Source organism: Littorina saxatilis, linkage group LG3 (assembly GCF_037325665.1).
Source record: "Littorina saxatilis isolate snail1 linkage group LG3, US_GU_Lsax_2.0, whole genome shotgun sequence".
In the NCBI taxonomy this organism is placed as follows: Eukaryota; Metazoa; Mollusca; class Gastropoda; order Littorinimorpha; family Littorinidae; genus Littorina; species Littorina saxatilis.
In genome coordinates this window covers 7,699,111-7,771,199 of record NC_090247.1, presented here as the reverse complement: position 1 = coordinate 7,771,199, position 72,089 = coordinate 7,699,111, and the positions used below count along the sequence as shown (strand labels likewise).

General features: G+C 41.6%; 1 protein-coding gene and 2 long non-coding RNA genes across 4 annotated transcripts; 1 reads left to right on the top strand and 2 right to left on the bottom strand.

The window, feature by feature from the left end:
• Window positions 1-21,395: 21,395 nt before the first annotated feature.
• LOC138961498 (pyridine nucleotide-disulfide oxidoreductase domain-containing protein 1-like) lies at window positions 21,396-59,691 on the bottom strand. Of its 2 annotated transcripts, XM_070333151.1 has the most exons (14): window positions 59,475-59,689; window positions 56,535-56,615; window positions 55,037-55,156; window positions 54,023-54,094; window positions 51,580-51,636; window positions 44,073-44,146; window positions 41,037-41,203; window positions 38,963-39,069; window positions 36,912-37,035; window positions 32,386-32,495; window positions 26,673-26,795; window positions 23,627-23,764; window positions 22,450-22,522; window positions 21,396-21,716 (listed from the first exon to the last, which is right to left on the bottom strand). In XM_070333151.1, exons 1-14 carry the CDS (start codon window positions 59,577-59,579, stop codon window positions 21,541-21,543), a joined length of 1,527 nt encoding a protein of 508 aa, XP_070189252.1. In that variant the 5' UTR covers window positions 59,580-59,689; the 3' UTR covers window positions 21,396-21,540. The 2 variants fall into 2 exon arrangements, with proteins under 2 accessions (XP_070189252.1, XP_070189253.1); XM_070333152.1 differs by lacking the exons at window positions 21,396-21,716; window positions 22,450-22,522 and adding an exon at window positions 22,704-22,979 and having other exon boundaries at window positions 59,475-59,691.
• A 4,318-nt stretch (window positions 59,692-64,009) lies between these two features.
• On the top strand, window positions 64,010-69,185 carry LOC138961499 (uncharacterized). The gene is made up of 2 exons (XR_011454204.1): window positions 64,010-64,606; window positions 68,537-69,185. It is a non-coding gene; the product is annotated as an uncharacterized lncRNA (long non-coding RNA).
• Window positions 69,186-70,048: 863 nt separating this feature from the next.
• LOC138960840 (uncharacterized) lies at window positions 70,049-71,672 on the bottom strand. The gene is made up of 2 exons (XR_011454079.1): window positions 71,109-71,672; window positions 70,049-70,517 (listed from the first exon to the last, which is right to left on the bottom strand). It is a non-coding gene; the product is annotated as an uncharacterized lncRNA (long non-coding RNA).
• Window positions 71,673-72,089: the final 417 nt, after the last annotated feature.

Sequence of the window (72,089 nt, the reverse complement as noted above, 5' to 3'; positions counted from 1 at the left end):
GTGATGTCTGTCATGTACTGTTGGAAAGTACGAAGCATAGCTTCGGAAGTTCCATCAGAAACCGGCAAGGGTAGAGGATCAGTGTTAACCTCAGGGCGACCCTGATCCTCCTCCCCATCGTCCTCTGACTCACTCTCCTCTTCACTTCCCGACAACTCCTCAACAGCAGGAGTGTAGGAAGCTTGAGGGGGAGGAGCCGAAAGTGATGAAGTAGGCTGTGACGAAACGCCCACTGAAGCAAGAGGCCGCGAAGACCCCTGCCCCAAAGACGAAACGTCTCCAGCAGCCGAAGGGAGAGAACAACAAAAACCCTGCGACTGTTGGGTCAGTCCAGCCAACGAACCCCCGCCATTTATAGACTGAACAGGGACCCATCGGGTCTGATCAGAAAAGAAATGGTCCGGTCCGGTCGGGGGTGCCGATCCGGTCCGGTCGGGTGGTCCGGTGTTCCGGTGATCCGGTCCGGTCCGGTGGTCCGGTCCGGTCCCGTACCATCCGGAGGTCCCGTTCGGCACAGAACCATCCGTACCCACAAAAGTGTTCGGGTGGTTCGGTCCGGACGTGGAAACACCGTACCACCCGGACCCGTAGGTCCGGTGGTCCGGTGTGTTCCGGTTCGGTGCCAGACCACCCGGACCAACAGAGGTGGTCGGGTGGTCCGGTCCCGACCGGACCACTGGTCCCGTACCGTACCATCCGGACCCGTAGGTCCGGTGGTCCGGTGTGTTCCGGTTCGGTGCCAGACCACCCGGACCAACAGAGGTGGTCGGGTGGTCCGGTCCCGACCGGACCACTGGTCCCTTACCGTACCATCCGGACCCGTAGGTCCGGGGGTCCGGCAAGGGCCAGAGGTACTGTCCCGCACCGGACCCTAAGGTCCGGTACGGTCCCGTACCATGGGTCCCGTCCGGACCAAACCCGGAGGTCAAGTCCAGTCGGGACCCGTGGGTCCGGTTCGATCCCGACCCGTAAGCCTGGACCGTTCCGGACCCTTGGTCCGGACCATCCGTCACCCGAACACCTAAGGAATGGCGTGGGGTCAAGACGGTCCGGTCGGAGGTGTCGGTCTGAGCAACAGAAACAATGTTCCCGTCGCCCTGACCATTCGACAGAAGTACCACGTTCTGTCGAACACCTCCACGTCCAGTAACTAGTCGGCCGGAGCGTTTCATAGAGGGACAGCCACCAGTCACACGGACGTCAGAGGGAACCGTAGTAGCAGTGGTCGTAGGCACGAAGCCTGAAACCCCTGCCCCCACAGGACCGCCCTGAACGGGGTCAATTCGCATCCCAACCCCAGCGGGGAGGGAATTCATAGACCCCGTCATCTCCTCCGATCTCCCCCCCCATGAGTCCGAGACTACTGTCGAAACAGCAGTAGACGACCCAGCGAGGGAGTTCAGAGGAGGACCCGAGGAAACCGAGGAGGGCACAGGAGAGGCACCGGAAAAGAAAGAAGTCGAAACCTGAGTCTCTCCCGTAGCCCCTAGATCAGATTCACCAACCCCCAAAGAGGGTTGGGAATCGACCCGCCCCCGGATTCGAGCCAGGGAGGAGAAGGAAACCTTCCCCCCAGGCTTGAAACCGGGAGAAGCTGAAGCCTGAGACTGAGGGCCGGACAACGGCGTCGAAGGGGGGGAAGCGTGTTCCACGGAAGGAGAAGGAGAAAGAAGCTTTTTCTTTCCCCTCGACCTTCCCCGAACCTTCGACGGCGCAGCCCCGCCCGAAGTCCCAGGTTCAAGCCCAGCCTGTTTGAGCAAGCTCGCATTGAGCTTGCTCAAACAGGCTTTCTCCGCCCTCCCTCGCCGCAAACGCAAAGCGTTTGGGGAGGGAGAGTCGGAGCGCCGAAAGGTCCCCCTGTCCGTGCGCAAAACATGACGCTGTGCGCCCGGAGAAGGGTTGGCCCCGGCAGACTCTGGTTCCGTAGAACCAGAGCCCAAAACAAGACGAGACATCCTACCTCGCCCTGTACGTACCCTTAAAAATTCGAGAATTAACAAAATTCAAAGAAAATTAGGTCAATACTCAAGTGAATGAGGCGAAACGAGAAGCAGACGACCGGTCACCACGAAGTAGGACGGTAGGCACGCCGAGTCCGCCACACAACAACGGAGGCACAAGTTGGAAGAAAAACAACGTAGCCTCAAGCCAGAAGTGGAATAACACACAAAAATCCAACAGGTGGTAATCCACACAGAAAAGAAGACTCTAGAATCCAAAATAATCCGGGAGCGCAGCAGAAACACAGCCTACTGTCACGCGCGAAAAAAGAAAGAGGACGCGCCACCTACATCCTGTAAGGGGGAAGCACTCAGACAGTGCTTGGGATCCACGGTGGCGCATGGTTATGGGAGATAATTGTACCCACGCAGCGTTTTGTCCAATTTTTTCGGCCTATAATAGATAATGTGCAAGAATAGTACTGTCGAGGTAAGTGTTATATTGACAGCATAACACTTGCCTACATCGAAGTCTATTAGTCTCGATGACAGAGATAATTCTTTCTGTCTTGGGTTGTCTACGTCAAGACATTGTGTTTGATTACACATGGTATTTAAATTTGTGTTCAATGCTGCACACAGCTTTTATAAGCCCCAGAACGAGATCACAGGAAATGTTGATGACATTTTGATGGGAGATGCGAAACCACATAAAGTTGCGTTTTGCAAGCAACACTAAAGGTATGGTGTAGTTATCTATAGGATGTTTGTGTACATTTTTTTTACCACTTTATTTATATTTGCATCTGCGACAAAATGAAAAATCATTACTTTAATGCCAATGGTGTTAGCTGCAGTGCATCTTTAACTTCTCCAAACAAAAAATGTGTTGGGAGAGAGAGAGAGAGAGAGAGAGAGAGAGAGAGAGAGAGAGAGAGAGAGAGAGAGAGAGAGAGAGAGAGAGAGAGAGAGAGAGAGAGAGAGAGTGAACCAAATAGAGTGAACCAGAGAGAGAGAATTGAATTGAATTGAATTGAACTGAATTGAACAAGGATTAAGATTTAAGGCTATGCCTTTAGAGAGAGATCGAGAGAGAGAGAAAGAGACAATGACAATGACAATGACAATTCTTTATTTTACGAGGGTAACAGAATAAGCATTGGTATACTTTTTTGCATCTGGCCCTCGCCCTAAAGAGGGACTAAATGAGAGAGAGAGAGAGAGAGAGAGAGAGAGAGAGAGAGAGAGAGAGAGAGAGAGAGAGAGAGAGAGAGAGAGAGAGAGAGAGAGAGAGAGAGAGAGAGAGAGAGAGAGAGAGAGAGAGAGAGAGAGAGAAAGCAAAAGAGAGATGGAGAAATAGGTAAATTTTTAGTATCCAGGAATCAGGAGCATAAGCTAGTGTGTAAAACTAAAAGTGAAATCTTACTTCTGTATGCCATACAGTGCCAATCTTAAAACAATACAGTAGCTAAGTACAGTCGAACTCGCTTAAGACGAATCACTGGGGATCGGAAAAAAAGTTCGTCTTAACCAAAATTCGTATTAAGAAAATTGATTGATTTTTTTTTAAATTTTTTTGTTTTGTTTTTTTGTTAAGTCTTGTACATTTTATGGTGTTTCAATTTGTTTCTTTCGCAACTTTCATGCTGCTTCACGTTTGGACAATAAAGTGACATATTCAGTTACATGTTCATGTGTGTCTCATGTTGAGTGATGATTGTTGAGTTTGAGTGAGAGTGAGCACACAGATGTTTCATCCAGTTGTTACGTTTTTGGTCACACACACACACACTGACACTGTCCACATTCGCGGTGTTCCTATCATTTGTCCGGAATTACTTACCTTGGCGACGGGTAGCAAACCTTGGCCAATTTAGTTTTTTTTGGTTGCAACATGATGTTCAAATCCAAATCGAAAGCACTGACTGACTGATAAACTATCGCGAACCGGCGAACGCAAACGTTGAGAGTGTGGTTTCCCTTGTCCAAGGGAAACCACTCTGGCATCTATATTTTTTGGCAATGGCTTCCGTTCAAAACATGGATGTTTCGTTTTTGGTATTCGCGAAGGAAATAAACGTCAGTCAGTCATTCATGTTCAGTATCTGAGCTATCAATCACTTTGATTCTAAATTTGAAATTGTTTTGTGAGTACAGTGTAATCAGTTTAACTTTATTCAGTGATCGGTTGAGCGATGGTTCAAGCAGTCGACACAAGGGAAGACTTTGACACATGTATTCAAACTTCTCAAATTCCCATGATATGTCGATCTCGGGACGAGTTTAAAGATTTCGTCATAAGCGTGAGTAAATTACAGACATTATGCATGCTTGGGAATCCAAAAAGTGCTCGTTATAAGCATAAATTCGTTACAAAGAATTCGTTTCAAGCATTTTTTTTAAGCTTGAAGAAAGAGGTATTCAGTTGGGAACTTAAAACTAATACGTTATAAGTCAAAATTCGTAACTAGCGTGTTCGTTTTAGGTGGGTTCGACTGTAGTGCTGAGTAGCCCCTACAGTCTATTGGGTTGCCTAACTCAATACAATTTCATCTTTATTCTACATACAAGATGAGACTTGTGTCTATAATGCTGAGCAACACACACAAACGAGAAGTGTAATCTGATCACGTTCTTGTAATATCAAACACCACTGTAACAATATCTGGTGTACTTTTGCTTGCATTTCATAAGGTATCACAGAAATGTTCAACCCTGCAGGAAATAAAACTTGATACACACACACAAACGTGTTCAAGGGCCAACATTAGTAAATGCATGTCTGGTCTAAGTGCTTCACACACACACACACACACACACACACACACACACACACATACGGACGAGGAGCACCTTAGGTACCGGTCATACGCAGACGGATCTGTGTGACTTCTGTACGTACGAAATCCACATTAGGTACCGTTTGGCTATACACAGTGTGTAACCCGTACGGACGAAGGCGTTAAGTACCTGTTTCCTATACACACTGATGGTTGTGTAAAGTGTCAGTAAAGTGTGAATAGGTGAGGATGGAACTTTAACCGTCGATCACTTTACATGTATAACCTCAATTAATATGTTGCATGTTTTGCTTTTGATTTGTATGTTCCTTACTTTGTCATTTTGTTGTTTATGTTTATTTGCTTGTTTGCTTACTTGTCGATTGTTCGTTCGTTTACTTTGTTTATTTATCATGTTGCTTTACTTGTTTATCATTTATTAGACATTTGTATTAGAAGTAAGGACCGGTTGTAAGAAAAGGCGTCACCTTAAACCTCTATCCTTGAAAAATAAAGTTCCATCATCATCATTATCATCTCTCTCTCTCTCTCTCTCTCTCTCTCTCTCTCTCTCTCTCTCTCTCTCTCTCTCTCTCTCTCTCTCTCTCTCTCTTTACATTTAGTCAAGTTTTGTCTGTGCCGGTGTGCGTGCGCGTGTGTAGAGCGATTCAGAGTAAACTACTGGACCGATCTTTATGAAATTTGACATGAGAGTTCATGGGTATGATATCCCCGGATTTTTTTTTTTCGATAAATGTCTTTTATGACGTCATATCCGGCTTTTTGTAAAAGTTGAAGCGGCACTGTCACACCCTCATTTTTGAATCAAATTGATTGAAATTTTGGCCAAGCAATCTTCGACAAAGGTCGGACTTCGGTTTTGTATTTAAGCTTGGTGGCTTAAAGATGTATTAATGACTTTGGTCATTACAAATCTGAAAATTGTAAATAATTGTTTTTTTATAAAACGATCCAAATTTACGTTCATTTTATTCTTCATTATTTTCTGATTCCAAAAACATATAAATATGTTATATTCGGATTAAAAACAAGCTCTCAAAATTAAAAATATAAAAAATTCTGATCAAAATCAAATTTCCGAAATCGATTAAAAAACAATTTCATCTTATTCCTTGTCGGTTCCTGATTCCAAAAACATATAGATATGATATGTTTGGATTAAAAACACGCTCAGAAAGTTAAAACGAAGAGAGGTACAGAAAATTAAAAGCGTGCTATGCAGCACAGCGAAACCATCACCGCGCTAAACAGTCTCGTCAGTTTCACTGGGTTTTGCGCGAGCGGCGGACTACGGTCACTGTGAAAAAATGCAGTGCGTTCAGTTTCATTCTGTGAGTTCCACAGCTTGACTAAAATGTAGTAATTTCGCCTTACGCGACTTGTTTTTTTGGGTTTTTTTTAAATTGGAGAAAACCGGTTTCTTTTTTTGTTGGTTTTTTTTGTGTGGTTTGCATGGTTGTTTATACAAAAAGCAATTGAGGAGCCATAGATGGTTACTTTTTTTTCTCCTTTTTATATTTAGTCAAGTTTTGACTAAATATTTTAACATCGAGGGGGAATCGAAACGAGGGTATGGTGTATGTGTGTCTGTCTGTCTGTCTGTGCGTGTGTGTGTGTGTGTGTGTAGAGCGATTCAGACTAAACTACTGGACCGATCTTTATGAAATTTGACATGAGAGTTCCTGGGTATGAAATCCCCGAACGTTTTTTTCATTTTTTTGATAAATGTCTTTGATGACGTCATATCCGGCTTTTCGTGAAAGTTGAGGCGGCACTGTCACGCCCTCATTTTTCAACCAAATTGGTTGAAATTTTGGTCAAGTAATCTTCGACGAAGCCCGGGGTTCGGTATTGCATTTCAGCTTGGTGGCTTAAAAATTAATTAATGACTTTGGTCATTAAAAATCTGAAAATTGTAAAAAAAAATAAAAATTTATAAAACGATCCAAATTTACGTTTATCTTATTTTCCATCATTTGCTGATTCCAAAATCATATAAATATGTTATATTCGGATTAAAAACAAGCTCTGAAAATTAAATATATAAAAATTATTATCAATTTTTTTTTTTCGAAATCGTTTTAAAAACACTTTCATCTTATTCCTTGTCGGTTCCTCATTCCAAAAACATATAGATATGATATGTTTGGATTAAAAACACGCTCAGAAAGTTAAAACGAAGAGAGGTACAGAAAAGCGTGCTATCCTTCTGCGCAACGAATATCCCGCTCTTCTTGTCAATTCCACGGGCACTGCCTTTGCCACGGGCGGTGGAGTGACGATGCTACGAGTATACGGTCTTGCTGCGTTGCGTTGCGTTCAGTTTCATTCTGTGAGTTCGACAGCTACTTGACTAAATATTGTATTTTCGCCTTACGCGACTTGTTTTTCTTTTTTTGTTTTTCTTATTCTCGTCCATCCGCTCCCTCCCACCCCCCTCATAATATTCACAAACGTCATATATCACTTCACCTCATCTCGACTTATACATTACTCACAATCTTCTAATGTACATTTTATTTTCCAATAATGATACTATTCAAATCGTATCTATCACCATACTAATATTTACTAATACACATTTGTGCAATCAAAATAATGTGATTAAGTACCTTATTATTTTGGCATATATTACTAGGTTGATAACCAAACAAGACATCGTGTTCTGAGAGGTGCACATTTGATCCTGTATTTCTAAAAATATAATGGACAACATTTTCCCAAAAGCTCGTCAACTTCTCACATTGACAAAAAAAGTGTTCAACATAATCAATGTGTTTACAAAATGTACATAATTTTGTTTCTCTAATTTTCATTTTATTTAATAATATATTCGTGGGATAAATATTATGTAATATTTTTCATTGTAACAATCGCAATCTTTCTTCTTTTGTACATTTGCTTGCTAACAGCCAATGACTGTGATCTAGTTTAACCTGATATTTATGTAACCAAAATGTAGCAGCGCAAGGCTCGCTCGCTTTAGACTGGACTATCAGCATGCGAATCTTTCTCGCGGAGGGGTTAATGATCACAGGGTTCCGTGTGTCAAGGTCATTATTGTGTTCGCCTGCTCGCGGGCTGGCTGTGTTTTTGCGAAGTGCAAGCGCTCGCACAGCAGTCTTCACTGCGCGGTACTCAAAAAATCTAGAGGGACTGTATCCTTTCTTTGTGCACAGCTGGTTAAAAGGAATCATATCTCCGTTAACCCAAATATCTTTCACCATATCTAAATGCGCTTCTATCCATTTTTTTAAATATAAGCTTTTATTTTTATAAACCACTTTTATATTGTTCCACAAACATTGATCGCCAAAGCGATCTTCTCTCTCATAAATCAATGCTTTATTATGGATTCATTTTAAGAGAACTTCTGTCTAAAAGTTTGATCGAATGCATTCAATACCTTGGTTTTAGTAGTGTTGTGGCTTTAAAACAAAGTAAATTTCTTCCCAATACCTGATAAAGACTTAACGGAATCGTTGTCCACGGTTCATGTTTTTGTTGTTGAAGTTTTGCTGCCCATGTCTGTAAAAAAGAAGTCTGCATATCGTGGACGTTTATCATGTTAATACCACCTTCTTCCACCACATTACACAATACATTTCGTTTAACTTTTTCAAAGGCTTTTGTATTTGAATACTTCCTTTTCCAGAGAAACCTGAACAAAATAGTATTCAACTTATCGAGAACTTTAACAGGGACAAGAAGCGCCTGCATAACGTAAACAAATTGTGAAACTAAGAAGGACTTAATAATACATAATTTGCCGCTTATACTTAAATTTCTTCTTGACCATCTGCAAATGATTTGTTCAACTTTTTCAAGTCTTTTTGGACCAATTTTCCATAATTTCAGAGGCCGGGATGTCATTTTTAAAACTGACTAATTCCCATGATTTTAACCTGGGTATTCCATTTAATATCGCAATATTTCTCTTGACAGTTTTTACGCGATCCCTACCACATTGCTTCCGTTTCACTTTTATTTAATTTTAAGCGAGATATATTGGAAAAATCATCAATAATTTTCAAAACCGTTTCCATGTCGTTTTTATCTTGAAGTAAAACAGTTATGTCATCGGCGTACATAGCCAGTTTCAAGATACGCGATGTTTGTTCTGCAAAACCTACATCTGGTAAGGCAAATCCTTTAATATTGGGGTGACTTCGGATTTGTATTGCTAATAATTATACACTTATTTCTTCCGAAATCCAACCCATATAATTTATGCAGCTCGTGGTGTTTGTCATTAAACCAATATGTAAAGCTATTTGAGACCGTGGAAGAGCCAGGTTGGTTATTGCCCTTTTAACTTCTCTTAAAACTTTAATCCATTTAAATTTTTTTTCGCCAAAACCAAATTTTTTAAAGGACCAGACCACATAGTCTTTTGAGATGGAATCGTAGGCTCGGGCGTAGTCAAGGGCAAGTAATATACCTGCTTGATTTCTTTCATTAGCGTAATTAATGACATCATCAATTAATCTAATCAAGTTACTTGCCTTTCTTCCCTTAATACATCCTGTCTGATCTTCTGACACGAGGTCAGAAATAACACCAGATACGCGCTGCGATAAACATGTTGCCAGCATGTTATAATCTGTATTGGTTACAGATATAGGGTTTCCAATTCTTAAGGCTATCTCTCGGCAAATCTTTATCCTTATGGATCAACGTGATAACTGCTCTTTTCTGAGTATCTGACAATTCACCGACTCTAAATGCACTTTGAAGGGAATTAACCACCATCATTTTTACTTTAGGCCAACATTTTTTCATGAAACTTGTAGTCAATCCGTCTAAACCTGGTGACGAACCATTTTTTAATAAAGACAGCGCCCTGCCGATTTCTAACACGGTAAAATCAGTTTCCAAACCATATTTTCGTTCGTCATTTAACTGAGGAATATTTAAATTAAGAACTTTACTTTCAGCATCCTCCTCAACAAAATTCCCATTTTTATCAAACACGTTATTGTAAAATCTCACTTGCTCCTGTAAAATTCCTTTTTGCGTCGTTATTGAGAGCCATTTTCATCTATTAATCTGTCCATAAATTTTCAATCAGCTTTCACTTTTTCCATATTTAAAAAATATAATATCACTTCACATGCACAATTCTATATAACATATTACAACCAAACACAATAGCAAATAAGCAAAAAAACTCAGAACATGGTTTGAAAGGGTAGCTTTATTGGTCTTTTTTTCGAACGAATGTAAGGATCACTATATCCCGCCAAACCGCAACACGGTGGCCTAGTGGTAAGGCGTCCGCCCAGTGAGCGAGAGGTCGTGGGTTCGAACCCCGGCCGGGTCATACCTAAGACTTTAAAATTGGCAATCTAGTGGCTGCTCCGCCTGGCGTCTGGCATTATGGGGTTAGTGCTAGGACTGGTTGGTCCGGTGTCAGAATAATGTGACTGGGTGAGACATGAAGCCTGTGCTGCGACTTCTGTCTTGTGTGTGGCGCACGTTAAATGTCAAAGCAGCACCGCCCTGATATGGCCCTTCGTGGTCGGCTGGGCGTTAAGCAAACAAACAAACAAACAAACAAAATATATCTCGCCAACTAGAGTTATTACGGCTTGTTGATTTTGCCAATACAAAAGTCATTTTTTTCTCACTTCATTGGTGCAAACAGTGTAATATTGTGTTGTAAATTCTATTGTTATGCGATTGTTGTTATATTTGTAAGCATAAGAGAGAGAGAGAGAGAGAGAGAGAGAGAGAGAGAGAGAGAGAGAGAGAGAGAGAGAGAGAGAGAGAGAGAGAGAGATTTTTCACTCCATCAAAGTATCTCCTTTTGAATGCTAAATATAAGTCAGGGAATACGTCTAAAAATGGCCTCCAAATTCCAGGAAATATGTATATTACCTGGATATTTTAGGGAATATATATATATTCATTGAGTGAAACAGGGAATACGTATAAATCAAATCTCTTATATTATTAAAAGCTGCATCAAAAGGTGTGCAACATTGATATCGGGACTACACAACATAGAATGTTTATATAATGGGTGGTGGTGGATAATGCTGTCTGGATTAAAATATAAAAAGAGGTAAACAGGTGGCGAACTGTTAAGTTTCACTGACGGTCTAGTCTTCAGTGACAATGCAAATAACAAATCAGAGGTGATTCTTGCTAAACATCAAGCTTTTATTTATTCGTATGAATTTAGCAATGAAAAACGGATTGACAATTAAGGGTAAAGAGAGAGGGGGGGGGGGGGGAGAAAGAAGGAGGGGGAGAGAGAGGGAGGGGGGAGAGAGGGAGGGGGGGGGAGAGAGGAACGGGGGAAGAGAGGCAGGGCGAGAGAGAGGGATGCGTGGGGCTGGCGGTGGGGGTTGGGGGGGGGGGGGGGGCGTGGAGAGGAGCAGCTAGTCGTAGAGCGGTTCGACTCGCGCAGTGGCTATACATTACACGGTTCGCGTGCCATCAATTAGCACGTCGTCAAGCAGGTAACCCGCTGAGAAACCTACTGGAGAGCTAGAGAGACAGCTGGACGCATTCCTTGTTTATGGTCAGCAGATTAATGTACTGCCACACTGAGATTGAAGTCGCAGAGGGTTACATCGGACTGGGTGGCCGAGTGGTAACGCACTTGCGCTCGGAAGCGAGAGGTTGCGAGTTCGACCCTGGGTCAGGGCGTTAGCAATTTTCTCCACCCTTTCCTAACCTAGGTGGTGGGTTCAAGTGCTAGTCTTTCGGATGAGACGAAAAACCGAGGTCCCTTCGTGTACACTACATTGGGGTGTGCACGTTAAAGATCCCACGATTGACAAAAGGGTCTTTCCTGGCAAAATTGTATAGGCATAGATAAAAATGTCCACCAAAATACCCGTGTGACTTGGAATAATAGGCCGTGAAAAGTAGGATATGCGCCGAAATGGCTGCGATCTGCTGGCCGATGTGAATGCGTGATGTATTGTGTAATAAAAATTCCATCTCTCACGGCATAAATAAATCCCTGCGCCTTGAATATGTGCGCGATATAAATTGCATAAAATAAAAATAAAATAAATAAATCCCTGCGCTTAGAACTGTACCCACGGAATACGCGCGATATAAGCCTCATATTGATTGATTGATTGACATCCTCATATAGTCACAGTATACTGACACCAGTCCTAGCATGATAGAGCGGCTGTCACTATAGGTGTCTCTCTTTGTGTGTCTGTATCATATTACTTGTGATTAAAACAAAAAATGCCTGATAGGAAACAAATAGAAAAAAATGTTATGACAGAGATTCCCCTAATATTTCCGAATGTCATTTCTACAATGACGCTTTGAATAACGTCTTGATAAAAGTTGGTTGACGTGAAATGTGGCTTGAAAAAAAAGAGCATTAAAACCTTTAACGTAATGCAACAAGCAGAGAATGCAGAGAATATGGAATATTAGCTGTCATAGGGGTACGATACCAGTTAATCACGTTTAACCGAATGTTTGGAGATTCGAGAGTGGAGGGTGTCATTATTGAAGAGAGAGAGAGATAGAGAGAGAGGAGAGTTGGGAAAAGAGAGAGTGTGTGTAAGAAGGTGAGAGACAGAGGGCGATGGGGAGAGGTTGAGTGATCATATGAGGGGTGTTGTCAATATTAGAAAGATAGAGGGGGAGAGAAGGAGAGAGAGATGGGAGGGTGAAGAAAGAGAGAGAGTGTGTAAGATGCCTCCATAAGAGATGTAGCCTAGAATAAAAGCAATGTCCCTCGATGCATGTATTATTTCTCTTAACGAGTATAAAATAAGTTATGTAAGTCATTTTTCGTAGGCCTAATATGAAAACAATAATGTTGAAGTCTGAATCCAGTATATCATTATTTTGAACTGTTTCGGTCTATACATGTAGTCTGGTTAAAGCAGAACGCTTCCGTGTAGCATAAATATATATCTTTCATGTTCTCTTGGGACGGGCAGGGAATGTGTTACAAAATAACGCTTGCTTATTAGCAAGCCCAGTCAGTTCTGTACGCGAGTAGTGAAACATGATAGCGGTCAGTGGATCAGTTACCAACATTCCTACTGACATCTGGTAGTGATTTAGTCTTGATGGTGATCGGTGCTTTCCTTCGTTAGCCACTGGACTTGTCAGTTACATTTTGACGATTATCTGAGCGACCCCTTTTACAGAAAATTCAAATAGCAACCGAACCCATTCATGGAAGATCATATAGGATGTACATTAGGTCCATAATCACGAAGACGGTCACCTAGAAACTCGCTCAAATATGTGATTTTTCTTGATACATTGTTAACTAATCTAAAAGATTGGAGTTTTCCTAACAATACACACACACACACCGTATTCGTTTTGATAAAAAAAATAATGATATGGCATGTATCAATAGCCGGCATGTGATAAAGGGGTAACAAAATAATAATTAACAAGTGACCATAAGGATCCTAATACTTTCCGTTTATCATCTCGTGCTGTGGTTGTTGTTTTATTATTTAAAGTCTTCTTCATCGAAATGATAAGACATCTCGGGCTGATTGGTCCTGATATGGCTCAAAAGAGTCGGCTGGACCGAAAGCAAATATCAAGTAAAGTATCTGGGGCTGATAGAACATATAGACCCTAACGGGTGTAAAGTGAGCATATATTAAAACCCTTCCTGGCCGGATAATATGGTACCTAGGGTCACCAAAGTTCAGAGCTTCTCGGCATCGACTCCGATGAGCATGCTTCCGAATAGTGGTGTCACCAGTTTTATCAGTTTTGGAGAAAAGTGGGTGCAAACGAAAACATTTAAACCATGCCTGACGGGATAATGTTGGCACTAGGATCATCAAACTACAGAGCAAATCAATATCAATCACCACAAACTGGGGCCTTAATTTCGGAGAAAATAACTGTGTCCTTACTGGAGACAATTGAGTTTGTTTGTTTGTTTGCTTAACGCCCAGCCGACCACGAAGGGCCATATCAGGGCGGTGCTGCTTTGACATAGAACGTGCGCCACACACAAGACAGAAGTCGCAGCACAGGCTTCATGTCTCACCCAGTCACATTATTTTGACACCGGACCAACCAATCCTAGCACTAACCCCATAATGCCAGACGCCAGGCGGAGCAGCCACTAGATTGCCAATTTTAAAGTCTTAGGTATGACCCGGCCGGGGTTTGAACCCACGACCTCCCGATCACGGGGCGGACGCCTTACCACTAGGCCAACCGTGCTGGTTAGACAATTGAGTACATGTATACGAAATAGCATTTCCTGACGGGATAATTTTGAGTGACACCAGGGTCATCGATCCGCAGGACATAATTATGAGCGTTTATTCCCATGGACCTCGAGCTCATAGCCAAAATGAGTTTCAATAGCTTTACCTATTTGGGAGAAATGAGTACATATATATGTTAGTCATATTGAGAACAGACACAAGTCAAACGGGATAATTGCACTATGATCAACAAACTACTTTGTTTGAATGCAAATGTGTTGTTTGTCCCCCAGAGTAGAGGGTGGACGTTTGCGTTTGTTCCGGTCAGTCTATATGTCACACAAGTCACTAAAATATCACTCACGCGAACTGTCAAGACGCAAAATAGATAAGTTGGTAAATTGCTCTCCTAACGTGACAAAACGAAAGTGTCTGAGGCAGGAGATCGAATCCCATTGGCGTCGTTAATTTAAAAAAAAAGCTCACTGGGTGACGCAGGGGTTTGTCGGACCTGTTCTTCTTAGGGGTTGGGGAGGGGGGAGGTGTTGCGTTGTTGTTGTTGTTTTTTGGGGGAGAAGAACATTGCAGTTATGATAAAAAAAAAATTCTGTCAATATTTGTCCCGCGCTAATCTGTGTGAAATCGCTTACCGTTGCCAATCATAATTCATATATTAATACAGGTACTGGTAGCCTCAGTCACACGAAATTGCTAATTTCTGTGGTACTGGGCAACTTTCACGTTATTCCTTTTGCATGGGCATAGTGGAGGCCACCTCAATCAGGACTGGCTGGGACTAATGTGTTTATTTTTTTTAATTAAGTGGGTTTATTTGAACATTAAATATTTTTACCTACCGCCGGATGCCCTTAGGCACCCCTGAAGCTCGACATGCAGCCGTCCGGGATAAAACTGCCCGAGAATCCAATAAACACTTTAGACAACACAGTATCATGTCAAATCAAGTTCACTCTCAAACCTATCAAGTTATTATAGTTGTTACTTATTTGAATGGCAAACGGAACATCCATTGCCTATGGTTTTTGTAATGTCATAGCTGTATTTCTCCCTGAAACTTTTGCAAATTATTAGTAGGCCAGTTGGTTAGGACACTCTTGCTTCATCACGTTCTAATCACGCACGTTCGAATCCACGCGGTGTCACTTTTTTTTCTCCCTTTCCCCTACGCTACATTACTTTTCAGGGAATGTGTGCTGTTCATTGTTATTTTATTTTATTGATACGTTTTTTTATAATTTAATTCGTCATCCAGCGGGGACGTTTGCGATTGTCCCATTCCGTAAGTATGTATGTATGTCACAATATAGGAACTGCGATAAATCCTGAACGGCTAAGTATTTTTCAACCAAACTTTGTAGGTAGATGTAGACACACGATAGCCTATTGCGTGCAACATTTATATTGGATAGGTCAAAGGTCAAGGTCATTACGGGGCCCGATGGTCAACATACATAATCAGCCATGTCTCCCAAAGTTCTGGGAATATTTCAATGAAACTTTTTTTCATTACATACTCTGAGGACGGGTCTACAAAATAGCAGTTAAAAATTACATAATCACAGCAAAAATGTTTTTCTCAGAAAATCGAGTTGAATTTTTTCTTCTTTTTTTCCCCCTTAAGTTGAAGGAACTAATGTGCTGCGTCTTCATGTTTAATTTCATTTAAAAAAAATGGTTGGCTGGTTCCAACGTTATAAGGGTTTTAACCATCATATTTGTGGTAATCATATGACTGATAGTTATAAGGCTTCGCTGATCAGGGGAGCTAATCTACTCCAATCACCATCGCTTTGAAGCTATGAATACAATAATAAATCAGTCATGATTCAGACAAGATAAGTCGACCATTGCAACAATAATAGCAATTGATAATGGTATGGATTCGCATAGACACTTTAATATCCACACCATCAGTGATTAATGAAAATCATAAAACATTTGTTACATCCCGTGAGGAGCACGAGTATTGCTAGTGATAATAATAATAAACATTTAGAATCCGAATACTTCCTAATGCAAGGAGCCCTAGTCGTTTACATAAACCGAAGATGGGGAGGTAGAACTTTTCTCTCCCTTCTTCAATGCTAGCGTTCTTGGCCAGGGCACGGTAACTTGATACCAACACGAAAAGGAACGCTGAAACCATGGTCCTGTGGCGCCGCTAACCCGTAACCGGTGGTCAGCATCTGAGTTACAGTGCTAGCTCGGCGAAGCCACGGCGAAAGGGCTACGGCTGTAACCCGATAACGGCACCGGCTGATAACAAGTTCACGCTGATATCAATGGCCTTGCTGCATCGCCAACTACCCTTCTGAGGCTCGGGCACCCCGCTGCACCAGCCTCTCCTTTCACCTCTACTTCTGGTGGCCCAATCGGAGGTTCCTCTGCTAGCCACCGATGCTCTGGTTGCTTCAACTTTACGTGATATTTGACATCCTTGACCTCTGATAACATCTAGCCTTGTGTAGAGCACTTGATCACAAAATCAGGACTATTATAATTAAGACAAGTACTATACACTTATAACTTTTTTCATATTTTTTTCTTGCTGTTTATTTTTAGTATTATCATAAAACCATTAATATTACAATTAAGTTCTCATGACCCACAATCTTGACAATAACTGAAATAATGACATCAGTGACTATGCCTTGAAGCTCTTGGACAACATTCAAGTGTGTGATATTTATACTGATATTACTGACTTGAAAACTAACTGTGAAGTAAAATGCTTATACTGTCTTAATATATTGTTTAAAACGTTCGCCAGAGACGTTTCTGTTTAATTTTGGTAGCAATTATTTGAGCCTCGTGCTTTTGTGTTTCTTCATCTTGCCCTTTCTATTGTAATTCGGACTGTTGGATAAATATGTATTTAAACCAAAAGAAGGCGTACTTCTCTTTTTAACTGTCAATAGTTCGATGAAACAACGCATCAGTTCAGGCGCAGTCAAGTCCAGACAAGCCCCTGTCAGTCACTCCAGTACACGCGTTCGGAATGCACGACAAGCTTGATACGGTTAGTTAAACACTTCCCCTCCGCCTTTGGTAACTTGACACTGATAGCGCGGCGGGGAGGTAGCTCAGTTGGTAGCGCGCTGGCTTTGTAGCCAGTCGGTCGCTATCAGCGTGGGTTCGATCCCCACGTTCGGCGAGAGATTTATTTCTCGGAGTCAACGTTGTGCAGACTCTCTTCGGTGTCTGAACACCCCCGTGTGAACACATGCGCACGAAAAAGATCCCACGTTCACAGCGAAAGTCTCAGGGCTTGGAAAACACGAAGACACGCATGCATCATCTCTCGTCTCCGATTATAATGATCGTATTTCGATACTTTGACGAGACAAACCCAATGCTGGTGTGTCGAAGAAGACAGCCACAGCGGGCTTGTTCGAATCAAAGTATCACACCATAACTTCAACGTATTACCAATACCTGTCCCAATATAGACCAGTTGGTCTAAGAGGACGTTAAACCCTAAAAGTCAGTCACACTGATAGCCGAAGGCGCAGCTCCTTTGCCCAGTCCATAAAACAAGAGGCACATACAATACACGCACAGGGGTAGAGGAGACGAAATAGGTGAATAAGAATAATCAGATATGTAATAGTTTTACTGCATTATAACAAACATTTAGGTGTTAATGTTGCTATTTTAAATTAAAGCCATGCTTTTTTTTGTTTAAACTGTGGCGTCATTTTCTGGTTTTGTTTTTGTATCCGGGGTTGTAAGAATTTACATGACAAATACAGGCATGTGATCATGCAGCCGAGTTGCAATGAGAAAGGCAACACAGATTCAGGCAGTTCGAGTTCATCATTAAAATTGTCTACTGTTGGTCTTTGGCATGGTGCGTGTCAAGACCTCACAGTCATGCTGGGAAGAAACCCTAGGTAGTGGAAGGTTACCGCTGTTCTCCCCTCACACTCTCTGTATCTCTCACGGTCCCTCTTTCTCCTCCTCCCCCCCCCCTCTCTCTTGTATCTTATAATAAATTTAGAGTACAAATATATATATATATCTCTTTCCTCCTATCTCGATTTCTCTCCCTTTCCCTCCTCTCTCTGTTTCCCTCTTTCCTCTATCAATAAATTTAGAATACAAATTTTTTTTCTCTCTCTCTCCCTCTCTCTCCCTCTCTCTCCCTCTCTCTCTCTCTCTCTCTCTCTCTCTCTCTCTCTCTCTCTCTCTCTCTCTCTCCCTCTCTCTCCATTTTAGAATGCAGTGAACGTTTCGACATTTATAATTGTTACAAAACATGTTTGGAAAAAGAGAAATACATTGAATTAATCGAAGATATTAAGTACAGAGTTGCTCTTACTCGTTTCCGCGCAGGAGTATCCGAAATCAACGCTCACAAGTTTCGGAACACACCAAACCAAACGACAAGAAACTGTCCTCTCAGTACAGCTGATAAAGAAGATGAACACCATGTTGTATTTTTATGTCCTTTTTATCAAGACCTTCGAGCAAAGTATTTAACAATCTCGATCTCTAAGACGCTGCAACAACAACTTGTGTATTTCTGTGGCAGTAATGAGGATAATTTGATGAACAGCTTCAGCAGATTTGTGTTCTTCATGTTACAGAAGAGACGAACCCTTAGAAATCAGGTTCAGTGACATGTCATCAGGGTCTTAATGTATTTGTTGAATTTTATGCGTGACTATAATTTATAACTGTGCAGATACTAATGCTGTTATTTTAACCACTATTGTAAGGGGCTGTGGCCTTAGACAATTAAAGATTTGTTCTTGTTCTTGTTCTTGTTCTTGTTCTTGTTCTCTCTCTCTCTATCTCTCTCTCTCTCTCTCTATCTCTCTCTCTCTCTCCCATAATTTATTATTGATAGTGATACTAATAGTATTCCTTCTCCCCTCACGCTCTCTGTATCTCTCATGGTCCCTCTTTCTCTCCCCCCCCCCTCCTACCTCTCTCTCTTATCTTATAATACATTTCTCTCCTCTATCAATAAATTTAGAATACGATATTATCTCTCTGTGCCTCTCTCTCTTACTGTCGTTGCGCGCGCACGCTTATTATGAGATAAGGGCGGTAGAGGTAGGGGGGGGGGGGGGGGAGAGGGAACGTGAGCTAGAGACGGAAAAAGTGAGGAGAGAATACTATAAATATATATTATGTAATAGAGAGAGAGAGCGAGAGAGATATAAAAGAAAGAGAGAGAGATGAGAGAGAGAGCGAAAGAGAGAGAGAGAGAGAGAGAGAGAGAGAGAGAGAGAGAGAGAGAGAGAGAGAGAGAGAGAGAGAATTGAATTGAACTTTATTTAACAAGGATTAAGATTTAAGGCTACGCCTTTTCTTACAATCTGTCCTTGGGACGCATAGACACACAATAATATAATTTAAAAAAAAAATAAAAATAAAAAAATATAAAGTTAAAAAGTCAAGGAGGTTGGAAAACTGCAGCACCTGATAATAAAGATGACGATGATGATGATGATGACGATGATGATGACGATGATGATAATGATGAAGATGAGGCATGAAGAGCATACATATGTGGTTATTCATAAAATCAAATGCATACTATGCAGGTAATAATAAATACAAGCTGGTAGCAATCGAACATGTAGCAATTATGAGAGAGAGAGAGAGAGAGAGAGAGAGAGAGAGAGAGAGAGAGAGAGAGAGAGAGAGAGAGAGAGTATGTAAAGCGCTTAGAGAACGTCAAGCGCTATATAAATCTCCCATATAAATAAATAAAGGAGTGAGAGAATACTATAAATATATTATGGAAAAGACAGAGAGAGAGAGAGAGAGAGAGAGAGAGAGGGGGGGGGGAGAGAAAGAGAGAGAGAGAGAGAGAGAGAGAGAGAGAGAGAGACTGACACTGACACAGTTTAATTGAATATGGGCCTACAGCCCCTTTCAATGGGGGGGGGGGGGTACACATAAATCACAGGAAAAAAAATAGAAAACATGATATTTAAACGTATGCAAAATACACAGTGGTTTGTTCCAAGCATTGCTGCTTTCCTCTATCAATAATCTTGCACATCAATGCTGCCTAATATACACATACAACCGAGAGAGAGAGAGAGAGAGAGAGAGAGAGAGAGAGAGAGAGAGAGAGAGAGAGAGAGAGAGAGAGAGAGAGAGAGAGAGAGAGAGAGAGAGAGAGAGAGAGAGAGAGAGAGAGAGAGATGCCTAATAAAGTTTGTTTTCAGGCCTATTCACTTCACTATTGGTCATTCTTTGTAAAAGATTGTTTCTACTCAGTTATTTACTGTCAATGATGCTTGAGACACAAGAGAACGATTGCTGTTATTTTTAAATCTGCAGTGATAACTTTTAGGTTGTGTGTAAAAAGTTGGTTCTGTACGTATATTTCATACGTTAAGTACCTTTGAAATTCAAACCGCTACTACTTGACAAAATGATGAGCCTTATTTACAAAAATAAAGGATCGTAGTTCAAACTGTCTGTCTATGAATGTCTGAATTGAATGTGCTGTCCCGATATACAGGTCGAAATAATATGGCCACCAACATCTCTATTTCTGTGTAATAAAACCTTGGAACCGCAGGCGACGTTAAGTACCGCTATGTCCGTACGGAAAGCACTAAGTACCGCTATGTCCGTACAGAAAGCACTAAGTACCGTTGGTCAAAACACCCGACTACTCCCAATTAGGGCTATGTTTCTACTCAGTTATTTGCTGTCAATGATGATTGAGATACAAGAGAACGATTGCTGTTATTTTTAAATCTGCAGTGATAACTTTTAGGTTGTGTGTAAAAAGTTGGTTCTGTACGTATATTTCATACGTTAAGTACCTTTGAAATTCAAACCGCTACTACTTGACAAAATGATGAGCCTTATTTACGAAAATAAAGGATCGTAGTTCAAACTAACATGCCTACATATAAACATCATAAACAACACACAAAAGTATTATGTACATGGGTTTTAACATCGCAGGTACTTAGCGCGGTACCTAGTGCAGCCAAGGTCTATGCACGGTACCTAAGGCCCTCTCATACGGACATGCCGGTACTTAGCGTCAGCCTCGCACACACACACACACACACCATGAGTTTAAACAAATTTGTACATTGATAAAAATTACACACAATGGAGAAATGGAGCAGTGACAACAACTTTGGACTATAACTTGAGTTGCGAAAATGGACATTGTCATTTTACACAAAGAGAAAAACACAAACAAGCAAACAAACATAATACAGGGTGGGTGAGTGAGTAGACAAAGTGGGTGGATGGACAGATATGCCCACTCACCCACCCATTTCATCCACACACCCACTTTATCCCTCCATCCACCCACCCATTTTACTGACCTATCCACTTTGTCCTAATCACCCACCCACTTTATCAATCCACCCATCCATTGACCAAAATACTTCATCCCTCCATCCATCTTCCCACCCATCCCATTCACCCACCCCATCCACCCACCCTATTCATCCATCCACACATCCACCCACCCTATTCATTCATCCACACATCCACCCTTTTCACTGACCCAACCACTTTGTCCCTCCATCCATCTATTCACCCACTCCATCCACACCCCCACTTCCTTCATCCATTCATGTAATCCATCCATCCATCCATCCACTAGTCAAAGAAGTCCTCGATGTCAATGCCAGGCTCCAGCAGGTTGTCTTTGAAAGCTGTCAGGTCCGTTTGGTTCAAGGCAAGATTCTCAAATGTTTCTTCCAAGTCTGTCTCTCCAATCAAGATGGCGCCAACAAGTCGACCCTCGTGCAAGACAACCTTCACATACTCCTCTCCTGCCACAGACAATTTTCAACACCAGAGAAATCATAATATGAAAAAAATATGTAGGGACAAAAATGCCCGGAAAGTTTAACAAGTGTGAAATAGAATTACATGTATTTGGAACTGATGTGCAGATAGCTTTGGAAAGAACTACACATATTAATTTGAACAAGGGATTGTCATCCTTCAAGAAATTTCGTCCAGCAGGTGTATGTGTAAACTAGGAGAAAATCCATTCTTTTGCCTCTGGATTTAATTCTAATTGTAAATCCAGAAAAAGTACTTCTTCTTTTTTCTTTGATCATGGGCTGAAACTCCTACGGTTTTTACGTGTATGACCGTTTTTACCCTGCTGTTTAGGCAGCCAAACGGCGCTTTCGGAGGATGCATGCTTAATTTGTGTGTTTCTATAACCCACCAAACTCTGACATGGTTAGCAGGATCTTTTCTGTGCACACTTGGTCTTACGCTTGCATGTACACAAGAAGGGGGATAATTCTGCACATAAGTTGACCTGGGAGATTGGACAAATCTGCACCCTTAACCCACCAGGCGTGGCCGGGATTCGATTCCGCTTGTGAGGCGGGCATCTTATCCACTAGGTCGTTGCGCCCTTCAGAAAAAGTACAAATCTACTACTACTCAAATCCACACCACAAGCAGATACCGGAGGGAAAAGGTAAGTTTGCCTGGTGGAGCTCTACACACATTAAAATATAAATCTTCAACAGCTGCTTTATTTACCTTCCGTAACTCTTAGCAAGAGCTCATAGTCATTGCCAAGACCCTGAGCGTTGAACAGTCCCAGCAAAACCACCTGCAAAACAGAAAAACTTCAATACCACTGCTTTATTTACCTTCCGTAACTCTTAGGCCAAAAAATTTTTTTTGTCTGTTTAGGGTAACATGACCAAAAAAAGTAGGGTCGGTAGGTAGGTAGGGTTTTTGTTTTTGTTTTTGTGTGTGTGTGTGTGTGTAAATGCTATGTTGGCTGAACATTCACTTCTTATATTTGATGAATACATGTTTCAAAACTAACGTATAAATAAAACAGAGAGAAAGGGAGAGAAAGAAACGCCAAATGTCTCTTTTTAGCATTTTTACCTCTTTTTTTTTTCTTTTTTTTTTTAAATCAAAAAAAAGTTTTTGGGTCGGCGCCAAATCGATAGGGTCGGTCGGGTTACCCTAAACAGACAATTTTTTTTTTTTTGCCTTAGCAAGAGCTCATAGTCATTGCCAAGACCCTGAGCGTTGAACAGTCCCAGCAAAACCACCTGCAAAACAGAAAAACTTCAATACCATTGGCCTTTAATAGGGACCACCAAAACCATCAATTACGAAGACTACAGAAATAAATTACATTGATACCTAATTATGTGAACTTGTGGGAGTCGATCCCTGCCTTATCATCACTTGCCAATTGAATAAATATGTTTTAATGTTATGTGATCATATGATGTTTCAGGACATTGAATACACATGTTGTAATGTCATATGATTATCATATGATCTCTCACAACTCATTAAAAATTCTGATAAAATATAATACAATGACACTTCCTTCAGAATACTTTGGTAAAAGCAGGCAAGGTGTGACATGACCGTTAAAGGTTGTACATATTCTCTCCTATCACACACAATAATTCTACCCTTCTATCTTTACAGCCATGACACCATAAAGCACACATTTTTTGCCAACCTGGAAATATCACATGCTCTAATTTTACCTTTTTATCTTCACAACCCGGACATGATAAAGTTAAAATACTCTGCCAACCTTAATTGTACCCAAAGAACTTATGACTAAAAAATGTTTAGTGTCAAATATGGTTGTATTCTCTCACATTCAACACACTACTTTTACTCTTTATATCTCTGCAGCCCTGATAATGATATGATGAAGCAAAAGTACACCACCTACCTTGTACCCGAAGAACTTCGTAACATGAGCAAATAACTCAAAGCAGATGTCCAAGGAGATGCTCTCCCCTCTCGTTGCAGCCACCATGCTCCTTGCTGCGTACGACCCCATCTGACGTGCCTGTGTCCACAATCGCATCTGCAAATACAAAAATACAAAAATAAATTACCCCCCAAAATTGTTCCGATTTTTTCAAAGTTGTACAACAGTTAGCGCACTCACATGAAGAGTGAATAACACTTTACACAACACATTATATGAGTGCACCTGCTGTTTTGCCAAATAACTGCGAGGCCATGCATGCAAACAGTAACTTAAATAATATATGTGATTTTCTTGTACACTTGTGAATTTCTTTGGGGGGTGAGGGGGGGCACAGAATTTGGGATTTCACTGTATCACACCAAGCCTGGATGATAATAATAATTGTCAGTAAGTACTGGTGTCACATGACTGATGTGAACCAGTTGATTGGCTAATGGCGATGCGCTTAAATCTGTTAGCGCACTCTTGGAGTGCGCTAACTTTTCCACAGAGCGTATTCTTACGCCCTTTGCCAAAGCGAGACTGTACTCTCATCCTCAGAATTAATTAATGACATGTAGCTTATATTCTCCACAATACCAAATGACCATAAATTCCCTGCTTCTCAATTAAAGCAGAAGTGGGTTTTTTTCTGACAGATTGCATGTGCCTGTGCCAGTGCCAGTGATCTAAAACTAGAAGCCGCTGTGTTTCATCTCATTTTCGCCGACTTGCATAGATTCTTCTCATAATATGCCGTGTTAGTGGCATGTAGCTTATCATCCACATTTCCAAATGATGAGTTAGTATACAATTCCCAGCGGCTAACAGAAAACACAAGTGTTATTCCGATAACGTACACAGCATTTGGAAGACTGATTCGATCGACTCTAGCAGACTACACTGAAATACGACTGCATCAGTTCAGTAAATGAATGGTTTCCGAATTATTATTTCAAGGCAAGAACAATCGTAATCGAAAACGTGTAGGGTTCAGAACGTTCTTACCATATAATTATAAGACTTATTACCAGGCTGCCTTATTCGTGCAGACTCAGTGACAGTGCAGACTGCAGTGGTTCGATTGTTCTAGCCTAGCAGTAGCAGACGACATAAACCCCGCTCAGCAAATTAACATGTTGGGCAAATGTGAACGAAAAAACGATGGGGATATAATACGTGTAGGGTTCAGAGCATTCTTACCGTTCATATTTAGTATCAGACTCCCCGATGAGTGAAGATACAACACGAGATATATGCCACATTTATTTTGAAAATGTGCGAACAGTCGTGTCCTTCGTGTCGTGGGGTAGTCAATTCAAGGGGAGTCACTCCGCACAGTCAATCCATCGACGCTCGACTGAAGGTTTCGAATCGCAAATAATGAAGAGCAGAGTCCTTTCTCAGAGTTCAAATGAGGTCTCTCTGAAAGATCATCACTGTTCAGCTTTAACACTACACTGGAATTTACCAACAGAAATTAAAATGCGTGTGACGAAAGCACGACACACTTGAGACACCGGCCCACACAAAAGTAGATCTTACTGTACACGACCTGACCACACAGTTATACCTATTCAAATGCGCGTAGCAAAGTGTGCGTTTGGAATCTTCTTTTTTCTATGGCGGTACTGACAATATCGTTATTGAAACAATCCCAGTGCACTAAGGGATTTATAGAGCAAATCTCGAAAATAATTATTGAACTCAGCGCTATGCGCTTCGTTCAATAATGAATTTTCTCGATTTGCTCTATAAATCCCTTAGTGCACTGGGATGTCTCAATAACTTAAATAATAATAATGGACATTTATTAATCGCCGTTTCTCACAAGAGCTCACGGCGATTTACATATTAATTTCTGCCGTGTGAGATGGAATTTTTTACACAATATATCACGCATTCACATCGGCCAGCAAACCTCAAGCCTATTAGGGCGAGCATTCACCTTTCACGGCCTTTATTCCAAGTCACACGGGTATTTGGTGGACATTTTTAGCTATGCCTTTTCAATTTTGCCAGGAAAGACCCTTTTGTCAATCGTGGGATCTTTAACGTGCACACCCCAATGTAGTGTACACGAAGGGACCTCGGTTTTTCGTCTCATCCGAAAGACTAGCACTTGAACCCACCACCTAGGTTAGGAAAGGGGGGAGAAAATTGCGGCCTGACCCAGGCCTGAACACGCAACCTCTCGATTCCGAGCGCAAGTGCGTTACCACTCGGCCACCCAGTGCTATCCTTAGCATGATGTGCTAAACAGATTCTTCTTCTTTGTTCATGGGATGAAACTACCATGTACACATGTGTATGACCATTTTTACCCCGCCATTTAGGCAGCCATACAGCACTTTCGGGGGATGCACGCTTAGTATTGTTGTGTTTCTATATTACCAACCAAACTCTGACAATGATTACAGCATGTTTTCTGTGCACACTTGGTCTCAGCTTGCGTGTACACACAAAGGGGGATAAGACCCATACGTTGACCTGGGAGACTGGACAAATCTCCACCCTCAACCCACCAGGAGCGGCTGGGATTCGAACCCTCTTCTTCTTCTTCTGCGTTTGTGGGCTGAAACTCCCACGTACACTCATGTTTTTTGCACGAGTGGAATTTTACGTGTATGACCGTTTTTTACCCCGCCATTTAGGCAGCCATACGCAGTTTTCGGAGGAAGCATGCTGGGTATTTTCGTGTTTCTATAACCCACCGAACTCTGACATGGATTACAGGATTTTTTTCGTGCGTACTTGGTCTTGTGCTTGCGTGTACACACGGGGGGTGTTCGGACACCGAGGAGAGTCTGCACACAAAGTTGACTCTGAGAAATAAATCTCTCGCCGAACGTGGGGACGAACTCACGCTGACAGCGGCCAACTGGATACAAATCCAGCGCGCTACTGACTGAGCTACATACCCGCCCATTCGAACCCTCAACATGGGAGGCCGGCGTCTTATCCACTAGGCCAATGCGCCCGTTGTGCCAAACAGATAAAAACACAAGGCAAAAGTATTTACCTGCAGCCACAGTTTGGAGCGTTCCCAAGCTGCTGTGCACACATCCCCTGTAGCATACACGTCGGGCAGGGACGTCTCAAGCTTGTGGTTCACCTTGATACCACCGTCTTCTGCTACCTCAAACTGAAACATGTTAAACAGGCTGGTGCAAACTGTCACAGGTATATTATGCTTTGACACACTGTTTTCAAGTTGGAATATGGCTGAACTGATATAAGGTAGTATAGTGGAACCCCCTATCTAGGACTTCCTCCTTTTTACATTTAGTCAAGTTTTGACTAAATGTTTTAACATAGAGGGGGGAATCGAGACGAGGGTCGTGGTGTACGTGTGTGTGTGTGTGTGTGCAGGGGCGGACCTAGTTGTGGATAAGGGGGGGGTTCCAAATTGGAGCAGGGGTCCAGGGGCCGCTCAGGCCCCGGTGGGGTCCATGAGCAAAGCCCTGGTGGGGGGTTTTAGGTCAATCGGAGGCCTCTCGTGGAAGATAACAAGGTAAAAAAAAAAACGGGTGGGGGGGGGGGGGTTCCGGGCACCCAGGAACCCCCCCCTAGGTCCGCCCCTGGTGTGTGTGTGTTTTGTGAGCGTGTGAGTGTGTGTGCGTAGAGCGATTCAGACCAAACTAATGGACCGATCTTTATGAAATTTGACATGAGAGTTCCTGGGAATGATATCCCCGTATGTTGTTTTCTTTTTTTTGATAAATACCTTTGATGACGTCATATCCGGCTTTTGTAAAAGTTGAGGCGGCACTGTCACACCCTCATTTTTCAATAAAATTGATTGAAATTTTGGCCAAGCAATCTTCGACGAAGGCCGGACTTTGGTATTGCATTTCAGCTTGGAGGCTTAAAAATTAATTAATGATTTTGGTCATTAAAAATCGGAAAATTGTAATTAAAATTATATTTTTATGAAACGATCCAAAATTACGTTTATTGTATTCTTTATTATTTTCTGATTCCAAAAACATATAAATATGTTATATTTGAATTAAAAACAACCTCTGAAAATTAAAAATATAAAAATTATGATTAAAATTAAATTTCCGAAATCGATTTTTTCTGGATTGTTAATTTCACTGCTTTTGCCACGAGCGGTGGACAGTCGATGCTACGCGTGTACGGTCTTGCGGAAAAAATGCAATGCGTTCAGTTTCATTCTGTGAGTTCGACTGAGCTTGACTAAATGTTGTATTTTCGCCTTACGCGACTTGTTTTTTTTAAAGATTTTCTGTTCATATTCTCTGTAAATTTACGTCCATGTAAAAACTCCCCCTTTTTAAGACCTGATTTTCTCAGATTTTTTCAGGTCTTTAAAGTGGGATTCAACTGTACCCAGGAATAGGAACAGCCATTGTAAAAGTGTCTAAAAATTGACTACATCCAGGGAAATAGCTGGCTCACCCCTTCCCCCCTCCTCTCCATCCCCCTCCCAACAAGAGTGTGATTTATAAAATTAATTCACAAAAAAAAAAATCCCATGCTGCAAAGAAATTGAGAAAGCAGCCAGTTTTTAGTGTGAGGATACACTTATCCATTGCAAAAGTCTAGACAGAACAACGTCAACACGACAAGAAATAAATTTGTAACAACACACGTACAATATCAAAAAAAGGTTTCCCATATGATGTGATACTGATCTCATGTACATCACCTGAAAGTTAACAAGTCGCGTAAGGCGAAAATACAACATTTAGTCAAGCTCAGTCGAACTCACAGAATGAAACTGAACGCACTGCATTTTTTCTGCAAGACCATATACAGTCGTAGCATCATCTGTCCACCGCTTGTTCTGAGCGTGTTTTTAATCCAAACATATCATATCTATATGTTTTTAGAATCAGGAACCGACAAGGAATAGGATGAAATTGTTTTTAAATCGATTTCGGAAATTTCATTTTAATCATAATTTTTATAGTTTTAATTTTCAAAGCTTGTTTTTAATCCGATATAACATATTTATATGTTTTTTGAATCAGCAAATAATGACAAATAAGATGAAATTGTTTTTGGATCGTTTTATAAACAAATAATTTTAATTACAATTTTAAGATTTTTAGTGACCAAAATTATCAATTAATTTTTAAGCCTCAAAGCTGAAATGCAATACCAAAGTCCAGCCTTCGTCGAAGATTGCTTGGCCAAAATTTCAATCAATTTTATTAAAAAAATGAGGGTTTGACAGTGCCGCCTCAACTTTTACAAAATGCCGGATATGACGTCATCAAAGACATTTATCGAAAAAATGAAGAAAACGTCTGGGGATATCATGCCCAGGAACTCTCATGTAAAATTTCATAAAGATCGGTCTAGTAGTTTACTCTGAATCGCTCTACACAAACACACAGACACACACACACATACACCACGACCCTCGTTTCGATTCCCCCACTATGTTAAAACATTTAGTCAAGTAGGCTTGCACACTAGCTCCTATCACATTTCAAGACAAGGCAAACACCAGAATTTAGAAACACAATGACTGCAGACACCTGATTGATTGTTATATTTTAAGGTCATCCAAGGGTAATACTTATTTTAGAATCAGGATAGACTTCAGACTAATCATTAGTTCCAGAGAGCTTTTGAACTATTACATTTCCTTACCTTTCGATTGTGGAAGAAAAGGGGGGTAATCTGATAGCCAACAGAGTTTGAGCCATAAGGGTTTCAAGCAAAATAATGGGGAATAGAAATTGGGGAGGGGGGTGGGGGTGGGGGTGATGTGGGGTAGAAGAGGGGAGGGGGGTACAGGTGGGAGTGCGTGGTGATGATAAGGGGGTGGTGGTGGTGTTCGGAGGTCTTTGATTCTGTGTCTACATGGTTAAGCAGGAAAAGTGGTGACAAAACAGGTAGTATGAATTCTTGTGTGGCAATGCTCATTAGTCTCCACTTCTAATATCAAGTGAAAGTTAACACTTATTTCTGTTTACACAAAAAAGAAATGTAAAAGGTAAAGGCAAAGTAAAGGTATACCCATAACCATATTTGATTGATTTGCGACATGTTAACCTTTGCCATGCTTCCTGGGTTCACCTGTACCCAGAGACACACTAAAATCATTGTAACTCTGGAACCATTAAAGGTATCGTTTTGAAATTTTAAGTATCTCTCACACACCTAATTTGCTCTCTGTCTGCAAATTTTTAGTGTGTACATGACAAAACATTAAAATTAATTGATTATGTTAATTAACTCCCGCAGTGGGGCACTGCGGTTATGAAATTAAAGGCCCCTCCTGTTTTTGGAACCGCAGGAGCTTTCTAGTTTGCTGTTAGGTAGATTTTTGGTTCCTCTTTCCTGTCATGCTCTCTTTTTCTTCATGAATTCTTTTCTTTTTTCTGCCTTCTTGCTCATTCACCTGTATTTTTTCCAAAAATCTCTTCTCTTGCCGCTTGTCTCGCGATTCATGTATAGTTTAATCTGTTGGTGTTCTGATGTAAGTCCAGCAGTAGATAGGTTAAGCCTATTTTAACATACTGGAAACTGGTAATCTTCCAGTAGGTATTAATTTAGTTTTACTAAAGCCTGCTGGGACACAAGTAATGGGTTAGTGCATTTGTAAACAGGAATCGCTTGACAAGTGGCCCCCTTCATCCCCCCCTTCCTCGTCCTGATATGGCTCTGCGTAGTCGGCTGGACGTTAAGCAACAAATAAACAAACAAACAAACAAACAAACAAACATGTTAATTAACATAAACACTACCGATTGCGCGGGTTCACGCAAACCCATACTTTTAAAGAGTAGTAGTGATTGTAACTATCCCTCTGCCGACGGCGCGGGTTCTGCTACACCCATAATTACCAAAGCGGCGGAACAGTGTCTGTCTGCCTGTTTGTCTCCAAGAGACTGTCTGTCTCTCTGTCTGTCTGTCCGTATCTATCTGTCTGTATGTCTGTTGTCAGTTGCTCTGTCTGTCTGTCTGTCTGTCTATCTGTCTATCCGTCTATCTGACTGTCTATCTGACTGTCTGTCTCTCTCTCTGTCTCTCTCTGTCTCTCTCTCTCTGTCTCTCTCTCTCTCTCTTTCTTAGTCTCTCTGTCTCTCTCTCTTAGTCTCTCTCTCTCTGTCTCTCTTTCTTAGTCTCTCTCTCTCTTTCTTAGTCTCTCTCTCTCTTTCTTAGTCTCTCTCTCTCTTTCTTAGTCTCTCTCTCTCTCTTTCTTAGTCTCTCTCTCTCTCTCTTTCTTAGTCTCTCTCTCTCTTTCTTAGTCTCTCTCTCTTTCTTAGTCTCTCTCTCTCTCTCTCTTTCTTAGTCTCTCTCTCTATCTCTTTCTTAGTCTCTCTCTCTCTCTTTCTTAGTCTCTCTCTCTCTCTTTCTTAGTCTCTCTCTCTCTTTCTTAGTCTCTCTCTCTCTTTCTTAGTCTCTCTCTCTTTCTTAGTCTCTCTCTCTCTCTTTCTTAGTCTCTCTCTCTCTTTCTTAGTCTCTCTCTCTCTCTCTTTCTTAGTCTCTCTCTCTTCTCTTTCTTAGTCTCTCTCTCTCTTTCTTAGTCTCTCTCTCTCTCTCTTTCTTAGTCTCTCTCTCTCTTTCTTAGTCTCTCTCTCTCTCTTTCTTAGTCTCTCTCTCTCTCTTTCTTAGTCTCTCTCTCTTTCTTAGTCTCTATCTCTCTCTCTTTCTTAGTCTCTCTCTGTCTCTCTCTTTCTTAGTCTCTCTCTCTCTCTTTCTTAGTCTCTCAGTCTCTCTCAGTCTCTCTCAGTCTCTCCCTCCCCCTCTCCCTCCCCCTCTCCCTCCCCTGCAAGAAGTCGGTGAAGGGAGAAACTCGATGCACCCACTGAAGTAGCGCTGTGGGTTTCCCTGAACCCACCCCGTCGTTAGAGAAATAAACGGTAAAAACCCTCTTTCAAATGTATGGGTTCAGACAAACCCGCATCGTTGGGCGTGTGTAGTCAAAAGCGGCATCCGGCAAAGGTTAAGAGATCTCAAGAATAAGAATTGTACCATTAAAGGTCCTTGTCTACATTTTTATACCGAAATCGCCATTTGACCATTAAAATGCAGAGTCTATTATCTACAATTATCAACAATACACCCCCTTTCGATCAGGAAAGACGAAGCCAGTGTAGCCGTTTGAAAATTCATTGTAGTATTCCAGCGTAGTACTCATAGTAGGATATCCTTATTTGGAAAATGCCAAGCGCAAAACTCCTCTCAAAACCCGTGCATTTCATGCGTTTAAAAAAAAGCGTGGACAGCGCTCCAGTGTCAAACTGTTGCTGCACTTGTTTGGGCGTGGCTATAAGCATAGTGACATGAATTTGATTGGTCAGTATTTTTAGGCAAAGCACATGTTCTCAGCAAACAGAAAACAAAATATTGGAAGCGTGAGTCACGCTACCCAAAAATAAAATCTTTTTTTACATATATTTTTTTTTCTAGAACTTTTTTCCCCATGGTTCATTCATCATCTGACATAACTTTTTAGCGAAATCTAACCATAAGATTATTGAAAAAAAGCAAAAATGTAGACGACCACCTTTAAGGTTAAATCCTTAATTATTGAATGAAAAAGTAAAACTGGCCGGCACATCTGTAAAATTCAACTGTAAAAATTTTTTTTTAAAAAAAAGCACACAAATGTACATGAGGGCTCTTGCTGTGAAATGCAAAAAAAAAAAAGTGGTGAAAATCCACTCTGAAAAAAACAAACCCAACCCCACAAATTTACATCAGGGCTGTGAAAAGCCGAAAAAGACTGTGCCAGTGTCTCTACTCACAGTGTTTCCTGGCAGGAAGGGGTCAGTGAAGGGGATGACACCTGTAGCACTGACCACCAGGTCGCAGCCATACACACATCCGTTACTCAACTCTACGTACACGGGCCATTCTGAAAAAAACAAGAAGAGCAAACGCTCGATCGAGTCACTTTCGCAGTTCTGAATATTATATGAGGCATCAGATGGACAGGAAGAAATTGCTATTCACAACACAATACAGATGTAAATAATTTGATGTAAAGAATAATCCTATAAAGTTTGAATCAAATCCGATGAATAGTTTCAGAGATATGATATTTCAATTTTTTTCCTTCAAGACATACCTGTGACCTTGAAAAAGGTCAAAGGTCACCAAAGCAGACGTCAAAGTGTAGAGGTCACTGGGAGTCACGTTCACATAAAATTTGAGCCCGGTCACTTTTATAGTTTCCGAGAAAAGCCCAACGTTAAGTTGTGTGTTGCCGAACAGAAAAGGCTAGTTATCTCCCTTGTTTTTCTGATAACGTTCGTAAAAGGCTACAGATGTAAATACTTTGATGTAAAGAATAATCCTACAAAGTTTCAATCACATCCGATGAACTTTGTCAAAGATATAAAATGTCTAATTTTTCCTTTGACGCTGACCTGTGACCTTGAAAAAGGTCAAAGGTCAACGAAACCATCGTTAAAGTGTAGAGGTCATTGGAGGTCACGACTAAACAAAATATGAGCCCGATCGCTTTGATAGTTTCCGAGAAAAGTCCAACGTTAAGGTGGTGTCTACGGACGGCCGGCCGGCCGGACAGACTAACACTGACCGATTACATAGAGTCACTTTTTCTCAAGTGACTCAAAAACCACACGTCCGTTTCTCAACTCTATGTACATTGGCCATCCTGGAAAAAAAAAACACACGTCCGTTTCTCAACTCTATGTACATTGGCCATCCTGGAAAAAAAACCACACGTTCGTTTCTCAACTCTATGTACATTGGCCATCCTGGAAAAAACCCCACACGTTCGTTACTCAACTCTATGTACATTGGCCATCCTGGAAAAAAACCCACACGTCCGTTTCTCAACTCTATGTACATTGGCCATCCTGGAAAAAAAACCACACGTCCGTTTCTCACAACTCTATGTCAATTGGCCATCCTGAAAAAAAAACCCACACGTCCGTTTCTCAACTCTATGTACATTGGCCATCCTGGAAAAAAAACCACACGTCCGTTTCTCAACTCTATGTACATTGGCCATCCTGGAAAAAAAACACACGTCCGTTACTCAACTCTATGTACATTGGCCATCCTGGAAAAAAACCATACGTCCGTTACTCAACTCTATGTACATTGGCCATCCTGGGAAAAAAAACACACGTCCGTTACTGACAACTCTATATACATTTGCCATCCTGGAAAAAAAACCACACGTCCGTTACTGACAACTCTATGTACATTGGCCATCGTGGAAAAAAAACACATGCCGTTAAAAATCAACTCTATGTACACTGGCCATCCTGGAAGAAAAACCACATGCCGTTACTCAACTCTATGTACACTGGCCACCCTGGAAGAAAAACCACATGCCGTTACTCAGCTCTATGTACACTGGCCATCCTGGAAGAAAAACCACATGCCGTTACTCAACTCTATGTACACTGGCCATCCTGGAAGAAAAACCACATGCCGTTACTCAACTCTATGTACACTGGCCACCCTGGAAGAAAAACCACATGCTGTTACTCAACTCTATGTACACTGGCCATCCTGGAAGAAACCCACATGCAGTTACTCAACTCTATGTACACTGGCCATTCTGGAAAAAAAACCACACGTCCGTTACTCAACTCTATGTACACTGGCCATCCTGGAAGAACAAAAAGAGACGTCCGTTACTCAACTCTATGTATACTGGCCATCCTGGAAAAAACCCACATGCCGTTACTCAACTCTATGTACACTGGCCATCCTGGAAAAAACCCACATGCCGTTACTCAACTCTATGTACACTGGCCATCCTGGAAGAAAAAACCCACATGCCGTTACTCAACTCTATGTACACTGGCCATCCTGGAAGAAAAAACCCACATGCCGTTACTCAACTCTATGTACACTGGCCATCCTGGGGAAAAACTCACACGTCCGTTACTCAACTCTATGTACACTGGCCATCCTGGGGAAAAAACCACACGTCCGTTACTCAACTCTATGTACACTGGCCATCCTGGGAGAACAAAAAGAGACCACAATTAAGCCATGATGTACAGAGGAACCCCTCTCTAGCGACCTTGAACATGTTGACAAAAATCGGTCCTTATGGAGGGGAGTCCTTACAGAGGGAGGGGGCGGGGTCAGGGGGCCACAAAGAAAGTCACCTCAGATTTTCTTAGAAAACAGAGAAGTTTGAGTTGCTGACGACCGTTTCCTCAAGCAAACTGCTTCGATTTCATGTTTGACATTGTCGATGGTGTCCACCAGTTCTGGTGCATGTTTCAATGCAAAAAGAGTTAGTTTCTGAGCAAGCATTCTTTACAGCAGTCCCTGCAATGATGAAGGCCCTCCGAGAAAGAGAGTGAAAAATCGGCCACCGTTCTCAGCATCGCGTATCTGTGTGTAACCTCTTTCATTGACAAGATACTCTTGTTTCCCCGCAGCCTTGACCAGTGAGTCGGTTACCTAATCTGTTGTGTTGCTTTGTCAAAAGTTAGACACAGTCAACTAGTTTTGCTCTGAGTGAACAGTGCAGCTGGACTCAGTTAGCCGGTGACACCTCTCTGGCCACAGCACCAAACAGTACATGGCTGGGGGGAGGGAGAGAGAGAGAGAGGGGGGTAGCTGGCTAAACTCGGTGGGGTGTCCGGTGTCACTGCATGTCAGCAGGAAGAGCATTGGAGAGAAATAGAGAGGTGTACTCTTCCAAACAATTTCCAAGGATCAGTTGTCAGGGCTTAGGGTAGTCAGTGATTGATTGATTGATTGATTAAACTTTATTACCGAAGGATGGAGATTTTAGGCGTTGCCTAGTCTTACAATCTGTCCTTGCTAACTAACATGAATACAAAACAGAACATGAAAACATTATAAGAGCAAAGTGAGGGAGAGTGAGAGCGGTGTTGTGTACAGTGTATTTCCAACTGAAGAGTGAAAAGTCACTGCCACAAGATCGGCATGCAGTCAATAAAGCCAGACAAGAAGAATGATTATGACAATTTTTGCGGCTCTATCTGCTGGTTTTTTATTCAAACTGGTTTTCAACGCTTATTCTCACAAAGCATCTGCACACCTGCCTCTGCCTCTGTGCTGTGTTTGTGTGGCTGCTTTCGTATGTCAGTGCATGGTGAGTGCGTTCACTGCCTTGTCACCACTTTCCCACCTTTTCAGAATGTTTTCTTTGTCTTGGATAATTCTTTGAATTTGCGATTTTTCAACATCAAGACTTTTTGCAATCGCGATGGCACTTTCTCCCTTTTTGTGTCTGTTCACAACATTCACTCGATTTTCGAGAGTTAAATATTTTCTTTTCTTTGTAGACGCCATGTCGATCTCCACTGCTCTTCTGTCCAAAGACTGTCTATTCTGACTGAATTGAACGGTGTATGTTGGTCACGTGAGTTTGTTTTCTCGATGATTGGTTTGTGATGTTTATTCAGCCCACACAACCATCACACCTCTCAGCGGTTAATTAGTGCCTTTGCTTACGCGAGAGGCGGTTATAACTGGTTATAACTGGTTTGTCAGTGATGCGTTACGCTGACTGAGAGTCTTGGAGGCGGTTATAACTGGTTATAACCGGTTTGTCAGTGATGCGTTACGCTGACTGAGAGTCTTGGCTTTGTCTGACAAAGTCGTTACACAAGCTGTTAGGTCGGTCCTTAGACGTTAGAGCGGGGTGGTCGCTACACTGGTGACAACTATATAAGGAAACACATCGGTTAAAAAAAAAAGGGTCGTTGTGGCGGGGTAGTCGTTAGAAAGGGGGGTCGTTGTGAGGGGTTCCACTGTATTACGCATATTTGGTGACCATCATTTTAGTATGAAGCAGTCAACATGTAGTTCACAGTTCTTGAATTTCCCAGCAAGAGCCCTCATGTAAATGTGTGTACATTTTTTTTTTCAGTGGACTTTTACAGATGTCCTTGCCAAATTTACTTTTATTTTTAAGTTAATGTTTGATATCACAAGGCTCTCAATACTCAAACAAGTGTTGCTGAACTCTATAGTTATCCCGGAACAAAATAATTGTGAACTACATTTTGACTGTTCCATACCAAAATGACGGTTGCTAAATTCCATGCATACTAGAGCTGAGAGCTGCATACCCATTGCTCAAGTCAATGTTAAACATACATTGCTCATGCAACTAAGGATAAGGATAAGGTACCATGCATATAAATAGTCCTGTTAGGTTACCTTCATGGAGATTCGGGCTGCTTTCTTACTGCATGTGTGTGTTATAATGTTTCCAAGCCCTGAGACTTTCACTGTGAGCATGAGGATCATAAATGGGGGGGGGGGGGGTGTGTGTCTTTAAAGGGAGGTTACACTGTACCTTGCTCTGAATCACCGGCAAAATGTGTTGGCGTGTGCGTCTTCAGGTGTGTTGCAGACATCTGGTCTCGGTCCATCACTCTCACCACTTCTACCTGGTAATCCACATGCACCTGTGGACACACCTGAAAAAAAAGTCCCATGAAGCAATAATAAGAATCTTAAACAAACGAGGCATAGCGCTGTTTAGAGATCTAATAAACAAAGGGAAGTAAGCGCTCTAAATACCTATGACATGTGTAATAGAGTGTGGCAGATTTGATTAAAACCGGGGGCTGCCAGGGGATTGTGCAGGATGTTTCTTATTTACTCGTGATGTTGTTTGACCTCGCGTTGTGTTTTGTTTTGAGTGTAAGAATATTTCCCGTTTCCCTCTCTTATCCCCGATGCAGTAGACTCTAGTTTTCAGCTATCAAACGGCCAACGGCCTCTCTCTTGCAACGAATGTAGCCCACACCGTGGTTGTACAGTTTAAAACATCATTTTTATTCTACAAGTGCATGAAATCAAAACATCGTCACTTTCATGCAGACTCGTCACTTCACAACTATTTCTGTCGTGTCTCAGTACTGTCGCTGACTGTCGTTTAAACAAGGGGGGGTGATTATCAGGTTCCCGATTGACAAGGAACTTATTCAGACTTAAAGTCTTTATAACAGAACTCCCGATTAACAAGGAGCTATTTAGTGCATGAGATACTATCACTATCAGATTCCCGATTGGCAAGGAATTTATACAAACGTTATAACAAAACTCCCGATTGACAAGGAGCTATTTAGTGCATGAGATGCTATCAGATTCCCGATTGGCAAGGAATTTATACAAGCGTTATAACAGAACTCCCGATTGACAAGGAGCTATTTAGTGTAGACTGCAAGGTTCCTAGTTCACAAGGAATGATTAACAACAGATCTAAGCAATAAATCCTTACGGTTAGAAATGAAGGCCGGCTTCCGATTAACGAAGAAGTCGGCTAAGGTTTACTTTTCCCGGTTAACAAAGAATTTGGTTATAATTAAGACTTCCGATTAACAAAAAGTCTGGTTACAATTACTGACTCCCGATTAACAAAGAGTCCCGCACCCGCGAAATCCAAAACATTATATAGACCTCAAATCTTTGGACTATTTCGCATAATCATGCGCTACAGTGAACTCTGACCCTGAATCACTTACTTCCGGCAAATAATCCGGTTCTTCCTCAATTTATACTACTCTATTTTCCGCTAACCGTCGTTAAACAACCATGTCCGTAAGCGACTATTATCCTAAAAAAACTTATCATTTTATCAAACACCTCCCGCACATCGATACTAACAGATTAGCAGCTGGTCGTCTGCAACGAAGTCACGTCTGCTTGAAGCGTCAGTGCTAAGCTGTTCTAAAAGCTAGCATCGTGCGTCGTAAATTACGTCACATAAAAGATGGCGTCAAGTGCATGCGTACCAATGAAGTCACTCAAACACGCGCACGCACACTGAATATTATTACGTGGGCTGCAAGGCTATTCCCTCACAAGAGTAAGTGAGAGTTGTTCGGAACCATTCTCCTGGCACCTGAGAGAATAACAACCATTGAAATGAACAAGCTTCTTTCATCCTAAAAAAAAGAAAGACGAAAGTCATGTGTCTGCTAGTGGCCCAGTCAGGACCCAGCGCACACACACACACACACACACACACACACACACACACACACACACACACACACACACACACACACACACACACACACACACAACAAAACAAACTACAGACACTTACACTTGAGGCACCTTTCATGTGTCGGCTAGTGGCCCAGTCAGGACCCAGCGCACTGTCAAACACACACACACACACACACACACACACACACACACACACACACACACACACACACACACACACACACACACACCAAAACAAACTACAGACACTTACACTTGAGGCACCTTTCATGTGTCGGCTAGTGGCCTAGTCAGGACCCAGCGCACTGCCAAACACACACACACACACACACACACACACACACACACACACACACACACACACCAAAACAAACTACAGACACTTACACTTGAGGCACCTTTCATGTGTCGGCTAGTGGCCCAGTCAGGACCCAGCGCACTGCCGAAGGATCCGTCCCCTTCACCTTCTGTTGGGCTCAACGCAGACCCACCCTCTGTAAAACACAGCTTTTATACTTCATTATTGTAATTAAGAAGAAGTGCAATTTCTTTGGCACAGTCATCCATCAGCCAAGGCACTGTATATGCCAAGCAAAGGCCGAATCTGCAATTTTTCTCTCTCTGTCTCTCACACACAAACACGTGCGCACGAACAAACACGCACACACACACCCACATAAACACATGCAAAGACACACACACACATATCAGCACACACACACACACACACACACACACACCCACATAAACACAAAGCAAAGACACACTCAAAGACATACACACACACACACACACACACACACACACACACACGCACACACACACACACATAAAGGAATTATCTTTAGGGCCTACTATACCACATTCAATACATTTACAGTGTGTTCCCCCATTTAACCTAGCTCTTTTGAGTTAACTCCCCCTTTTTAAAGCCTTGCTCTTTATTCAGATTTTCTATCTATAACTTCTGTAAACTGCATGACCATTTAATTTAACATGAAAGCCTCCTGCATCCCCAGTTCAAGACCCCCCTTTCTCAGCTTGTTCATGTTCATAATGAATGTCTGTTAATCTATCTCTATGTTCCACACCAGGACAAATACCCAGACCTGTTTACCCTAAACCCGCGGCAAGAGTACTTTCCCAAAAAGTTGAGTGTATTTTTCAAAAAGTTGGTGTACTTTGCAAGCAAAGCCATATGGGCTAGGGAAAATGTACGCGTGGGTGCAAACGTGTTTGTGTAAGAATAGCATGTCTTGTGAACACCTTCAGAATTTAACTCCTTCAACAGGGATAAAACAATTTTATTTACCTGTCAGTTTATAGCATTATAAACAGTGTCTTCCAAACAGATTGATAATGAAATGATGAAGTTCGTGAAATAACATCTGCGGTTGACAGTGGCAAGTTCATTTTTACAATCATCTCAGAAAACATTGCTTCAGCACGGACTACATGTATACAGCCTTTTCTTCTGGCAGAATTTGCTTTGCGGGAATGAACTTCATAATTCCTTGGCAGCTTTCATCGGAGTTCTTTGCAGCAACCTTGTCCAGGTGAGTTTTGGAACTGCAGTGTCGTTCGATGTAATATTTTCCAGCATGGGCAACGGAGAAATCTGATTTACAATACTTGCAGTGTGCATGACTTTTTCCGATAGTAGACTCCACAATTCCTGGCTCTTTCTTATATTTCTCCAAGAAAATCTGCTTCTTCTGCTGTTTAGATTTGGTAGTCAACCGAAACTGGCACATTTTTCTGCTTCATTTTGCCACGATTGTCCAGACGATCGCACGTGCCAACAACTGAACAAGGTTTCCACAGCTGAAGACTCGCTGTCATGGTTATCTCCCTTCGACCGAAACCGGTATCGGTTGTACCATCCCGTAATCAGCACACCAACACCAAAAAACGTATTCTAGACTTTTTCTTTGGCGTATTTTGTGCGTGTGTCGCGTATTTGCGTACCGATAATAATTTGGCGTACAAAATATGCCCAAATCGTACTGGTAAACAGGTCTGAATACCAATGGCTTGTATGCTATATGGCGGATTATTAATTCTTGTTCTTGTTCTTTTCAGATTCTCCCTGTTCTAACCCATGCACGGTTTACAGGCCTTGCGCGGAGAGGATTGCCACTGCAATAAGTCCAAACCTCACCATTTTCTGTTCACAATGTCTGTACATCCACTTACTTTTTTAAGACACCCCTCCCTCCTCCCCTCCTCTTAAGACACCCCCTCCCTCCTCCCCTCCTCTTAAGACACCCCTCCCTCCTCCCCTCCTCTTAAGACACCCCCTCCCTCCTCCCCTCCTCTTAAGACACCCCCTCCCTCCTCCCCTCCTCTTAAGACACCCCCTCCCTCCTCCCCTCCTCTTAAGACCTAAATATTCTCAGTTTTGGGGGAGTTTTGAAAAGGGGGATGTGGGGGACCAGTCTGTACCAAGTCCGAATCTGACCATTTTCCACAGTGTATTTGAGCCGCTTGACCAAGGCGCTTGCCTCCTCTTTCTTCTTCTGGTTGAGGTGGGGCAAGAAAAACTGGGCGGCTCCCTCGTCCACAAAGGCGCTGGAGATTGACCGGTCTTTGATGGCCCAGACCACCTCACAGCCCTCCACCTCATACCTGCCTGACACATCAGCAAAAGTTAAATGGATAATGTATACATGTACGAAAGAAAAAAGGCTCTTCGATCGCTTCCAAATATGATGATAAAATCGTTTATTTAACGTCACTCTGTAAAAACATTGGCGACAAAGTTAAGATTCTCAGTTACACCCTGGTCAAAAAGTACCACATGTCTGTACTATATAGTATACAATAATGTACTTAATATACTACAGTACTTTTACTACATTACTCTGTAAAGTACTTTTACTATACATGTAGTACACTACAGGGCAAATAATGCTACCTGACAGGAGCACATCCTTTATTTTGCAAAAGCAAGCGTTTCAAAAGCTAAAATAAACGCCGTAAAATATAGTCCAAGAAAGAGCACTCTTTGTGAGGGCTGTTTATGTTACTCCCACAGAGTTACTTCTCTTGTTTGTGTAGGTGATGCAGTTACTGGAATGCTGCGTCATAGATGGCATAGGCGTCTTTACTGGACTGCTGCGTCATAGATGGCATAGGCGTCTTGCCCAAACGACCAGATAAATAGTATCCCTTTAAAGCCCCTTTTGATCACGCTCAGACCAAGCTTTTCTGACCATTTCAGCCTTTGAAGCCCCTTTTGATCACGCTCAGAGCAAGCTTTTCTGACCATTTCAGCCTTTGAAGCCCCTTTTGATCACGCTCAGAGCAAGCTTTTCTGACCATTTCAGCCTTTGAAGCCCCTTTTGATCACGCTCAGAGCAAGCTTTTCCGACCATTTCAGCCTTTGAAGCCCCTTTTGATCACGCTCAGAGCAAGCTTTTCCGACCATTTCAGCCTTTGAAGCCCCTTTTGATCACGCTCAGAGCAAGCTTTTCTGACCATTTCAGCCTTTGAAGCCCCTTTTCATCACGCTCAGAGCAAGCTTTTCTGACCATTTCAGCCTTTGAAGCCCCTTTTGATCACGCTCAGAGCAAGCTTTTCTGACCATTTCAGCCTTTGAAGCCCCTTTTGATCACGCTCAGAGCAAGCTTTTCTGACCATTTCAGCCTTTGAAGCCTATTTTGATCACGCTCAGAGCAAGCTTTTCTGACCATTTCAGCCTTTGAAGCCCCTTTTGATCACGCTCAGAGCAAGCTTTTCTGACCATTTCAGCCTTTGAAGCCCCTTTTGATCACGCTCAGAGCAAGCTTTTCTGACCATTTCAGCCTTTGAAGCCCCTTTTGATCACGCTCAGAGCAAGCTTTTCTGACCATTTCAGCCTTTGAAGCCCCTTTTCATCACGCTCAGAGCAAGCTTTTCTGACCATTTCAGCCTTTGAAGCCCCTTTTGATCACGCTCAGAGCAAGCTTTTCTGACCATTTCAGCCTTTGAAGCCCCTTTTGATCACGCTCAGAGCAAGCTTTTCTGACCATTTCAGCCTTTGAAGCCCCTTTTGATCACGCTCAGAGCAAGCTTTTCTGACCATTTCAGCCTTTGAAGCCCCTTTTGATCACGCTCAGAGCAAGCTTTTCCGACCATTTCAGCCTTTGAAGCCCCTTTTGATCACGCTCAGAGCAAGCTTTTCCGACCATTTCAGCCTTTGAAGCCCCTTTTGATCACGCTCAGAGCAAGCTTTTCCGACCATTTCAGCCTTTGAAGCCCCTTTTGATCACGCTCAGAGCAAGCTTTTCTGACCATTTCAGCCTTTGAAGCCCCTTTTGATCACGCTCAGAGCAAGCTTTTCTGACCATTTCAGCCTTTGAAGCCCCTTTTCATCACGCTCAGAGCAAGCTTTTCTGACCATTTCAGCCTTTGAAGCCCCTTTTGATCACGCTCAGAGCAAGCTTTTCTGACCATTTCAGCCTTTGAAGCCCCTTTTGATCACGCTCAGAGCAAGCTTTTCTGACCATTTCAGCCTTTGAAGCCCCTTTTGATCACGCTCAGAGCAAGCTTTTCTGACCATTTCAGCCTTTGAAGCCCCTTTTGATCACGCTCAGAGCAAGCTTTTCTGACCATTTCAGCCTTTGAAGCCCCTTTTGATCACGCTCAGAGCAAGCTTTTCTGACCATTTCAGCCTTTGAAGCCCCTTTTCATCACGCTCAGAGCAAGCTTTTCTGACCATTTCAGCCTTTGAAGCCCCTTTTGATCACGCTCAGAGCAAGCTTTTCTGACCATTTCAGCCTTTGAACCTGAATTCAAACTAATACAAATCCCAAAACAGAGAGACGGCCAAAATTCAGAATCAACAAACAAGAATGGTAAGTTATTCAACTTATTGGAATGTTAAATTATTGACATTAAAACTCGTTACATTAACATTTTTTTTTGCCAATAATTGAACGTTCCAATAACATACCATTTTAGTTTTTAGATTCTGATTAATTCAAACAGTTTACAGCTGACAACAGCAATGTATAGCAAAAGTTACAACGCGATCCTTTCCTGGTCACAGCAAGATTATGGTACCTGCTAACTAAAGTTTATTGACGCAATGATCATGCAACATTCTTTCCAACTTGAGTATTCTGTTCAAATATTCCGAGAAAATTTTAAACACCAATTAAATCAACCTTTTTTCTCTCATCTTTTTCTATCAGTGAAAAAAAAGACAGTAATCTTGCAAAGCAGCTATCAGAAAGGATCACATTGCTGTGAAACCTAAGTGATAAATTTAAGACATATTTTGTGGTCACCTGGTCCGACAGGTTCAAACCAGTTTTACTGCGTCATTTCTTTTTAGTAATATTTAAGAAAAGGGATGAAATTAAAGCACACACGCAGCAACCTAACATCGCGAGTTGTTGTAAATGTCATATTTTTAAGTACACGATTTTTTTACAAATACAAAAATTTTTGTAGACAGTTTGTAATTTCAATATTATGATCGTATTACATGTATCTAACTTGCTATACTCACACAAGTTCTGTGGCAATCCCACCATTTCCGACCACCACAATTCTTTTTGCTGCGCTAAGCTTTTTCTGGAAGCTCTGCACACAGTTTTAACAAGAGTTCAGCAGACACAATCTAGAAAGCCAAAAAACATAACCAGTCCCTCACATAATGGCAGAAACCAAACCCACAATGGATGAGAGAAAAAACAATCGGAAGCACAGCTGCATTCTACGACCAACTGTGCATAATGTTTGTTACGGAGGTCCCCCCCAAAAAAAATAAAACAAGTACAATTCCTTTGACAAATTCTGTTTGTAAGAGAATTTTGTTTGCTTTAAATCTGAATGATGGAGTCGTGTACATTTCACTTTAAGTTCAAAACACAAAATCAACGTTTAACAGCTTTGCAAAAGTTAAACTATGACTGTTCCATATAACATACTTAAAAAAGTTTTTTTTAAAAATAACCTATCCCATTTACTTTCAAATCCAGTCATTTCCACAACATTGAATTAGCTAATAAAACTTCCAACTGCTAAAGATAAAACATTATGCAAGATAAACCAACTTTCTGAAAAAGTATATCCATGCTGTTGATACAGCAAATTTGGTGCCTGGCAGGTCTAATCATGGGAATCAGGACATCTGTGTGTTTGTGTGTGTGTTTGTTTGTGTGTTTGTATGTGTGTGTGTATGTTCAGTGTTTGAATGTAAGTGTGTGTGTTCAGTGTTTGTTTGGTCAGTGTATGTGTGCATGTGTTCAGTGTTTGAGAGAGAGAGAGAGAGAGAGAGAGAGAGAGAGAGAGAGAGAGAGAGAGAGAGAGAGAGAGAGAGAGAGAGAGAGAGAGAGAGAGAGAGAGAGAGAGAGAACTCAGAAACTCAGGAACTCAGGAAATTTAATGCGAGGCCACCGGCATATACGCATGGGGGTTTACAAAAGACACAGGAAAAAAATAGGAATAAAAATCCACAACAAAATTTCATGGTTGTACAGAAACAAGAGAAATATATATCGTGGCACGAAAATTTACAAATTTTGTCTCAAAGTATCAGTCATAGCAACAATTGCCTGTTTGAAATTTCTTCATCACGTGTTTTCATGGCATAATAACAATACATGGCTACAGCTCTATTAATGTATATACTCTCATTTTGTAGCAGAAAAATCAAGGGTGGTACATGTACATTGTCAGTGAAATATTTCAAAATATATTTTACACGTAGATCCTGGTATTTTGGGCAATGTAGCAGAAAATGTATTTCGTTTTCCACAGCAGGACAAAACGGGCACGTGTTTGGTACAGCACTATAGCGTTTGTTTCCATTCAGGTCAATAATACCTAGGCGTAGTTTGACAATTTTGTTTGTTTGTTTGTTTATTTGTTGCTTAACGTCCAGCCGACTACGCAGAGCCATATCAGGACGAGGAAGGGGGGGATGAAGGGGGCCACTTGTCAAGCGATTCCTGTTTACAAATGCACTAACCCATTACTTGTGTCCCAGCAGGCTTTAGTAAAACTAAATTAATACCTACTGGAAGATTACCAGTTTCCAGTATGTTAAAATAGGCTTAACCTATCTACTGCTGGACTTACATCAGAACACTAACAGATTAAACTATACATGAATCGCGAGACAAGCGACAAGAGAAGAGATTTTTGGAAAAAATACAGGTGAATGAGCAAGAAGGCAGAAAAAAGAAAAGAATTCATGAAGAAAAAGAGAGCATGACAGGAAAGAGGAACCAAAAATCTACCTAACAGCAAACTAGAAAGCTCCTGCGGTTCCAAAAACAGGAGGGGCCTTTAATTTCATAACCGCAGTGCCCCACTGCGGGAGTAGTTTGACAAAAATGTTTCTAAATTTAGTAAGTGTGATATCTGTTAGGTATTTTTCCGGCTGCAATAAAGACTTGAACGAACTATACGTTGAAAATCTATCACTTTCCATTATCTTACCAAACCATTCCTGCTTATAGCAGTCAATCAAACGCTGTCTAAACGCACGCAGAAAAGCTTTTTCATGAACAACACCACCATTCAGCCATACAAAGGAAAACCCACACATATCCAAACAACGCTTTACCGAGCAAGCCCAATTTTGCAAATCAACCTCATTTCCGGGTAACCTTGAAAATCTTTTTTTATCCATCTCGTACGCTTGTCTAGGTAATCTAACCAAAAACATGTTCTGCAGCTTTAGCCAGTACCTGATAACACTGACAGTACTGTCAATGAATAAAGGGAAACGACCGAGTTCTCCATATGCCATCGCGTTTGGAGTTCTTGGTAAAACATTCAAAAATCTTTTACAAGCAAACAAATGCGGAGATTCAACAGAACGAAAGCGTGTGATACCCCATATTTCAGAGGCGTACAAAAGCATAGGTTTTACTAGCGCATCAAACAATTTAAAAAATACACTAACATCCATGCTACCTAAGCTCCACATTGTTTTCATGATTTCTACCACTTTTCCCTTGGCTCTGCCTGCAAATTCTTCTAAAGCAATGTCAAATGATAATTTTGTTGTCAATGTGACACCCAAATATTTATAACTGTTTACAACATCCATAGGTTTACCTTGATAAAACCATTTTTCTGTCTTAGATAGATGACCGCCTTTCCGAAAAACCATTACTTTTGTTTTCTTTAAATTTACACTGAGGCCAAGGGCAGAGGAGGCTTGTTCAAGATTGTTCAATTGGTTTTGTAGTCCAACAGGTGTTGTAGAAATCAAACAAATATCGTCAGCAAAAAGAAGCAAAAAAATTTCTTGTAATCCAGGCAAAAACTGAACACCATGCCTTCCATTTGAGGTTACTTTATCGGCTACTTCAGTAATTAACAGGGAAAAAATCAGGGGAGACAACATGCAGCCTTGTTTCACCCCGGCAGGGCAATCAAAAAAGTCAGACACTTCAGGGCCCCATCTTACACATGACTGGACAGAATCATAAATCCCTTGTAGCATACGGTGCATTTTCGTCGAAGTTTTTATTTTTTGAAGAACGACCCACAAACTATCCCTGTCTACAGAATCGAAAGCTTTCAAATAATCAATAAAAGCAACGTACAGTTTACTTCTCCTTTGTCCATACAGACATTTCTTAATCATAGTCACAAGTGTAAAAAGATGATCAATAGTTGAATAGTTTTTTCGAAAACCAGCTTGTTCTTCACATATCTTGTGTTCACTCTCTGCCCATTTACACAGACGCCTATTTAGGATGGAAGTAAAAACTTTACTAATAGTACTCAGGAGGGAAATGCCCCTATAATTTCCAGGATTATTTACATCACCCTTTTTCAGTAAAGGAACTATCACGGACTGACTCCATTGTTTAGGAAACACACCAGTGTCATAAACACGGTTAAAGAACTTAGTGAGAAAAGGGGCAACAATATCCTCAGCTGCTTTTAGAAATTCTGCTGGTATTTCATCAATACCAGAAGCTTTCCCTGCTTTTAATTTTCGAATGGCTTGTTTTACCTCAGCTAACGAAATTTGTTCATCCAATTCATGAATATGTACATCTTCCTCACTTTCTTCATTTATTACATTTTCGTTTTGTTCAGGCGTTGAAGCTGTGTGCTGTCCCAAAATGTTTTCAAAGTGATCTTTCCAGACATCGATATTTATAGTAGCACGGTTTCTCTCCCTTGGGCGAGACAGCTTTACCGTTGACCAGAACATGGAAGGATTTTTTCTGTTTTCTAGTAAAGAATCTTGTACTGATTTTCTATGTGCTTTCTTTTTCTCTTTTATCATATTTTGATATTCAGATCTTTTTTGCAAATACTGTAGTTTATCCTCAACCTTTCTTAGTGCGAGAGTACCGACTAAGTAATCTATTAACTTCACGTTTTCCCTCCCTACACTCTGTGTCAAACCATCGGCTCGTACGACGCTGACGGCCTCCAAAAAACACCGTGCGTCGCATGCACCGACCCGCTTCTAAAAGCGTGTTTACAAACATTGTCAAGGCAGCGTCAGAGTTATCATCAATACATGCAGCAGCGTCATCGATGGCAGTTTGACCTTCACGTGAAGAAAGAAAATCTAAAAATACCCCAGCTTTGGAGGAATCCCAAGTCAGTTTCTCTGAACTAGTCTTATTCTCACTGTCTACATCAGCGTCAATTTTTAGGGCAGCACACACATCTAGCCGAACAGGCATATGATGAGACTCAATGCGGTTGACAACAGAAAACATATTTACATATTCAACAAAATCAACTGAAGACAAAAAGTGATCAATAGTACTATTTCCTCTTTCAGACACAAAAGTGAATTTATCATCGAAACCTGGTTGTACTAATCCATGCAGAGGTACAAGGTGAAACATGCAGCAAAACTGAATCAGTATTTTACCAAAGTTATTTGTCAAAACATCTTGTGATTTTCTTTCAAAAACATTACCATCCTCATCGTCATCTTCTTCATCCACACATTCAAGACACCAATCCCCTATTCGGGCGTTCAAATCACCTCCAAGTAAATAGTACACATCCCTGCCAGCTTCCATTAAAGACAAAATAAACTGTTCTAGCATTTCTAGAGTACAATCATAATCTTTTTTATCATAGTACACACTGCCCACTGGATGATTATACAGACCAATAAACATCATGTCTTTCTCACAACCAAACAATTCTTTTGAAAGTTTTACGCACAAAACATTTTCACTCTTGGTATCAATAGTCTCAACAAAATCCGACAGACATTTACGAATCAACATAACAGTTCCACCAGAAACATGGCCTATCTTGGTCAGTTTCACACCTGGTGAATGAAGAACAATGAAATCACTAAAATAGGTACTGAAGTCAAAGCTTGGCAAAGTAAAGGTTTCAGACAAAAAGCAAACATCAAAAGAAGTTATGTAATCAACAAAATCAGGGTCAGTTAGCTTGGCAATCAACCCATTTATATTCCAACAAAGAAATGAAAAAGAAGTATTCAATTTGTCCTTATTTGCTGTTGCAACATTATTTACATCAGGTGTGTTTTTGTCATGTGCTTGTGTGTCTTGTTTGTTTGCATTGTCATAGCCTTGGCCACGCCCCTATTCGCTGTTTCCTGCACGGGTGGGAGTTCCACGCACGTTGCGAATGTAGGCCGAGTACCCACCACCTCCACTATCGCCACCCAATGTCATGTCTTTGTGGCCCTGCCGATTGGCTGAGCGGGTCACACGCTTATCTCTGGCGTCACTCTGCCCGGAATTCCGACCGGAATCTTCTTCAGTGTCACGGCTGTGACCCTGAGTGTCACTGACGTCACGCTCTATTTCTACTTCGCTGATTGGTTGACGCTGCTCGTGATCAGGGGGCGTCTCCGAGTCGGTGTTTGTCAACAAACCGGGGCCACCCGGCCGGCGGTTGTCAGCACGGCGATCATCGTTGTTTCTGGGGTTGTCATGGAAGCGTAGCTTGCCGTTTGTGTAGTAGGCCGTCTTCCCCTCCTCCCTCAGCTGTTTCAGCTTCTGGGTCTGCCGTCTGGTGAGATCTTGGGCCGCTCTCAGGTTGTCGTGCTCCATGTCGCTTCGTGCCTCACGGTCTTTCATGAGACGCATCGCATCGCCCCAACGTTGGAACTTGGCAATGATAGGGCGGGGGTTGGGATTCTTGGGGTTGGGTTTGCCGAGGCGATGCGCTCGCTCGATGACGTCAGGCTCCCACTGCTTCTGAGGAATGTAGGTGTCAAGAACGTTTTTCACTGCAACAACACAGTCAGCATCGGTGTCGCCAACTTCTTCTGGTATTCCGAAAAACTTGACGTTGTTGCGACGGGAAAACCCCTCCAGCCTGTCAACCTCTGCCTCGAGGCTAGTCACCACACGATACAGATCGTCTTGTTGTGAGGAGAGGTTGGAGATCGACTGTTCGTTCTTCTTGAGGGACTTTTTCATTGTCTCTTGCTCATCCCCAAATTTCTTCATCAATGTCTCTTGTTTTCTAAGCATGTCTTCTTGTCGTTTGAGAAAGTCCGCCTGTGTTTGCATGGTTGCCAGAACGACATCCAGCTTCTGCTGCAACGACTGCTCTAAGTGTTTGATGCTATCTGCCACTGCAGTTGACTCCGCACCACCACCACTACTTTCGCTACTGCCACTGACAGCAGGCCCAGGGTTTTCCTCTACGTCATTGCTCAATCTCAAGCGTCGTATCGCGAAGGCAATCACTGCCAGGCACAAAGATGGCGCGTGCTGTGCGTGCGGAAAGGTCACCGCCATCGGTGACAGGTGTACAAGGTCATCACTTGGCACTGACAAATGGCCAGTCACTGTTGACGAATTATAAGTCACAGTTCCCAGGGGTGGGAATGGCGCACTAAAAGCACTTTCCGCAACATCTTTGAAGCAGCACACGATGTTCGCAAGAAAAACAAGGCATCCCCAAGTAATGCACACGTCGCTGACACTGATTTCAGAACTGTCACCATACACGGGCTGAGCACAAAGCCGGTTCAAGAAATGTTTTGCCACACAAGCCAGATGAAAACGACCAATACTGGCCCTCCAAAGTCCTACCTCGATCATTTTCAGTAGATTTCTGCACACAATCACTTTAGACTTTCACTTGTATAGTTCTGGAGACTCAAACTTTGATATAGCCACTTTGAACTTGAAAAATATCCATCTTGTCTGCACTGTGAAAATTTTTCCCTCCTGCGCCATTCGTGGTCGACCTTGACCCCCGAGAGAGAGAGAGAGAGAGAGAGAGAGAGAGAGAGAGAGAGAGAGAGAGAGAGAGAGAGAGAGAGAGAGAGAGAGAGAGAGAGAGAGAGAGAGAGAGAGAGAGAGACCTATAGACGTTTTCTGGTAGAGTAAGAGCCCCTTTACCTTGAACACAACATCAGGAGCATCCGATCTTTCTTACCTGCGATCAGGACAGACAACTAACTATGATGTGTATGCTATGTTGTGTGCACTAAATATGATACCATTTTCTTTCAAAAATATTATCATTCGAGCTACAAATTGCTACAGATCGATGGCTTAGTACTGATCACTGGAAGTTTTCGCTGAGTACGTGTTTTCCTAAACTCACGTTACCTCAAGTCAAACCCACGTGACCTTGACCAAAACATGTGATGCAATCACTAAGCGCCAGCGAGCATTTTCGCAACAAATTGTGAACTCCGATGAACTCGTGAACGCTTATTTTTGAAAGAAAAGGGTATCATATTGTGCGTGCGCTGCATAACGTATAGAGTTTAGTTGTTTGTCCCAATCGCAGGATAAACTGCTGATTAGAAGCCGAGAACCTTCTCCAGACGTGAAAAGCGTGTCCTAGGTAAAGGGGCTCTAACTCTTCCAGACGGCTGAAAATCCTGACAGAGTTATTTTCAAAAATCGTCTTTCAGAATACATCCAAGGCTGTGATTGTGACATGATCATCACACAGTTAATGAACTTTTCAGAGATTAACCAAGTAACCATGCCTGCTTATCAAGATGCCTCTGTTGGTCAGTGTATAACCCTCAGTTTGGCTGAATATTTATCAAGCTCTAGACTAATTACCTTGACACTTTCTGTGTCACGAATGCCCACCACAAGAGGATTCTGACCAGGAATGAGCTGCAACAACAACATAAGATTTTAACGTTAAAAAAAAAAGGTTGCATAACTTTGGAGCTTAAGGTAATAACTTACTTCCAAATTCTATCTTTATTTTTCTTGAAAATGAAATTGTTTCCTCATAACTAAATGTTTACCATGCAAAGTCACAAAAACATCAATTATGGCCCATAAATCACCTTTTATGACAAAAAAACACACACATTTTCTCCGTTTTTGGCTCACGTAAGTCAGTAGCCTATGCGATCGTAACTTTGTCTGTCTGTGCGTGCGTGCGTGCGTGTGTATGTCTGTGGTAGAAACTTTAACAATTCGTCATTTGAAGACGTCACATTACGTGCGTGCGTGCGTGCGTATGTCTGTGGTAGAAACTTTAACAATTCGTCATTTGAAGACGTCACATTATGACGTAAGAGGGTTAGACGTCACGCGAAGGAATTACTGAACGTCTCGGTCATTGTTATTTTGTGCGGGCCGAGACTAGTTGGCAGTCGTGTCCCTGTAGGCTACATGCAGACAGACAGATCTAGATCTAGTGTCTCGCTTTCTTGCACAGTGTCACCTATGCTTACTGTGTGTGTGTGTATGTGTGACTGAGTGATTGAGTTTGTGTTACTGTTTGTCGATTTCTTACGTGAGCCTTGAAGGCTTCGCCTCTTGTTTTTTTAAAGGTACTGAACTTGTAAAATCCAGGTGCACGGAGCCCCTGGGGCTTTTAGTCATACCTCAGGCAGCTATCCGTTAGAAGAACTACCAAGTTTCATTGACTTGCACCCAAAAAGTCAAGAACTGCGATTTTTTTACAAATTAATTTCGTACTCGGACCCGGCTGGTCTTGGCCTATTTTTGGATCTAAATTTAGATCAGGTAGATCACCACATCATGCACAAAAAGACACGTCACTTGCAAACTATGTCAGATGTACGTCATCATGAGTTTGTGTAAAACAAAATCGAGGCCGGAATCACTCAGTTGAATCGAACTCCGACCAAACACCACGTAATAACTAGGTTAATTTATGCACTCGCGTGAACAAGAAACTGTCGAGCTTCACAGATGTCGTCGTTGGGTAGTTTTGGGTTTGTTTTACTACCATAGGAGGATTTTTGAACTGTAAATGCACTCAGCTGCAACAAAAACGCAAAACGAAGGCTGTGAGCTGCACTGTGCCTTTAATCAAGGTGCTTGGAAACAAATTAAAAAATTTAGCTAAAGAAACAATAAATCATATAGGTTTGAGCCATCTCTGCCCCGAGTCAGAATTACTTCCCCTTTCTTTTATTACAATTTGTCTGCTTTGGTTTCTAATTTTCATCCTGTCTGGTCCGAAGAAATAAAATCCAATTAGTGTTCAGTTTCTGTCTGGTGGTGAGGCACACCTGCAATAAACAAGGGATTCTCTCTGTAGTTTTATGCATCTTCTTTTTAAATGCTATTTGATACCTGATCTGTCTGGAATGGGAATTAATATTGGTTTTAAATTTGAGCAAGGTTGCTAAAAACTGTGAAGATTAAGCTTTCTTTATTTATTTGGTGTTTAACGTCGTTTTCAACCACGAAGGTTATATCGCGACGGGGAAAGGGGGGAGATGGGATAGAGCCACTTGTCAATTGTTTCTTGTTCACAAAAGCACTAATCAAAAATTTGCTCCAGGGGCTTGCAACGTAGTACAATATATTACCTTACTGGGAGAATGCAAGTTTCCAGTACAAAGGATTTAACATTTCTTACATACTGCTTGACTAAAATCTGTACAAAAATTGACTATATTCTATACAAGAAACACTTAACAAGGGTAAAAAGAGAAACAGAATCCGTTAGTCGCCTCTTACGACATGCTGGGGAGCATCGGGTAAATTCTTCCCCCTAACCCGCGGTGGGTAAGATTAAGCTGATTGCAGTCAAATCTTGTTGCTCAATGATGTAATCTGCATCTCATTATCTATCCTAGAAGTTGTTTGAAATGAGTTAAAATAGGACATTTCAATATTGTACATGTACTGGCAAAAATGTGGAAATACAGGAAATGAAATCACCAACTGTTAATACTTCTTTTGTGTTCATGGGCTGAAATTCACAAACAATTGTGTAAACATTTCCACAATTGTGTATACATTTCTACAACTGAGTTTTTAACCGAACTGACCGTTTTTGCCATCGCATCGGAGGCTGGCGTCTTATCCACTAGCAGGCTATAGCCGTTCATATTTCATTTGACCAGTTCCTTCATGGCAATCACTGTGTTTTAGACAGAGTACGGCCCGATGGCTAAGTGACTGGTTTAAATCTGTGAAAGCCACTAGAATTTGTACTTTAAAGAAATGTTGATTTGGAAAAAGAATAAAGCAACCGTAAAAGACAATATCAGGATTCTGCTGAACATACCTTTGGCTTGCCTCCCGAGCAGATACACAGCTTGTCATAATGAACTCTTTTTCCGTCTGATGTTGTCAGCATCTAGTGAATTTTCGAACAGAAATCCTTGTCAGTGCTGGTGGCAAAGAGAAGCTGATAAAAGTAAGTCGGTAAACATTTCACTTTTAACACTGTCGTAGCCAACAAATACATGTACCCCTTTTAAGGCCCCAGTTCTAAGACTTTTTCAGTTAAGACCTTGCTTTCTCAGATTATCTGTTCAAAACCTCTGTAAATTTAGTTATATTACCTCCACTTTTGGAGGTTTTGAAAGGCCCGTCCACTGTGCGTGATTTTTTTAGAACGGATAAATATAAAAGTACAGTTTACTTATATGACAAATACAATCTCCAGACAATTTCTTTCATCACTGACCAAGAAAAGACAAACTTTTCTACAGCCTGGGGTTACCAGACTCAATTGGTAGGGTGGCTGAAAGTATTTAGAATTTTTTCGCAACAAATCCCAATTTGAACCAATACAACCTGCGGCTGCATGTGTACCATCTGTTTGTGTGGCACCTAGTTTCGCTTTTTGTACCTGAGCCCAAATGACCAAAATAGTAGTCCAGTGGGTTAAGCGCTTGGAGCTGTGAATCGGGACTTGCGCTATAGAAAAGTGATTTTTTTATTATTATTACCAAATGCCAACAAAGGCATTACTCCAACCTAAATTGAAGCACGTTTGAAAATAGTCTGGGAACAAATTGAGTATTTTTTGCCCCAAATCTTTAAAAAAAACAACCACGAGTACAGTAATAAATTACTCCAAACAAGCAAGTTTACCCTTGCTTTTTTTGGAGTAATTCATTACAGTACAGGGTGTGTGTTTTTTGTTTGTTTGTTGAAACACACCCTGTAGTAATAAACTGTAATAAGGGTAAACAGTTCGGCAAGTTCTACACCTTAAAGGTTTAAAAATGACCATAACCTCAAGTGTGTCAATCTTAAATATATAAGAGAATATTACTACGAGAAATGTCACCTTTTCTTCTGCTTGAAGGCCACTGACAAAAGCATGTATAACACGAACATTGGGACACTGTGACTCCACTGTTGATGACGGCTTTTCCTCAACATCAAAAGTCTCCATTGTTCTGGAAACCTGCGAGTGACAGTAATATTATCATTTGACGTATGATCAGTGCTAAGAATTAAAGTTAACATGTAAAAATCCAAAGTAGACAGACAGTGCTAACATTAAACAAAATTAAGAAATAAAAAAACAAGTTTTATTTATGGAATGTTTTATTACAGACAAAATGTTTTGTTTTGTCTAATCAAACATTCTTCTTCTTCTTCTTCAGCGTTCCAGAATTTTCTGGTTACGTGTGAGCTCGTTTGCCCATTTGGGTTCCCCACACTATACTCTGAGAGCATAGTCAGCTTCACTCCGCTTTCGTTGAGTAGGCATGCTGGGTATTTTCGTGTTTCCATAACTCACCGAACTCTGACATGAATTACAGGATCTTTTCCGTGCGCACTTGGTCTTGTGCTTGTGTGTACACACGAAGGGGTTAAGTCACTAGCAGGTCTGCACATAAGTTGACCTGGGAGATCGGAAAAATCTCCACTCGTAACCCACCAGGCGGCAGCGACCGGGATTCGAACACACGACCTTCCGATTAGGAGGCCGACGTCTTACCACCACGCCCGTCAATCAAACATTCAATAAACCAACCTTTCTTGTCTTTTGATTCTTAAAATTAACTAAACAGCGGAAGAAGTTACACTTTCACATAGGACTGAATGTGGGCTGCGGCTGTTCCTCTAACCTTATTTTCTTTTTAATTTGATACACACCTGTCTATAACTCACCATGCATGGACAAATAAGGTCATCTGATACACAGTCTAATTTAGTTTTTTTTGTTAAGTAAAGAAAGTAATAAAACTAACTGTTTGGAATTCAAACTTCATTCATGCTGAACCCAGTGAAAAATTGAACACTGTCGCCCTCTTTCAATTAAGGCAGCCAGATTCTTTTTTTTTTTTTTTTTTTTTTTTGAATAGTTGCTTCAGCTTTGATTGAGCTATAGGGTTCTGTATGAAATTTGCATTTAGTCTTTCCTTTTCTTGCTGAGTGTATGTACAGTCCAGAGAGGAGACGGACATGGTGTGAGCTTGTCCAGGGGGGTATATGAACATCTCAGTGGCAGGGGGATGGAAGCACTTGTTAATGAGTGGGAGTGTGTATGCGCGTGGTGTGCACGAGGATGTATGCACGTGAGTGATATTTGTAAATGTGTATTATTATAATATCATCTTTGTATTTATATTATTGAAATTGTTATATCTCGATGTACAGCGCTAAGAGCATAGTTAAATTTGTGAAGCGGCGCTATATAAGCTATCTTTATTATTATTATTATTATTATTCAAATGCATCAATAGGTCTGTGTCAAGCGAATTTGATTGATAAATGGAACATGAGCAAATATAGCTCACAGTAACAGAAAACTTATGCATATATACGTATCTTACCTGCTGGTAGTTGGTGACAACCTTCACCAGAGGAGAAGCTGTAATCAAGATGATCTTTTCCTCTGGACACTCATCAGCTAGCTGCAGACAATTAAAAATCCCCATCTATTTACACCATCTTACAGTTACCCATCACACAAAAATGTCCCAAATCAAAAGTTTAGAGATCAAAGATATTGTGGCAGTGTTCCGCATTTTGAAAATGCATAAAGAACTCATAATCCGCGACTCATATCGATCATTGCTGTGTCGGGGCGGGGATGTAGCTCAGTCGGTAGCGCGCTGGATTTGTATCCAGTTGGCCGCTGTCAGCGTGAGTTCATCCCCACGTTCGGCGAGAGATTTATTTCTCAGAGTCAACTTTGTGTGCAGACTCTCCTCGGTGTCCGAACACCCCCGTGTGTACACGCAAGCACAAGACCAAGTGCGCACGAAAAAGATCCTGTAATCCATGTCAGAGTTCAGTGGGTTATAGAAACACGAAAATACCCAGCATGCTTCCTCCGAAAACGGCGTATGGCTGCCTAAATGGCGGGGTAAAAAAACGGTCATACACGTAAAATTCCACTCGTGCAAAAAAACCACGAGTGTACGTGGGAGTTTCAGCCCACGAACGCAGAAGAAGAAGAAGAAGAAGATCATTGCTGTAACCAGAGAGCCCTTAGAGGGTCCGTATCCTCATTTAAAGTTTGCAGGAGGAGGCTGAAGGTTGCCGAGGAGAGCAACTATCTTTACTTTACTCTGACCCTATGGTATTGAACACAACGCTAGGCATAGAGTGATAGTAACTGATTGTGCAGCATTACATAGGGCCAGAGTAAAGGAAAGATAGTTGCTCTCCTCTGCAATCTTCAGCCTCCCCCTGCGAACTTTAAATGAGGATACGGACCCTCTAAGGGCTCCGGTTACATTGCAAAGGAAAAACAATACAGCCTCAATTGCTCAAAGGCAACAACTGAACAAGTACTTGGCAAGTTTATTCTCTGAGCCACCAAAAATGATACTCAATAGAACCAGCTAGATTAAAATTTTAGATACTCTATATATATATTATATATGAGTTGTTCTTCAGTACTGGTGACAGAAAGGGGGAAAAGTGGTCAAAATTCAAATCTCTAGTTTTGTTTTTGAAATATAGCTTTTCATAAAGTAGAAATACTGTAGTATCTGATGTACATAAGAAAAAATCACTGGTTTACATGGTTCTTACATAATCTAACTTTTAAAGCTGGTTCTTGTGTGTCTGTGTGTATGTTTGTATGATGACGATAGGACCCGAAACGGCTGCACGGACTGAGACAGGAATTGCAGAGAATGTTCTTTGCCACTCGAGTCGTGTCATAGGGTACTTTTGGAATAGTAAATTTGAAAGGATTCTTTAAAAAACGGCGGAAAACATTATATACCCTGTGAGTTATCGAGGATCCCCCCCGTCTGGGCTGAAACATGGTCTTGTTAAAAGACGTTTTCAAATGGTTAACGGGGAGATACACTCAAAGCACATGTAGCGATGTTATGTTGCCAAATCATCAAAGATCAACATTTCACTACACGGATCGATGCACAGTCGAAATAGATGTGACTTTCACACGACCGAAGACTACTTACTAGCAGACTAGCAGACGACAAGATCTAAATATATTTAGATCAGTGAGAGCAATCCGTTGAAGAACAGTTACTCCGCTTATTCGTCTTCAGTTAAGCTTATTTCCCCTAGCTGCCATAAGTTTCCTTGCAGATCTGCAGTCGCGTAGTGAAATGAACTAGTGTCATCGGAAGATTCTTCTCGGTCAATGATCAAAGCACAGTAAGTTCTATGCTGACAAAAGTCACTTTGGGAAAACACGACCATTGACTTCATTTATGAGCCCAAAGGTAACAATATCGACAAGAATGTACGCATTTGACATTAAATGAAACATTCATAGACAGTTTCCAACTCACCAGATCTGGCAAAGAGCCTTCATTCGTGAAAAACGATGATTTTAATCCGACAGGTATCGGAAAGAATCTCTTGGTAACCTGCGTTTCTCCTTCCGAAGCGACGTGACGGCGCCACATTTGTTTGTTTATGGCTGTTAATCGCGAAACAACACAGTTGAAATTTGTGTGTAAAATATCATAAATGTAATCTCCGAATCAGTTCGTTATCTGCGTTTCGATGGTAATTCAGTTAGCGTGGAGTTACTTTGAATCGAAGGCGAAGGTAACCTGCGTTGCATGTGGGACGCCGTGAGCAAATTTGATTGCAATATTTTATACAGGAAGTAAATTTCAATGATTCTGGCTCAGTCTTGAAGATCTGTTATGCAGTGTTTTGGTAGTGTATCTGCTTTTCTACTATGAAGCTCATTTGGAGTGATACGCTGATCGAAGTGGGGTACCCTATGTGGGACATCAGCCGTATGCAGATTACGCCTCAGAACACTCTCGCATAATTTTCACAAAGACAACAATAATTTGCAACATTTCAAGAACTGCATCAGTTTTATTAGATACTATTTCAACAAAAAACAGCACAAACGCGACTATTTTCAACAACACAGAACCAAGTGTGCGTTCCCGTTTTTGGACGCCATTTTTGCTAGCATTTTCACAGTAAATCTGAATATTTCCATATCTATTGAATGATTTTGGAATTTTCTTTGATTGTGCCGATTCTCCTATCTCTCTGGAATGTACTGGGTGCTTTGTGACCAGTTTCTCCCCTGGACTGTATTGAAAAATGCGTCCGCGTGAGCTGACCCCCACTTGTGACCAGTAACGGCAGTAGCAAAGAACAACTCATATCTATACACACTTTTAACAAACAGTGAAAGAGTGTGAGAGAACTTTGAACTTTATTTAAGAGAGAGAGTAAGAGAGAGAGAGAGAGAGAGAGAGAGAGAGAGAGAGAGAGAGAGAGAGAGAGAGAGAGAGTTGAGTGCCTGTACGGTGTACCGTTTCTGCACAAGTTACACCAGCAATTCCTCCTCCGACGATGACAAACTTTGCCTCAACTTCACGAGTTGCACATGTTTCATTTTCTTCTCTGGATCCCTCCATATTAGTGTTGGTGTTCCGACTTTTAGCGATTCATTGAATGTTTAGGTCTCAAGACTGAAGTTTCGTCGCCATCGCGCTTGCCGTCATCAATTGCTTATCAGAGTGCTGTCCCTTGAAAAGTCTTTTCAGCGGAAATCACCAAAATGCAGGGGTGAAAAACCGAATAAGAAGCATGAGCACACAGGCTCACTTTGGCACACTGCCGACAGACAGACACACGATTAGGATTTTGAAGGCCACGACGACGATGATTATCATGACGATGTTGCTGCTGCTGCTGCTGCTCAGTCAGTCAGTGCTGCTGCTGCTGTCAGTGCTGCTGCGCTCAGTGCTCAGTGCTGCTGCGCGGCTGCTGCTGCTGCTGCTGCTCATGCCGCTGCTGCTACTGCTGCTACTGCTGCTGCTGATGATGATCGAAAACTTGACTGGGATAAACTTATGTTTCACAAGACTGAAACGCTGAGCACTGACCAGCGGTAAGCATGAAGCAACTGAATAAGCAACAACAACCCCTCCCCCATGCGCCCGCCCTTGTGGAGAGGCAGACTGACAAGACGCAGCCCACGAGTCTTACACGTGACTGAGGACTGCAGGAACCTCCAGCCCTTGAGGACAGAGACTTGGCCCAGGCCGACGACCCTCCAAGACAAGCTGCACGGTCCCGTGGAGGCTCTGCAAAAGACCACCAGCTTCGTATCCAGAGCTGGACTCTTAAGTGTAAAGGCGATCGACAAGAAGAAGAAAAACAAGTCGCGTAAGGCGAAATTACTACATTTAGTCAAGCTGTGGAACTCACAGAATCAGAGAAACTGAACGCACTGCATTTTTTCACAATGACTGTAGTCCGCCGCTAGTGCAAAAGGCAGTGAAAGTGACGAGCCTGTTTAGCGCGGTAGCGGTTGCGCTGTGCTGCATTTCACGCTTTACTGTACCTCTCTTCGTTTTAACTTTCTGAGCGTGTGTTTAATCCAAACATATCATATCTATATGTTTTTGGAATCAGGAACCGACAAGGAATAAGATGAAATTGTTTTTAAAACGATTTCGGAAATTTAATTTTAATCATAATTTTTATATTTTTAATTTTCAGAGCTTGTTTTTAATCCGAATATAACATATTTATGTTTTTGGAATCAGAACATGATGAAGAATAAAATAAAAGTAATTTTGGGTCGTTTTATAAATAAATAATTTTATTTACAATTTTCAGATTTTTAATGACCAAAGTCATTAATTAATTTGTAAGCCTCCATGCTGAAATGCAATACCGAAGTCCGGCCTTCGTCGAAGATTGCTTGACTAAAATTTCAATCAATTTGACTGATTGAAAAATGAAGGTGTGACAGTGCCGCCTCAACTTTTACAAAAAGCCAGATATGACGTCATCAAAGACATTTATCGTTAAATTTTAATGTCTAATGTAAAGCGCCATGAGACTGCCATTCGGCGGTGAACAGCGCTATAAAAGAATGTTTTATTATTATTATTATTCACGTGGCAGGAAGCATTTCAATAAGTTAAACTTGCCTGCGCACGTCTGTCATGGTGTATTACATTATCGGCAAGACAAGACGAAGAGTATATGTACCGTCTATCTGTTCCATAAATACACTTTTGTTTTCGAGCCAACAATAGTTATTGCAATTTGGGTGGGGGTATTTTGTGTGTGGGCAAAGGTGATAGTGGGGTGGTTGTTAAATGTTAGTTACTGTCACAAAAATGTACTTCTGTTTTCCGTCGCATTAGTTTTTGCCCCTGTTAACTTCGCTTTAAAGGAAACGGGTTTTTGCCGTGACACCCATTCTGTTAATCTTTCCTCTACAATCTTGTAAGCGAGTGCCGAAACACTACGATCATTTTAGCGTATCATCAACTCACGTCCCTAAAAGGAAAATTTCCTGTGAGGACGTTAAGGACCCCTAGATTCAGACACTACGATCACCTCGGGAGGCGAAGTGCAATCAAACAGGATTGAAAATGTTAGGGCTAATATCTTAGCCCTATAAAAACTGTTATGCAAACCCGAAGGTTTCCATGAACATACAGACAATCGGAAACCACCAGACCCCATCACAAACAGAATTCCACAACCCACCGGTGTTGACTTAAAGGCCAACAACTCGGGTGCAGAGTCTGCCGTGAAAGGAGCGGTAGCCTCCCCTGTCACAATCGCCCCCGTTTGAATGAACGTCGTCCCGAAGTTCCGAACCGGGGGACCACTGTCCATCCCAAGTTCGCAGAATGGGAACAGCACGAAAATGTTCAGTGGTCATATTATGCCATTACCTGAACATATCATGCCGAGTCCCATCCTGCTCGCCGCAGTGCCAGATGTAACCGAGTGCCGAAACACTACGATCACCTCGGGAGGCGAAGTGCAATCAAACAGGATTGAAAATGTTCGGGCTAATTTATTAGCCCTATAAAAACTGTTATGCAAACCCGAAGGTTTCTATGAACATACAGACAATCGGAAACCACCAGACCCCATCACAAACAGAATTCCACACCCTACCGGTGTTGACTTAAAGGCCAACAACTCGGGTGCAGAGTCTGCCGTGAAAGGAGCGGTAGCCTCCCCTGTCACGAACTTGTCAGGAAAATGGTTGATTTGCAAAAAAACGATTTTTGTGGAAATCAAACTGTGTTAAAAAAGAAAAAAAAAAAAGAAAACGAAAAACTCCAGACAAATAAGATGACCCACACATTTCTGGAGCTCTTTTGTTGAACATCACTTATAGCTCTAAATCCGCTTTAAGAATATCTAAATACGCTTCATGACAACACTGATGTTAAATGAGGCTCTATAAGTATTAAGAAATACTTTATTTATTTTAATTTAATTTTGACAGCTGGCATGCAAACCGACAGTTAAATTATATTCATTTTACTCCTCCCCCCTCCCCTCTCTCCCCAAATCCACAGAACCGTATGTCGGAAGTAAACTAGGCTTAGCGATTCACTGCTTTTTACAATTATTAAGGCAGATCAAATGGAGACAGGGATATTACTCTTCATACACAAAGGGAAGCCACTGAGTTGTGTCGCCATTTTTTCCTGGCAGGCTGGGAATTCGAACACATCGAACAAGGAACGCAGAAGAAGAAGAAGAACACGTCGAACATTCGAATGACGTAAATAGAACAAACGTCACATTTTTCAGGCAGCGGAAGTGTGGTGACGCGGCCCAGAACAAATGACGTCAGAAAATGACGACACCGCCAGAAATAAAAACAATGCGACACGCCTACCAACCACGAGGTCAAAAACACGTGGGCATCTAATGAAATCGGTACAAAGCCGTTCTCTTTGCCAGTGACATCGTAATAATCACCAAAGCTAACATTGAAGCTCCGGTAGCAGGTAAGAGAGTGTCTCCCAACCCGTGATGCTCACAGCGTGATTGCATCAGAATACCACATGTTAAAACCGGTGTTTGAACTAGAATAACAGCCAGTAGTATTAAGAACAAGTGTCTTGTGTATGCAGCCCTCTTTCTACTGTACGCTGGCAGCAGATAATACAATAATTGAAGTCCTTCGAGGCATAAGGGGCCCATAAGGCGAAAAATTGCTTTAATTCCACCCTCAAAAAGTCCCAGCCTTCAAACCGTAACAAATACCAGTACGCACTATTAAGCAAAATTATAAACCAAGCCTTGATTATTAATTTTTATTATTACACTTGTATCAAACAAGTGACCTCCACCTTTTGATTGGCGTTTTTATTACATTTGAATCGGACTTGTGGCCTTTCAAAGTTGCGGTGACCTTTGACTTTCAACAGAGGTCATATGTAACAGTGGTTTTTAAAAACATAATTTAGTTGGCTCATATATCTGAGACAAATGATCGGACAACAGCCCTTTACATTATCGTGACACATATTTTTCTGAGGCACACTGGACAGTAATAGTGCAAAGGGTGGGGTTAATCAAGGGAGTGAACCCCCCCTAAAAACACTACCAACCTGTCGTTTTTTTTGTTTTTTTTAATGCCGTTTTGATCGCTCTTGCGTTTACAACCCATCTCATCAAATCGTAATTTATTTCCAGGCTACCAGCAATAAAATACCTCAACATGAGGAACAAATTTAAAATAAACTCTGGCAAAAGACGTGACGTCACAAAGTTTGAGTATGCGCAACATTTTCGTTTACCAGTGCACTTCGTTACCTGCCCATTGCTGCTTTGGGTGATATTTTTTAAATGACTATTCCTATGCAGATGTTTGTGTAATTGGCCGTTTTCAAAACATACCCATTTTTCGATTTTTCGGTCCAAAATTCAAAACGGGCACTGTCTTCCGAGACTCATAGCTTCGAAACGAACCCACTACCCTATATTTTTTTTTATGCTGAATGCATAGCAGACAGATCGAACTTAAAAAATAACCAACTTTTGGAAGAAACCAAATTATATTTAACGGGTCCAGTGATAGACCTTTTTCGTATAACCTTTGCCCCCAGTGTTTCGACCAATCAGATTTTAGGGCACGGCAGCCTCTCTCTGATAACCGGAAATAAGGGGCAGTCTGAAATACCTCTTTCACTGTCGGGGCTCGAAGTAGTGCCAGAGCTTTGAGAAATTTTGCAAGAAAACGGATTATCTTGTTCAAAATCATGAACTAAAAGTCAAGGACATGCATGAAGGTATGGTTTGAAACGGCTATTGGTGGTATATGGACGAAAGACTTGGCGAACTTCTCCTGCATAAGCGAAGCAGAGGTGATCGACCACAGATCTACAGATCTCTGGATCAACGTTCTTACTGATACTACTGCGTCGACGTTCGACAAGTTATACGACGCATCCAGCGCAAAGAATGCAAAACCTTGGGGTAAACGATAGACATACTGTGTGCATAAAATGTCTTTCTGCATGGCACAACAGCTAGTAAGCAACTGTGGTGATCAGACTCAGAGCGAGTGTGCTGACGTCAATGAAGCAGACTCGCAACGAAGTGTATGCTGTTGTGGGGGGACGCTGACCGGACAGGCACTTGGAGCCTACTGCGAGTGTATTGCTGGGTAAGTGGTGTTGGCCTTGTATGTTTTGTGGGATTAACTTGATGGCTGCGTTACTTGGTATCTTACACAATCAGTTTTCATACTCAGTCATATAATGCATGGCACACAAAGTGACAAACACACACAGAGATTCATAATTCTCTACTGAAAATGTCTGCATGCAAAAGCTGTCATTTTTGACAATCTCCAAGAGACCATGCCATGTTGGCTAGGCATGTTCAATAGAATACCAGGTACCTGAGTGCGGAGTTTTATTTAATGTGTACGTACACATGTGTTTGTGAATCCTCTTGTCAATGAAGGTTATCACTGCAGTAAGATCAAATTCCATTCTGAGCCGGTATATATTTTATATAGATATCAACAGCATGCGCTTACAAGCTCTCTGTAGGAATTCCTAGGAAAGATAAAGTTAATTGTTATTAGCAGGCTAAGGAAAATCAAGATGACACAAACGGAATTTGAATGTGTGTTGTTGTTTTTACCCAAAAAGGACAGTCTTGCAACCATGTGGCCGCCACACTTTTTGCTGCTTCACACTACATGGCTGAAGGAATCGACACTGTGCCAGCAGACAAAACTTGTACACACTACAAATGTATGTGGAAGGGGCATGCTGCCATGAAAACTGCACCAGCTGCTCTCGATGACATACAAATTGTTAAGTAAGTGTGTATAATAATTAATATTAAGGAAATTAGGGTTGCATTACCCAGAGGTTTACATCAGAGTGTGATCTATTTTTTTCAGAACATAAGTCTCAAAGTTAAAATATAGAGCTTGTTAACTACAACAGCTACAAGACTGGGGAAAGAGAAACAGTGATATTTATAAAGTGCATTTATCAACAAACTATGCATTTTACATTTAGTCAAGAGACCAGGGCGGTGGTGTATGTTTGTGTGTAGAGCAATTTCTGGAAAACTACAACATTATGTTTAGGTTAAAAACAAACCAGCCCTGAAACAGTGAAAGTGGCAAGTATTTTACTCGCCATAGTTAGTAGAAGCATGCAACTGGTGAGTAGAAGTGTTCATCTACTCGGCAAATGCGAGTGAAGATGCTGAATCAAATTGTTGGTTTGGTTCGTAAAATTTGCTCTCTGGCTGGTACGTTTTCAGAATCACTAGCCAGAGGCTAGTGCATAATTTTTTGACTTTCAGGGCTACAAGCTTAGAAAGTTAAACAGATTTGTTTTAAACACAGGGAAGCGTGATTTCCTGTGGGACAGTTTTGCTACTGCGCTATGCTGGGTTGCCATTTACCTTATTCGACGTGGATGCTGGTTTTCAGCTAAGCATTGTCCTTGTGAAATGTACTGCGTTCAGTATCGTTATACATGTTTGACAGACTGGCGCAACTTGTTTTAGCATTTGTGAGGGCCCCAAAGGGGGGGTATCATCACGATCACGGGAAGGGAAATTTTAGCTTTCACGATGACAGTTTCCTTGATTTTTGTTTTCACGATCACGAACACCAGTGGCAAATCACGGTCACGGTAAAGTTGCAGGTACATGCAGAAAGCACGTGTCAAAGTAAACACAACCACACAGTAATTCGCTCCTCTGGATCTATTGTTTATTCAACACAAAGTGACAACTGTTGCACTTTTTTATTATTATTTTTTTAATTCTCTTTCATACACACATAGAAATACATATCATGATTTGTAATCAGTAACAAGAATGTTGTTTTCATTGTTTTTTCTCTCGCTCTCTCTCTCCCTCTCTCATCATACAGCGGACACTCACAGGAATATACACTCAGTGCAGGGGCGGAGCAGTTAAGCCAGAGGGGGGGGGGGGGGTTACAACCTGTGTCTTACAACCCAGAAGCTGAAGAGATTTAGCTATTTTATGAACAATTTATGGCTTATCCTTGATTTTAAACATGATCAACTGGTGTCATCAGCCGCTCATTATTTCTTTTAAAGTTAGTATCATTATTATTATTATTTTTTTTTTACAGCCGGGGGGGGTTCGGAACCCCTCTAACCCCCCCCCCCCCCCCCCCCCCCCGTAATCCGCCCCTGCACTCATACACATTCAACTCCCACACCCTCACTCACACACATGAATATATACTTGCACAATTTCACATTTCCAGAGCTAAATCTTTTAAACCCATTTTCTCAAAAACTATTGGGTGGATTGAAATTAAAGTACATGTATGTGTGATGGTAGAGTCTATAATCCTGACTAAAGGTCAGTCTAGGAATCATGAAGGTGGGTGAAGGAATATACACTCATACACATTCAACTCCCACACCCTCACTCACACACATGAATATATACTTGCACAATTTCACATTTCCAGAGCTAAATCTTTTAACCCCATTTTCTCAAAAACTATTGGGTGGATTGAAATTAAAGTACATGTATGTGTGATGGTAGAGTCTATAATAACAAAATCCCCAACGAACATGACTTTGGTCGACTTTGACATGAGGATCAAGTGACCCAAACTGGCACATCTCCCCGCCATAGTTCCGGAATTTAACCCATTGTTGATAAATTTACAGGCGCTAAAATAAATCCAAGCTTAATGCAAAGAAGCGACAATTAGAATCTATGCCAAGCGTGTCCCCGTTGCTGGGATGGAAAACACATTCCTAGTTTCGGTTTTGGCTACACGCAGACTCGATCAGACTCGAGCCAGTCGAGGTCACACTGAGCGAGTGACAGCCGGACGTGGCAATGTCGACAATGTCAATGATCTCAATCAAACTCAAAGATCTTGAACAAATTTCAAGGTCTTTGTCTACATTCAGAACAGTCATAGAGCAACATAGACAGGGCCGGACCAGGGGGGGGGGGGGGTTACAGGGGTTGCGCAAACCCCCACCTCCCCTGGCTTAAGCATGTAGGCTACCTCCCAAACGCTTTTTTGGGGGGAGGGGGGGTTGCATCTGGATCATCATGAAATCCGAGGAGAAATCGCACCTCTCACCCCCTTTCAAAAGACATTTTTCTTCAACGATTTTTGTGATGAAAAGTATGAGTCCTTACAATCTCAATTCTTCTTCATTGCCTATACTGTATACAGCTTGCTGTTGAATTTACCTTTTTCGTTCAAGGAGAGGCTTCATTTCCCTCCAGAAACATCAAAAAACGTTCAGCTTCAAGGGGGCTTCGCCCCCTTGCAACCCCTACCAAGGGGGCTTCGCCCCCTGGACCCCCACCAAGGGGCTTTGCCCCCTGGACCCTCATCTGTAACCCCACCACCACCCCCTAGTACTTACCTAGTCCGGCCCTGATAGATCAACATACCTTTACATTTCATCTTCGGAAGGACGGACCCGTAGCCTGACCTTTCCACCAAGGAAGGCATTCTCGCCGCCTGCTTTGATCTGGCTTGAATCCACAAAATATAACAGAAGTTCGATGACAGTACCGCTGCACGCCATTTTTGATCTTCGAATTCGAATTTGACTGAATGCACTCAAAACTTTAACACGAAGCCCTTCCATTGGATGAAGTTTGGCAGACTTTTGCAATTCGCCTTCTGATTGGATGTCTTTTTTTGTGATTGGTTCTCTTAAAGGGAAGCAATCGCTGTCAAAATCATATTTCTGAATGTGTTGTTGCTTCCCTTCAATCGGGATTAGCTCCTTGACGAATAGAGGATCATACTCATAGAGTGATACAGCTGTGAAAAAATGTACGTTGAAAATAAAATGCTTTGCAATAATGCCCATCACGATCACGAAAACAAATGACAATCACGATCATGAGACTTGATTTTTTGGTCATCACGGATCACGGGCAAAGTTCCATCACGATCACAGAAATGGAAAATTCGGCAATCACGGTCACAGAAAGGTCAAAAAACACCAATCACGATCACGATTTTAAACCCTTTGGGGCCCTCATTTGTACCCAGCATAAGATTTGCTTTAGTGTCAAGTAAAAAAAATAATTTCATTTTCAGGTATGCTTCAAGACAAGACAAGTTTCCCCGGACGACTCTTCAAGGCCTCAATTTTGACCAAGAAGTCCGGATGCAAGGAAGCGCGACTAAGAGATCTTCAACAACCGGTACCAACCGTTTGAAGGCTGCATATAGTTATGATAAACTGAACTAGGGTTTTCAAGGTGTGATATTTTTTTCCAATACCAGTTAATTAAGTTGGTAGCAACAGTTAACTGTTCTGTCAAGTGAAAAATGTATGTAGTTTCAATATGGACAGGTAAAATCAGTACTTTGTTTAAAGCGAGGGAGGGTACGTAGTGCTGTCACCTCTGTGTGTGAGTTCAGGTTTAATTTTTTAAATGCCTGCAGTTAAGACAGAAGATTATGGAAGCTGATAAGAACTTGTGTCAGAGGATAGTAAGAAGTGTTTCGGCTTCGTACGGACTATACCATCATCCATGACTTGTGTGTATTATTCGGAGAACGTATCAGAGCCGAGGACATGTGTTGTGAACAGCGATTCTCAGTGATGAAAGTGTAGTGTGTGTAATGCCGGACTGTATTCTTCTTCAACTTCGGAATGGCAAGGAGGTATTTTGTGAGATGTTTTATGATTTGATATCCATGTACTGATGATTTCATTCAATAGCGAAATGTTTGAAATGTTCATTCGTTTTGTGCCATGTTTGTTGTTCAAGAGCGTGTTGTCACCATCCCTTATGAATATGGACGTGTGTGAATGTTGGTGCAGACATGAGCGTTTGAGCGAGTGAATTTAGAAGCCCTGTGCATGAAAGTCATTACCGGACAACCAAATCAGCAAACATAGAAATTCCTTGTCATACACATCGATCTGATCAAGGTAATAATGTTTATTTGTTAGCACTTTTTTTCCAATTTATTTCACAGTTATTTGTTATTTTTTGGAGGAAATTATAATGCAATTCACCGATTTTAAAAAACATGATTCCAATTGTCTCCCTTGAACAAATTTGTTTGTACAAAATTTGTTACTTACTTTTTTTTTTCAAGGCTATATCAAGGAAAATTCTTTTTGAACTGATAGTGGGACCGTGCACAAGCTGACAGACTTGAACTCAAAAGTTGCAGAAGATTCTTGGCTGCGACTTTTGAGTTCAAGCCGATCAGTTTGTGCACAGTCCCAAGATTTGTCTATATTTATTTATCACTTAAAATAAAATACAGTTTTTCTTTTAATTAAACTGTAGATATGTCAAAGACTGTTTTGAATAATTTTGGGGGGTAATTTTCTTTAAGAAATAACTCAAGTGAATGCACAAATTGTGTACTAAAGTGTCGGTACAAGGGAGACAATTTGAAGCCATTTTAAAAAACAAAGCAGTATATTGCATAATAATATCCTTCAATTATAACAAGAAATAAGGAATAAACGTCTCTTGACATGTTGTCTACCTAATTATCTTGATCGCATTTATTTAAAGTGGGAATCGTTATGTTCGTAAGCTCACATACAATCATTGATGAAACAAACTCAGACCAGACCAGAGATTTGATTGATAATGGGCCCTTTATTCTATACAGTACCAGAGTAAATTATATAAACCATTACATGACAAAATAAGCTTCTTGCTCTTTGGAGTGATGTGGCCTTTGGCAGCTCATCAACCCAGTAATGTAGACCTGCCTTTTTTTACGAAGTAGGTACATGCATACCGAAAGATCACCATATGTGTGAAACCATACTGCAGTGTCATTTTTCAGTAGAGAATCAACAGAAAAAGAGCGTATGTTCTCCTTCACCTTCATGTTGTCTTTCTTCAAGCCAGAAACATCTTCAGTCAGACGATTAATCACAGAGGCCTGTTATGTAATTGTCATCTGCAGCTCTGCCAACTTGAGGTAGTCTGTGTTCCAATAACAATACCCTCACATGTAGTCGTGTCCCTCTTTGCAAAGGCATGATCTGGCCCTGGTCCTAAGCTCTCACTAGATGCGGAGGGCAAAGGAATGGCTGCTTCTGTAAATACAAAATCAAATGTATACATTAGCAATATAATTAGCATCAATGATCTTGTTATCAGATGACACAATCATGTATGCATCACACTCACAGCATTTAAGCATGAAAATACCTGAGGGAAATAACTCCTGAAATTGAAAAAACTTAGGGGTGCGGGAGATGCTCCCCGGAAATTATTTTGGAGTGTTCTATGCAAAATCAAAATTGTAGAAATCTAGTGCTATTTTTGTTGTTGCATCAATTCAATGGTACATTTCTGGGAATAAAAAAAATGATTCAGCATGAGCTTTATCGATGTCTTAAAAACTGCATCACTATCTGTATCAAGTAACCTCCTTAATCTTCTCGATTCAAGAGTCGGTTGATTCAGAGATACTGTAGCAACAGATCTCTGGTTGATTGCATGCACGCGGCTTGTCGACATATGTCTAGATCTTGTTTGTTTGTTTTCTAAAATCTTGCAGTTTCGTGACCCTTCCTATGCATTCGTTTTGGGCTGCCGATTCATTTTAAATTTCTTATACACTGATGTAGGAAGACAATTTGAAGTCAGCAGATCATAAATTGATAAAAACAAACAAAGCTTACTTGGCTCTGAGTCTCTTCCAGATCCGATGATATTTTAAGCGTTGACACTGGGGGGTGGAAGCAAAACCGCTTGCTTGTCGTCGGTCTTCACTGAGCGGACAAAGTCACGTCTCCGACCAGTACCTTGTCCTTCTGCTAGAGTCACTTGTTCTTGATGTTCTCTCAAATCCAAGATTAAGGGTGGGTACGAAGTCAAAGGAGTTGGCATCGTTGATAGCCGTGCCATTGCCAGACACGAAGTGATGCGAGCAGACTTTTCAATGGCACGACAAACCCCTGTCGTCGGATTGCTTGCACCCATCGCGTCCTTCGCTGTTGCGCCTTCGCAATTGCACCCATCGGAAAGCCATACAATGACACATTCTGTCCACCGTATTTCTCTTTCTTCATTGATTCCACTGTTGCACTTGCAGAACTTTGTAAACTGACACAACAGTTTGTCTCGTCGTCTCCGCACTTTACTTTGCACCAAGCCTCGTTGTCGATTTTTCCTTTTGCCCCTTAGTTCCGGTAGATCTGACAATAAACTTCACAGCGCATGCGCCAAAATTTAAGTGAAAAAGGTCTATTTAATTGCATCCTTCGTTGAAGCCCGCATAAGGCAGAACACCGTGACACAGCCCACTCAATTCCCGAAGGTCGGTCATCACACTCCTTTGTGTGCATTGTTCCAGTGGTGTGTGTGTGTGTGTGTGTGTGTGTGTGTATGTGTGTGTGTGTGTGTGTGTGTGTGTGTGCCGGTGTGTGTGTGTGTGTGTGTGTGTGTAAGAGAAAGTATAGCACTGCCGCCTGTTTGCTTTACTAGGTTTCGTGAACAACTCCCGAGTGAAGCAAAGAATACTTACAAAACAAGTCAGCAAGATTTGCGAGGCGACGTTGGAAACAAATTTATGTCAAGTCAAGGTCTGACAGTGTCTGCATGTTTGTGATTTATCAAGAGCCACACTTTCTGTGAATGAAGTCCCACCTGTAAAAGCCACA

Coding starts and splice junctions, on each gene's coding strand:
- LOC138961498 (XM_070333151.1), bottom strand. CDS start 59,579: ATGGAGGGATCCAGAGAAGAAAATGAAACATGTGCAACTCGTGAAGTT. Junction 54,095..55,036: donor GCCTTCAAGCAGAAGAAAAG/GTGACATTTCTC, acceptor AAAATTCACTAG/ATGCTGACAACATCAGACGG. Junction 37,036..38,962: donor ACATGAAAGGTGCCTCAAGT/GTAAGTGTCTGT, acceptor CTTTTTTTTCAG/GTGTGTCCACAGGTGCATGT.